Source organism: Aotus nancymaae, unplaced genomic scaffold, assembly GCF_030222135.1.
Source record: "Aotus nancymaae isolate 86718 unplaced genomic scaffold, 86718_ANA_hifiasm-v0.15.2.pri h1tg000092l, whole genome shotgun sequence".
NCBI lineage: Eukaryota > Metazoa > Chordata > Mammalia > Primates > Aotidae > Aotus > Aotus nancymaae.
The window spans coordinates 12,643,397-12,715,485 of record NW_026988507.1 but is presented as its reverse complement, the minus strand read 5'-3'; positions in this window follow the sequence as shown (position 1 = coordinate 12,715,485).

Here is a 72,089-nt window from a genome sequence, read left to right as displayed (position 1 = left end):
ATTTAAAATTGAAGCTGGGCGTGGTGGCTCATGCCTGTAATCCCAGCACTTTGGGAGGCTGATGCTGGCGGATCACCAGAGATCAGGAGTTCAAAACCAGCCTGGCCAACGTGGTAAAACCCCGTCTCTATAAAAATAAAAAAATCAGCCAGGTGTGGTGGTGGGCGCCTGTAATCCCAGCTACTCAGGAGGCTGAGGCAGGACCAGGGAGGCGGAGGTTACAGTGAGCTGAGATTGCACCGCTGCACTACAGTCTGGGTGACAGAGCAAGGCTCAGTCATGAAAATAAATAAATCAACAAAATAAAATAAAATAAAATAAAATAAAATAAAATAAAATAAAATAAAATAAAATAAAATAAAATAAAATAAAATAAAATTGAAGCATCATTACCTTTAGAAAAAAATCCATGAAAAAAAATGTAACCTTATTCCCCTCGTTTTTCTTTTCCTGCGACTGACTGAGGAAGGCACCAGCTTTTCTCCTCTAAAGCAGGAGCCGAGCTACAGTAGCGACACCAAGTGGTTGTTTTGGGGCATCTTCCTTTTCATTTGGGGCGTTCTGATTTTTAAAAGACTTAAAAAAGTCTTTTTAAATAAAGAGCACGTATCCTTCAGTTCTTGCATACCTCACTCACCAGAAATGCTAAAAGAATGCAAAAAACAGCACACGGGATTTGAGGCTGACATTCGATCTTTTGAGTGCTTCCAATCTAAACACCTTTGTTTAGCAGTTTCTAGGATCACGTGGTTTCAGTGAATTGAAAGAAAGCCCAGACTAAACTCTACATGCTAAAACTATGATGATGACGAGACTGTCACTGCATTTAAAATGATATGACTCACAAAAAGAGGCCACTGTGAACTTAAAAGTAAGAATGCTGCAGACTGATGCCAAGAAAACTCAGTGAGTCTGTGAAGGTCAAGACTCCCTTCATAACTATCTGCGGTGAGCTAAAACTTAGGTCTCCAAAGAACAGTGCTTAAAATTTCTTGATTAAATACTTGAAAAAAAAAGTAAAAGTGGATTTGGAAAGTTCGTGTCTTAGTTTGGGCTGCTGTAACAAATTACTGTAGACTGGCTGGCTTATAAAGAAAAGCAATTTATTTCTCGCAGTTCTGGAGCTGAGAAGTCCAAATTCAAAGGACTGGTGTTTGGTGAGGGCCTGCTTCCTCACATACAGGGCAGACAGGGCCGTGAGTTATCTGTGATCTCTTTTTTGTTAATTATAATGTTTTGGTTTTAAATTACTTTTGAAAAAATAGAAATGGGGGTCTCACTATGTTGGCCAAGTTGGTCTTGAACTTCTGATCTCAAGCAGTCCTCCTGCCTCAGCCTCCCAAAGTGCTAGGATTACAGGTGTGAGCTGCTGTGCCTGGCCTGGAGTCTCTTTTATGAGGGCACTAATCTCATTCAGGAAGGCTCTTCTCTCATGACTTAATCACTTCCCGAGGGCCCTGCCTCCTAATTCCATTACCTTAGGGATTAGGATTTCAACAAATAAATTTTGTTTTCTTGAAACAAGGTCTTGCTCTGTCACCAAGGCTGGAGTGCAGTGGCATGATCACGGCTCACTGTTGCCTCTCTCTCCCAGGCTCAAGCAATCCTCCTGTCTCAGCCTCCTGAGTAACTGGGACTATAGGTAGGCACCACTGAGCTCAGCTAATTTTTAATAATTTTTTCTAGAGATGGAGTTTTCCTATGTTGCCCAGGCTGGTCTTGGACTCTGGGGCTCAGAGGATCCTTCCTCCTTAGCCTCCCAAAGGGCTGGGATTACAGGCATGAGCCACTGTGCCTGGCCAACACATGCATTTTTGTGGGATATAAACATTCAGTTCATTGGAGCTTGTTTACTCCAAAGACCAAAAAATGCTTATAGATACATCCCGCCTTATGTAACCCAGTAAGTAGAAATCAGATTTTATAGGAGAGAAATTAAGCATTTACTTTCAGGGTTTTTTTTTTTTTTGAGATGGAGTTTTGCTCTTGTCACTCAGGCTGGAGTGAAATGGTGCAATCTCGGCTCACTGTAACCTCTGCCTCCTAGGTTCAAATGATTCTCCTGTCTCAACCTCCTGAGTAGCTGGGATTACACGTGCCCGCCACCACGCCTAGCTAATTTTTGTATTCTTAGTAGAGACGGGGTTCACCATGTTGACCAGGTTTGTCTTGAACTCCTGAATTCAGGCGATCCACCTGCTTCGGCCTCCCAAAGTGCTGGGATTACAGGCATGAACCACTGCGCCCGGCCTACCCTCAGGATTTTTACCTTATAACAGCATTCACCAAAAAATTTCTTTAAGTGGCGATTTCACCAGTACATTATGACTAAGTTTATAAATATTTGATATACAAACTTTTAAGAAATACTTTTGCTAAGTAATGTCAGACACACCCAAATTACAAACAAAAGAAGGAAGAGGAAGGTAGGCCATTAACTGACATGCAGACAGGAGAAGTATGCGCAGTTACTCCGGACTGTGGCCGAGGAAGGACAGTCAATTATAAAGAAAAGCACGCAGAGGAAATGGGATTACTGCTGGTTCCAGGGACGGTCATTGTGTGGGTGGAACCAGCAGATTTGCTTAAGGACAGTCTGCTAAAGACAGTGCAGCTGGATTAGCCACTAATCCCAGGTTAGTGTGGGAACTGCAGGACACATCCCTTAATGCCCAAGAAATGCGGGTTGCTTTTCCTCCTCCTGTTTCTCAAATGTCATTTTACTTATCTTTTATTCATTGTGTCTGTCCTACGCTTCTAAAATCTTAACATAAAATGAAATGTTTCGTTTTATTTGTCTTTTTTTTTTTTTGAGACGGAGTTTTGTTTTTGTCACCCAGGCTGGAGTGCAGTGGTGCGATCTCGGCTCACTGCAACCTCTGCCTCCTGGGTTCAAGTGACTCTCCTGCCTCAGCCTCCCAAGTAGCTGGGATTACAAGCACGCACCACCACACCTGACTGGTTTTTTTTGTATTTTTAGTAAAGATAGAGTTTCACCATGTTGGCCAGGCTGGTCTTGAATTCCTGACTTGAGATGATCCACCTGCCTCGGCCTCCGAAAGTGCTGGGATTACAGGCGTGGCCACCGTGCCTGGCCCTTCATTTTAAATTGTAGCTTTTGCCACCTTCTGTGTGGGGGAAAGAACTAGTTCTCAGCTGATGTCCTTAATGCTTACTAATTTTATGTCACCAGTGATTGGCAGATACATTTTATAAAACCATCAGGAGGCAAATTTGTATAGAAACTAAAAACAGCAGTCAGCTGATCCGGTGGGCCGTGGGCTTGCTGCTGTAGACAACTGAATGATGAGAAATAATAAACAGGGCGAGAACTTTATCTATTTTTGAGCTGAATGTTCTAACATTTATGAATGACTAAGTGATGAGGCATCAATCTAAAATGCTCTGCATTTCCCATTCGTATGTGAAAAACGCGGAGGGATTAATGAGTGTTTTTCTTTAGCTTCTGAGTAAGAAACAGTTCCAAGATGAGGAAAGAATACCTTGCTTTGCCTTAAACTGAGTGTTCCTGATCTGAAACTCTGGGAACTTTATAAATCCCTAAGACATTGTCTAAAGGCCCCAAATAAGAGGACTGAGTTTCCACTTTTATCTTACCTGATTAGATGCTAAACTAGATGGAACAAAATTACATGTTCTTGGACTATAGACTGGAGCATAAAAATTGATATCATAGCCAGTAATGACTGTCCTTTTGCCAAGCCATTCTACTGCTCTACCCCCATGACCCACGAGTGTTTCTTAGGCCCCCACTAAACGTGAGAGAAAGCAGCAAGAATAGACTGGGAGCACATCGTGGACGGCTTGCTATTTTCTTCAGCAGTCAATGGAAGCTGTGAAGAAAACAGACACAATCGGGCCTGTGCTTTGGGAAGATGTGTCTGGCAGTGGCGTGTAAGACCTACTGCTGGGGGCTGGCCACAGTGGCTCACGCCTATAATCCCAGCACTTTGGGAGGCTGAGGTGGGCAGATCACGAGGTCAGGGGTTTGAGACCGGCCTGATCAACATGGTGAAACTCTGTCTCTACTAAAAATACAAAAAAAAAAAAAAATTAGCTGGGCGTAGTGGCACATGCCTGTAATCCCAGCTACTTTGGAGGCTGAGGCAGGAGAATCACTTGAACTTGGGAGGCGGAGGTGGAAGTGAGCCAAGATCATGCCATTGCACTCCAGCCTGGGTGACAGAGCAAGACTCAAAAAAAAAAAAAATCTCGAAAAAAAAAAATGCATACTGCTGGAGAACAAGACCAAAGATAGGGGGACTGGGAAACGCCATGGCTGACAAAATGGAAAGGAGGGTAGAAAGTATGAAGGAGATTTCTGTGAACTACTGCTGTCTTTTACTGTTTTAATTTAGAAAGAATGAATGCTCAAAAAATAGTTGAGGCCGGGCGTGGTGGCTCACTATAATCCCAGCACTTTGGGAGGCCAAGACAGGCGGATCACCTGAGGTCAGGAGTTCAAGACAGCTTGGCCAACATGCTGAAACTCTGTCTCTTCTAAATATACAAAAATTAGCCAGGCGTGGTGGTGCATGTCTGTAATCCCAGCTACTTGGGAGGCTGAGACAGGAGAATCTCTTCAACCCAGGAGGTGGAGTTCTCAGTGAGCCGAGATCACACCACTGCACTCCAGCCTGGGTGACAGCGTGAAACTCTTTCTTTAAAAAAAAAAAAAGTTAAATGCATATTGATCATTTGTTGAGGGGAGAAAACAGTCAAAGATGGTGGTGAAGTTTCAAGTCTTAATAGCTGGGTGTATTAGTCAGGGTTCTCTAGAGGGATTAATAGGATATTAATAGATGTATATATGAAAGGGAGTTTGTTAAGGAGTGTTGACTCACGCAGTCACAAGGTGAAGGCCCTCAATAGGCCATCTGCAAGCTGAGAAGTGAGGGAGCCAGTCTGAGTCCCAAAAATCTTGAAAGTAGGGAAGTTGACAGTGCAGCCTTCAGTGTGTGGCTGAAGGCCCAAGAGCCCCTGGCAAACCATTGGTGTAAGTCCAAGAGTCCAGAAGCTAAAGAACTTGGAGTCTGATGTTCGAGGGCAGGAGGCATCCAGCGTCCTTCCTCTGCCTGCTTTTATCCTGGCTGCACCGGCAGCTGATTCGATGGTGTTCACCCAGACTGAGTGTGGGCGTGCCTCTACTAGTTCACTGACTCAAATGTGAATCTCCTTTGGCAACACCCTCACAGACACACCCAGGAACAACACTTCGCATCCTTCAATCCATTCAAGTTGACAGTCAGTATGAACCATCACACTGGGTTAAGCTCAAACTCATTTTGTGTCCATCAACATTTGGTCCTTCTCTTGACTTTGCTAAAATTGTCTGTGGCTCAAGCTTCCCTCAGTTTCTTAGGGAAACTCAGCTTCAAAATCTTGATGCAATGGTTTATTTTTTTCTCCCTCCCTTTCCTTCTACAACAGTTCCCAAGTTTTGTTCTCTTGACTGGGCAGGAGCAATGACTTCCTAACGGTCAGGGCCAACATGTAGTTTTATTTCACCTTTAATCTTCCTCACATACTACTGACGGTTCAATTTTAATCTTAAAATCATAACATTGAACAATATTTTGAAACTTTCATTTTAAGTTCAAGGGTACATGCGCAGATTTGTTTTATTATTTTGTCACCCAGGTGTTGAGCTTAGTACCCCTTAGTTATTCTTCCTGATTTCTCTCCCTCCTCCCACCCTCTGCCCTCTGTTATGCCCTAAAGTCTCCAATTACCATGCTGTGTTTTTATTGAAAGGTTACTGTCCACCGTATTTTATTTTTTTCAGGTGAGAAAGAAACATGAAAAGCAGTTGAGGGACCAGGAACTGGTCCTCTAGGGATGAGGAAGCATTCTGTTGGATGGTTTTCCAAAATGTTTCCTCCAGAGTCATCTGCCTCATTAACAATGGTTTTTTGACGGGGTGATGGATACAGCAAACCACCATGGCACTTGTATACTTATGTAACAAACCTGCATGTTCTGCATGTGTACCCTAAAACTTAAAGTTTAATTAAAAAAAAAAAAAAGAAAATAAAACAAAATGTTTTTTCTTCAACTTTTAAGTTCAGGAGTAAATGTGCAGGTTTGTTTCATAGGTTAATGTGTGCCATGGTGGTTTGCTGCACAGACCATCCCATCACCAAGGTATTAAGCCCAGCATCCACTAGCTATTCTTCATGATGCTGCCCTTCTTCCCATCAACAGGCCCCAGTGTGTACTGTTCCCCGCGATGTGTCCATGTATTCTCTTTGTTCAGCTCCCACTTATAAGTGAGAACATGTGGTGCTTGTTTCTGTCCTACATTAGTTTGCTGAGGATAATGGCTTCCAACTCCATTCATGTCTCTGCAAAAGACATGATCTTCCTTTTTATGGCTGTATAGTATTCCACTGTGTACAGCATTTCTTTATCCAGTCTGTCATTGATGGGAGTTTGGGTTGATTCTATGTCTTTGCTATTGGGAATAGTGCTGCAATGAATATATGCGTGCATGTATCTTTATAATAGAAAGATTTATACTCCTTTGTGTATATACCTGATAATGGGATTGCTGGGTCAAATGGTATTTCTGACTCTGGATCTCTGAGAAATCACCACACTGTTTTCCACAATGGTTGGACGAATTTACACTCCCACCAACAGTGTATAAGTGTTAGTTTTTCTCTGCGACCTCATTAGCATCTGTTATTTTTTGACTTTTATTAATAGCCATTCTGACTTGTGTGAGATGGTATCTCATTGTGGTTTTGATTTGCATTTTTCTAATGATCAGTGATGTTGAGCTTGATTTCAAATGCTTCTTGGCCACGTATATGTCTTTTGATCAGTTAATGTCCTTTGCCAACTTTTAAAAATTTTTTTTTTTTTGAGACAGAGTTTTGCTCTTGTTGCTCAGGCTGGAGTGCAGTGGCACGATCTCGGCTCACCACAACCTCTACCTCCTGGGTTCAAGCGATTCTCCTGCCTCAGCCTCCCAAGTAGCTGGGATTACAGGCATGTGCCACCATGCCTGGCTAATTTTGTATTTTTAGTAGAGATGGGGTTTCTCCACGTTGGTCAGGATTATCTGGAACTCCTGATTTCAGGTCATTTGCCTGCCTTGGCCTCCCAAGTAGCTGGGATTACAGGCGTGAGCCACCATGCCTGGCTGGGGTTGTTTGTTTTCTTCTTGTAAATTTGTTTAAGTTCCTTATAGATGCTGAATATTAGACCTTTATCAGGTGCACAGTTTGCAAATACTTCCTCTCATTGTGTAGGTTGTCTGTTTACTCTGTTGATAGTTTCCTTTTCTGTGCAGAAGCTCTTTAGTTTAATTAGATTCCATTTGTCAATTTCTGCTTGAGGTGCAATTGCTTTTGGCATCTTCATCATGAAATCTTTGCCAGTTCTGATGTCCAGAATGGTATTGCCTAAATTATCTTCCAGGGATTTTATAGTTTTGGGTTTTACATTTAAATCTTTAATCCTACTTAAGCTGATTTTTGTATATGATGTAAGGAAGGGGTATAGTTTCAACCTTTTGCATATGGCTAGCCAGTTATCCCAGTATCCTTTATTGAATAGGGAGTCTTCTCCCCATTGTTTGTTTTTGTCAGGTTTGTCGAAGGTCAGATAGTTTTAGGTGTGTGGTCCCATTTCTGGGCTTTCTCTTCTGTTCAATTGGTCTATGTGTCTGTTTTTGTACCAGTACTATGCTGTTTTGGTTACTGTAGCCTTGTAGTATAGTTTAAGTTGGGTAGTATGATGCCTCCAGCTTTTGAACCATATTTTAATAGCTCTGTTAAAATAGTTTCATTGGTTCTCCATTTGCTTAATGGATTGAATATAAACTCATTGACCTGGAGTATAAAACTTCCATAATTCCAATGTCATTTCTAATGACTCTAACTGAGGCTCTATTAAAAATAGAAAAATTAACTGGGCATGGTGGCACGTGCCTGTAGTCCCAGCTACTCGGGAAGCTGAGGCAGGAGAATTGCTTGAACTCACGAGATGGAGGTTGCAGTGAGCCAAGATCATGCCACTGCACTCCAGCCTGGTGACAGAGCAAGACTCCATCTTAAAAAAAGAAAGAAGAAGAAAAAAAGAAAGTCACACTCCATTTAAGTCAAGAGGAGGAAGAAAATGTAGTCAAAAGTACCAGATACTATAGAGGCAAAGAAGAATGAGACGAGACTGAAGGATTCTATATGCAACAATTAAAAGAGTCACTGGTGATTTTTTGAGACATTTCATAAAATTCTAAACCTTTGGGCCTGAAAGGTCCTAGAGAGATCTAGCTCTCTTTCTCCTTCTGCTCCCAAGAATCCTAGAGATTCTTGGGTGTCAGGTTTTCCACATGAAAAAATACTGTTTTCTTGAAAAAACTGAAATGTTTTCTTGAAAAAACTGAAATGTTTTCTTGAAAAAACTGACACACAAGAATTTGAGGGGTTTGCCCAGTCTCTAGGTGCATTATCTAATACTCTGTATTTCTTTCATTTCAGGCTTGTGTCTTGTATTCTTCTATTACTATTTTTTAAATAAAGAATTTCTGAGCTAATCTGCTTTCCTAAGCACACAATTTAGGCAATGCAGAAGTCTAAGAGGCAAATTTTAATAAGCAAAACTAGCACTGAGGGATGAAAGAGAAAAACATTACTCATAGCATGGTTGTGTATTTAAGAAGCTCTGTCATTTTGAAGTTCAAAATTTCTCTTAGAGTTTCCCATCATGCAGAGGAAGTTTCTTCTGTACATCTTATCACTGGAATGAGGTACCTCGTATTGAGACAGATGAACAGGGAGAGAAGAGATGGCTTGTAGAGTAGGTAACGTCCATGGATGTTTCCTTTTCTTATTTATTTATTTTTCTAGAGATGGGGTGTTGCTATGTTGCCCAGGCTGGTCTTGAACTCCCGGCCTCGAGTGATCCTCCCCGCTCAGCCTTCCAAAGTGCTGGGATTACAGGTGTGACACCATGCCCAGCATGTTTCCTTTTCTATTCTAGTAGAATGAGGAGGGTAAAAGCTAAAATGCCCAGGGTGGAGGAGGCACTAAGTGAGGAGTGAAGGAATGTGGATTGACTATTTATAAAATAAGTTTGGAAAAGAATGACGAGAGGTTTCTAGGAGTGGAAGATAATGCAATTAAGGGAATGGGAAGGGTACAAACACAACCTTACATTACACTTTTTGTTCTAGTTCAGTCCTCACTCCTGGGTCCCCTCCTAACTCATTTCCTTATTTATTGCTTCCTTTCTTCTTCAGATTCCCTTTCAAAATTTACTATCTCTACAAAGCTTTCCTAAATACATTCATCATATTATATATTACCATGTATCCTGTACATGATTTTTTTAGAATCATGAATAATTACCATATAACTTTGTATGTGTTATGTGCTTCTGTTCAGTTTTTAAAAATTTAGTCTTTCAGAGATCAGTATGACTTATGTTTACTATAACTAACCCTAACACACGCCATCCTGTACCCCACACACGGTACTGAGACATTGTTCTAATGTTTGCCGTCCTTTCAAGCCTGGTCTGTATTTCATCTTCTAAAGTTTCATCTTCTTTATATATGTCTCTCATTTCTCAACACACTTCATCTTTACCCCCTTGAACATAAGAAGCATATCGTATATACATTTCAATGTCCTTGTCTAGTAATTCCACTGCTTGTATCTTTCTGAGTCTTCCCATTGATTGATCTCCTTATGGTTGGTGGTGTTTTCCTGATGATGTTTGCTGGATACTAGACATTCTGAATTTTACCCATTGAACACTGGATATTTTGTATTGCTGTCGATATTCATGAACCACATTCTGGGATGCAATTAAGTTACATGGAAGTTTAATTATTGTGAGGCTTCATTTCAGTCTCTGTTGGGAAGTACCGGAGCAGCTCTTAGTTCAGGACTAACTTGGCCCCACCATGGAGGCCTTTTCTACTAGGAGGGAATGAATATTTCCCAGCCCGTGTGACTTCTTGCCCCTCTGCTTTTCTTTGGTTGTTTTTCCCTGACATGGAGTATTCCTCTCACACGAGTGCTGATCAGAACTCAGCTGAAGACGTGAGGTGTCCCTCTGCCGATCTCCAGAGCTCTCAGCTCTCTCCCTGGTGTTCTGCCCTATGAACTCTATCTGCCCCCCACCCCCTTACCCCCAGACTCTCAGCTCTGTCTCCTCATCTTCAAGTGATCCCCAGGCTTCTCCTGAGTTTCTTTTTCCATGTTGTGGTCGAAGGAAACCGGGGGCAATTACTAGGTTTTATTTCACTTGCTCTTCCTCTCTCAGGATTAATGTCTTTTTAAAGTCTTGTTTTATTTTTCATTTTTAGAGACAGAGACTTGCTCTGTTGCTCAGTCTGCGTGCAATGGTGCAATCATAGCTTACTGTACCCCTGAACTCTTGGGCTCGAGTGATCCTCCCACCTCAGTCTCCCAAGTAGATGGGACTACAGGTGCATGCCACCATGCCAGGTTAGTTTTTTTTGCTTTTTGTAAGGATGAGGTCTTGCTGTGTTGCCCAGGCTGGTCTTGAACTCCTGGGCTCAAATGATCCTCCTGCCTCAGCCTCCCAAAGAGCTAGATTACAGGCGTGAGCCACCATGCCTGGTCTTCAGGGTTTACTGTCTCATATTCCTTAATGTCTAATATCTGAATACTGTTTTATATATTTCATCTTGTTTTTCAGCTATTTTAGACAAGAGAGTATATCTAGTCCCTGGTCATGAGGATTCTCAAGCAGAGGTAGGGAGAGGTCCCCACGGTGAGGAGCTGAGGCCTCCTACCAACAGCCAGCATGAAATTGCCAGTTATGTAGCTGAGCCAACTCTGAATCAGACCTTCCAATATGAGTCAGGTTTCAGGTGGCTGTAGCTCCATCTGGCATCTGGACTGCTACGTCATTGGAGACTCTCAGCCAGGACCACCTAGCTAAGCCAATTCCAATTGTCCGGCCAACGGAAACTATGTGAGATAGTAAATTTTGATTGTCCTTTTAAGTTGCTAAGTTTTGGAATAATTCATTATGTGGCATTGGGTAACTGTTACAGATTAGAAGTGAAGTGCTGTCATAACAAAAATTAAAAATTAAAAATGGGAGTAGCTGTGTGCCGTGGCTCACACCTGTAATCCCAGCGCTTTGGGAGGCCAAGGCGGGTGGATCACTTGAGGCCAGGAGTTTGAGACCAGCCTGGTTAACACAGTGAAACCCCATTTCTACTAAAAACACTAAAAATTAGCCTGGTGTGGTGGTGGCAAAAAGTTAGCCTGTGAGCCCAGCTACTGCGGAGGCTGAGGACAACTGCTTAAACCCAGGAGGCGCAGGTTGCAGTGAGCTGAGATTGAGCCACTGACTCCAGCCTGGGCAACAGAGCGAGACTCCGTCTCAAAAAAAAAAAAAAAAAAAAAAAAAAAATTGGGAGTGGTCTTGGGAATTGGTAGTGGGCAGAAGCTGGAAGGATTTTGAGAAGAGTGTAAGTAAAAGCCTGAGGTGTCCTGAAGAGACGCTTAGTAGAAGCTGGAAGACCTTTCAGAAGACTGCCAGTGAGGGCTTCCTGGAATGTGGAAAGTGTTTCTGGAGACTGGAGAAATGGGGGTCCTTATTGTGCAGTGCAAAAAGTATAACAACACTGTCACGTGAGGTAAGACAGAGAGTAGAAAACACACGTCATGAACTGGGTGATCTAGTTAGGGAGATTTCCAAACAGAGTGTTGAAGGTGCTTCTTTATAGTAAAATGGGAGGGAGTGGGAGACATGACCTGCTATGGGCCATGGATCTTGGTGGGGGTTGGGGGCTGGGCTAAAAGGCATATGCCTGACCCTCCTGCATTAGAGGGAGGAAGAAAGAAATAGGTGAACTTAACACTAAAGAGGTTCTTCTTTGTCTGTCTCGGAGTAGAAGAGTATGGTGGGACGTCTGGCATCTGTAAATAGATCCTGCAATTCAGCTCTGCCTTAGAAGTTTCAGGAATATTGAGCTGGTCATGGTTGCTCATGAGTGTAATTCCAATAGTTGAGGAGGCCAAGGCAGGAGGATCACTTGAGCCCAGGAGTTCCAGATCAGCCTGGGTAACAAAGGGTGATCTCATCTCTACAAAAAGTAAAAAAATTAGCCAGGTATGGTGGCACACATCTGTGGTCCCAGCTACTTAGGATGATTGCTTGAGCCAGGGAGATTGAGGCTGCAGTGAGCTTTGACTGTGCCACTGCACTCCACACTGGGCGACAGAGCGAGACCTTGTCTCAAAAAAAAAAAAAAAAATGTAAATATGGAGAGAAAGAGAGAGAGAGAGACAGAGAGAGAAAGAGAGAGTGTGTGTGTGGGTGTGGGTGTGTGTGTTAGATAAAGGCCATTTCTTGGTGATTAGATTAACTGAAGTTTGTGGTTTTTCAGATTTTAATGCAAGTTTCAGGACTTATTTTTTATGTGAGAAAGAGTTTCACTCTTGTTGCCTGGGCTGGAGTGCAATGACAGCATCTCGGCTCACTGCAAACTCCGTCTCCTGAGTTCAAGTGATTCTCCTGCCTCAGCCTCCCAAGTAGCTGGGATTACAGGCGTGCATCAACACGCCCAGCTAATTTTTGTTTTTTTACTAGAGATGGGGTTTCACCATGTTATTCAGGCTGGTCAGGTGATCCACCCACCTCGGCCCAGAGTGCTGGGATTACAGGCATGAGCCACCGTACCTGGTGCTTATGTAATTTTAAAAAGAGAAACATGAATCTATTCCTTCCATCCACATTCACAAAATGGATTTTCCTGGATGTAGAAGTGCTTTGCTTATAAATCAATTAATTATTGATATATTTATGATATGACGTTCCATGTGTACCTTGTGTTTGGAAAATATCTACAGCTGCAGAGTGGGATGTGTCCTGGAGAACTGTTCATATGGACTGATGATCAGTCTTTAGCTCAAACATATTACTTTTTGGTTATTTATGATGAATGGAGGACATTCGAAATAGTCTCTTTTCCACCTGCTAAGATATCTGAGGTGCTGAAGTCACCTGTGACAGTTTATAATAGTCTCTCCATGTTAACCGGGGCTCTGGTTTAATGTGATCTTGGGACTGCTGATTATCACAGGAGATGTTAGACGACCAAATACCAATATGAGCATCTTAGTCTCTTTCTCTGTGCAGCCCATTGCATATGATAATGAAAATAAATATTTTCAGGACCTTTCTCACAATATATCCATATTCTAAGCTGAAGTTATATTTATCACACATGCCGGAAATTAAAAAACAACAGCAATGATACACTGGATTGTTTTATCTCCCTTGTCAAACGAATGTTCTTTATTTCTGAGCCAGAATAAGTAAAATACTTCCTCAGGATGCTTCTTCCTTTTGCTCACATATAAGGCTGAAACAAGCTGACCCCGTTGTGACAGTAAGTTAGTGAAGTTCCTGCCAGCTCAAATCTGCCTCTGTGCTCTGTCCCCATAATTACCTTTTGCAGGTTAGATGTTTGAAATTGTTCACTCCAAGGTTAATACTAATAGATGAAAATAATACCTGAGTTAAAGAATTCAGGTGGGTCGGAGATTAATCTGTGCCTTGATTGTTATTCAGGCAGTTGGAAATCAATGCGGAAATTATGCAAAGAGAAATTACTCCGCAGTAGGTACTTTGTGAGAAGGTTGTGCTCTATCAAACGGCACAGGTAATAGATACTGCATGAATTTCAGATGCAATCGAGGCTTGAGTCTCACTGGGAGATGGAAATGGCCGGGTGACAGAATGATAAGTGGCTGCATGAAGCATTTCAAATACTTCGTTTTTACCAAGTGCAGGAAGCTGAATGATTATGTCTCCTCAACAGCGACTGGCTTCCGTTGATGTCATTATTTTCTGACAATGATTTAACATGAAAGATAAGTATGTTTTCCAGTAAGCATCCACTCCGATAAACAGAATCATAAACGAGCAGTAAATCCGAAGGGAAAAACGTAAACAAATTAAGTAGCAAAACCATCTCGATGCCTGCCTGTAACTGGAATAACTGGAATCCCTGGTTGACGTTGTAGCTCTCTAACATGTAGGTCTTGATTCAGAATTTCGGTAAACTACAGTAACCTCATAGTTCCTCTTGGTAAAATTAATATTTGAATGTGTATGTTATAGAAACATGACTGTACTCTTTTTTGTTTTGTTTTTGAGACGGAGTCTCGCTCTGTCGCCCCGGCTGGAGTGCAGTGGCACGATCTCGGTTCACTGCAACCTCTGCCTCCCGGGTTCATATGATTGTCCTGCCTCAGCCTCCTGAGTAGCTCACTACAGGTGTGCACCACCATGCTCAGCTATCTTTTTTGTATTTTTAGTAGAGACGGGGTTTCACCATATTGTCCAGGATGGTCTCGATCTCCTGACCTCATGATCCACCCGCCTCGGCCTCCCAAAGTGCTGGGATTACAGAGGTGAGCCACTGCACCCAGCTGAATGTACTCTTAAATAGAGGTCTGTTATAGGCTGAATGGTATCCCCCCACAAATTCACATATTTAAGTCATAAACCCTATTACCTCAGAATGTGACTACGTTTGGAGACAGAATCTTTAAAGATGTAAAATGAGGTCATTAGGCTGGACCCTAATCCAACAAGACTGGTGCCCCCATAGGAAGAACAGATTAGAACACAGATATGCACAGAGGGGGAGATGGTGTGACATCATAGGGAAAAGGTGGTTATCTGCAAGGCAATGAGAGAGGCCTCGGAAGAAATAACCTTGTTGACACTCTGCTCTTGGACTTCTGACATCCACAACTGTGTGAAAATAAATTTTTGTTGTTCAGCTGCCCAGTCTCTGCACTCGTTATGAGAGCCCTTGCAAACTAATATAAGGTTTCAAATGAGAAGGAATATGAAAGTCTAGGGAAATTGATATCTCTGGAGAAGCATACTTTTTCATTTCTTGGGGGAGGTAGGAAATGAGGGATAGGGTAGTTGAGAGTGAAGTTCTCAGTTTCAGTCAACAGTGCCATGATGTGGCTATGATCCATCATTCTCCTTCATCAGGAGATGCTTGGGCGTCAAAAGTTAAAAAAGATCCATATTTTGAAACCAAAATGTGTTCAATAATACAACTCATTTTAAACACAAACTAAAAATCACAGAGCAATAGTATAGGATGACTCCATTTGAATGTAAATCTAGCTTCCTGTTAGGGCCTGTGTTAGACACTGCAACAGTATTCCCAGTTAAGCATGGAGGGGTGGCAAAGGTCTTCACTTAGCAAAGTAAGAAAATCTGAATCTTGTGATAGAGTCAAACATGTATGATACAATTTGGATATTTGTCTGTGCCCAAATCTCATGTTGAATCGTAATGTCGTGTTGGGGGTGGGGACTGGTGGGAAGGAGTGTTTGGGTCATGGGCGTGGACCCCTCATGGCTTGGTGTTGTCTTGGCGATAGAGAGAGGGAGTTATCTGGAGACCCGGTTGTTGTGAAGTGTGGCACCTCCCCCCATTCTCTCTCCGTCCTGCGCCTTCTGGCACGATCATAACCTCTCTGTAGCCTCCCTAGAAGCTGAGCAGATGCCAGCACCATGCGTCCTGTAAAGCCTGCAGAACCATGAGCCAGTGAAACCTCTTTTTAAGGTAAGTTACCCAGTCTCAGGTATTTCTTTCTTTTATTTTCTTTTTTTGAGACATAGTTTGGCTCTGTCACCCAGGCTGGAGTGCAGTGGCATGACCTTAGCTCACTGCAACCTCTGTCTCCTGGGCTCAAAGTTTATAAAAGCTTATTTAACACCTTACCGCTGGCTCATAGTGTTGTTATTTTAAATTTGAGACACGGTCTTGCTTTGTTGCCCAGGCCGGTCTTGAACTCCTGGGATCAAGTGATCTTTCCTTCTTAGCTGGGATTACAGGCATGCACCACTGTGTCCAACTTGACATAATTCTTTTAAATATGTGTTTTGCTGGGTGTGGTGGCTCACGCCTGTAATCCTAGCACTTTTGGAGGCTGAGGCAGGAAGATCGTGAGAGTCCAGTTCGAGACCAGCCTGGGCAATATGGTGAAACCCCATCTCTACTGAAAATACAAAAATTAGCCAGGCATGATGGTGCCTGCCTGTGGCCTCAGCTGCTCAGGAGGCTGAGGTGGGAGGATTACCTGCACCCAGGAGGCTGAGGCTGTAGTGGGCCGTGATTGTGCTACTGCATGCCAGCCTGGGCAATGGAGTGAGACCCTGCCTCAAATTAGTAAATAAATAAAATTAAAAATAAATGAATGAATGAATAAATAAATAAATACATGTTTCAGCACTGGAAAAAAATCTGGTGGTAAACTAAGCGTACATTGATGACTGCAACTGAGTTCTTATGGGTTAGGCAACATTATAGGCATGATAACATGTGGAGAATAAGACAGACAAGGTCTCTAACTTACAGTCTGTATTCTAGTGGTGGTATTGGTGATGAGTATATAATAATCAGTGACTATATAGTGTAAGCTGTTTTGATATCATCCTCAGAATCCCTGTCTAGGAATCGCTGAAAGGAATTGCATTTCTAGACACGGGCACCGGCAGAATGCCGGACTTACAGTAGTTTCTCATGTGATAATAGGCAAGTTGCTTTCTCTCGATCTCAAAATCTCTTTTGGAGAATAATCTATTTTCCATTCATCAAAATCTTAAAATGGGCTATCATTAGGGCCTTTAGTTTTTTAATTTGTATCCTGACAGTGGAGACTGGTTAGGACCTATATTAAATGATAGTCTACAGACCACAGGACACTTATTTATCAATTGTTAGATTTTATTTTACCTTTAATTGTCACCATCAGGAGGTTTCATTTTTTTTTTTTTTTAATTTGAGATGAAGTTTCGCTCTTGTTACCCAGGCTGGAGTGCAATGGCACAATCTTGGCTCACTGCAAACTCCGCCTCCCGGGTTCAGGCTACTTTCCTGCCTCAGCCTCCTGAGTAGCTGGAATTACAGGTATGCGTCACCACGCCAGGCTAACTATTGTATTTTTAGTAGTGATAGGGTTTCACTATGTTGGCCAGGCTGGTCTTGAATTCCTGACCTCAGGTGATCCACCTACCTCGGCCTCCCAAAGTGCTGGGATTACAGGCATGAGCCACTGCACCTGGCCAGGAAGTTTTCTTTTTAAAAAACATTTTAAAAGGCTACAGGTACGTGCCACCATGCTTGGCTAATTTAAAAACATATATTTTGTAGAGATGGAGTCTGCTATGTTGCCCAGCCTGGTCTTGAACTCCTGGGCTCATGTGACCCTCCTGCCTCAGCCTTCCAAAGTGTTGGGATTACAGTCATGAACCACTGTGCCTGGCCAGGAGATTTTCTTAAAAGACTATCCATGTCCAGTGGCAAGTGATAGGCAGCTAAGTCTTGAATAGTTGAAGTCATGGTGTGCATATATTTTTGATAAAAAAGGTTATAGAATCACTTCTCATCTCATTACACTGAAATGAGGTACACATTCATAAGTGCCCCATAAAAGAAAACCCGTAACGACAAAAGATGAAATGTATTGAGTAATTCTCCACGCTCCAGGTTTCGTGCTCCATGCTTCTGCCTGTCAGTCTGTTGAATCTTCACAACCACTGTAGGATGTAGGGACTATTATCAGTCCTGTTTTTCAGGTGAAGAAAGTGAGGCCCAGAAAAGGGTTAAGTAACTTTCTCGAATAAAACATTTACTCAGGCCGGGCACTGTGGATCAAGCCTGTAATCCCCGCACTTTGGGAGGCCTAGGCGGGTGGATCACGAGGTCAGAAGTTCAAGACCATCCTGGCCAACATGGTAAAATCCTGTCTCTACTAAAAACACAAAAATTAGCCAGGCATGGTGCCGTGTGCCTGTAATCCCAGCTACTTGGGAGGCTGAGGCAGGAGAATCGCTTGAATCCAGGAGGCAGAGGCTGCAGTGAGCCAAGATCACACCACTGCACTCCAGCCTGGGCAACAGAGCAAGACTCTGTCTCAAAAACAAAAAAAAATCGGTCACACACATTGGTTCTCTCCTGTAATGACAGCACTTCAGGAGACTGAGGCAGGAGAATCGCTTGAGCCCAGGAGCTTGATACCAGCCTGGGCAACAACAGAATTAGCTGGGCATGGTGGCATGTGCCTGGAGTTTCAGCTACTCAGGAGGCTCAGGCCGGAGGACGGCTCGTGCCCAGGGGCGGTGAGGCTGCCAGTGAGCCATCATCACACCACTGTACTCCTGCCTGGGCAACAAAGCGAGACTCTGTCTCCAAATTTTTTTTTTTTTTTTGTGAGATGGAGTCTCTCTGTTGTCGGCCCGGGCTGGAGTGCAATGGTGTGATCTTGGCTCACTGCAACCTCTGCCTCCCAGGTTCCAGCAATTCTCCTGTCTCAGCCTCCCAAGTAGCTGGGATTACAGGCACCTGCCACCATGCCTGGCTAATTTTTGTATTTTTAGTAGAGAGGGGGTTTCACCATGTTGGCCAGGCTGGTCTCGAATTCCTGACCTCAGGTGATCTGCCTGCCTTGGCCTGCCAGAGTGCTGGGATTACAGGTGTGAGCCACTGTGTCCAGCTGAAACATTTTTAATGATGTTTCTCTTGTTAGGTCCTCAAGCTGGCTTGTGGATTTATTTTAGGTGACTAGCTATCCTGGTTTGCCCAGGATTGTTCTGGTTTTAGTACGGAGTGCCCCATGTCCCAGGAAAACCCTCAGTTCTGGTAAACCAAGATGGGTGGTAACAGATATTTCCTTTAATTATTTAAATCCTGTGTTGATTAGACTGCTGTTGCAGGAGGGTGCTTCACTAAAGTCATCCTCACAAATGGCTGCTCATTATTCTTCAGGGATGGCAGCCCCACTGGTTCCCTAATCCGAAGCCTACCTGCCGACCCCCCAGAAGATATCCTCTCGAAGGACTCTTATTGTCTTTGTTCTCATAGTTATTTCACTGCTATGTCAAACCTCACTCATTTTTATTTTATTTACGGTGGCTCTTTGTTTACAGCACACGTTAACTTTGGCATAAAATGTTTAAGTAGGAACATCCTGAAGACCCTACCCCGGGGCCTGGGAGTGTGGAGAGCAGCCAGACAAGGTGAGTCAGTGCTGAATGTTGTAACACAAGAAATGTCCCCAAGGGCCAGAGTAGACAGTGAAGCCGTCACGTACATATCATTGTTATTCTCGTTGAAGTCTGCTGATGATCAGGTATTCATTCCTGCTGCCTGAAGTCAACCTGACTAGTAACGTTTTGAGATTCTCAATGGGGAGTAACTCTAGATAGAGTCTCAAACATGTGGGACTGTATTGAAACTGTAAGTTTAAACTTCCAATGTGGAATACACTAAGATTATTAGACAACATATCAGTAATGGAGTGTTAGTTTCAGTGCTAAGTAGGACACTGAAGCAGACCTGTTTGTCGTTGACTGCTGTTATCTCATTTACCCAATAATTACGTGTTGAGTAATTTCTGTAGACAAGAAACGATGTTGGTGCTAAAAGGAATATAAAATGGAATGAGATTCTGTCCCTTCCCTCAAGTTAGCTTAGGTCCTAATAAGGAAGATGATGCATTCTCCTAAATGACTAAGGAAGCTCTGAGATTATGACAATTAAATTATTGGGCATATTGTGGAGAGACTGAAGTCCAGACTAAGGATTTAAACTTTAATAGGTGGTGGGAAACTATAGGGTTTTAAACAGGATTAAGAGGATCGAAGTAGACTTGGATGACACTTAGTCGCTCTTCATCTCACCCTGACATGCAAATTCATTTGTTGTTATCCATCTTTCCTCCCTAAAATGTAAATTCCATTACAGTCAAGACTTTGTTTTGTTTTATTGCTGCTATTGCCAGCACCCAGAACGACACCTGGGATCTGGTAAATTCTTAAATATTTGTCATTTTTGGATGGATTATTCCAGAGGCTCTCAAACTTTCTTCCATCCTGGTGTTCTTTGTGCCTTAGAGACTTTTTATGGCATCTTTTTATGGCAAAACAAAAACAAAACAAAACCAACACAAAGTTTACTATTCTACTGATTTCCAAACAGTCCTGTATTTGCTTTTTAAAGAAATCACGGTAACCATAGAAGCTCAGCTCCACAAAGATTTGACATCAATGAAAGGAATGCAGTGCTATCTAATGGTGAAACTGATTTACTGTAGGCTAGGAGTTCAGGCAGGGCCTGACAGATGTCAAGATATGCTTTGCTTGAAAATTTAAAATAGCCTGTAGTAGCCCAGCAAGTTTCCTGCTGTGCCGTCCGGCAACTCGGTGCACAATTTGAAATAAAAATATTATTTTGAGTCCCTATCTCCACTCTTCTTCTACAGGACATATTTCTATGGTCCTACAAAATTTAGTATTTTTAGCAAGATTTTGCTTTTTCCAGTTGCTGTAGTTGCTGGGCATAAGCCATTGAATAGATCACAAAGATGAAACTGATTTGTGTGTTAAGGGTTCCAAAATAAGTGCATGAGATGGATTGATTAATTTATCCCGATGCCCTCTCTCACCAGTCCTATTCAACATAGTATTGGAAGTTCTGGCCAGGGCAATCAGGCAAGAGAAAGAAAGAAAGGATATTTAAATAGATAAAGAGGAAGTCAAATTGTCTATTTGCAGATGACATGATTATATATTTAGAAGACCCCATCATCTCAGCCCAAAATCTCCTTAAAGCTGATAAGCAATTTCAGCAAAGTCTTGGGATACAAAATCAATGTGCAAAAATCACAAGCATTCCTATACACCAATAACAGACAAACAGAGAGCCAAATCATGAGTGAACTCCCATTCACAATCACCACAAAGATAATTAAATACCTAGGAATAAAACTTACAAGGGATATGAAGGACCTCTTCAAGGAGAACTACAAACCACTACTCAAGGAAATAAGAGAGGATACAAACAAATGGAAAAACATTCCAAGTTCATGGTTAGGAAGAATCAATATTGTGAAAATGGCCATACTGCCCAAAGTAATCTATAGATTCAGTGCTATCCCCATCAAGCACAATTGACTTTCTTCACAGAATTGGAAAAAACCACCTTAAATTTCATATGGAACCAAAAAAGACCCTGCATAGATAAGACAATTCTAAGCAAACAAACAAAAAACAAATAAAGCTGGAGGCATCATGCTACCTGACTTCAAACTATACTACAAGGCTACAGTAACCAAAACAGCATGGTACTGTTACCAATACAGAGACATAGACCAATGGAACAGAACAGAGGCCTCAGAAATAATGCCACACACCTACAACCATCTGATCTTTGACAAACCTGACAAAAGCAGGCAATGAGGAAAGGATTCCCTATTTAATAAATGGTTTTGGGAAAACTAGCTAGCCATACGCAGAAAGCTGAAACTGCATCCCTTCCTTACACCTTGTACAAAAATTAACTCAAGATAGATTAAAGATTTAAACATTAAGACCTAAAACTATAAAAACCCTAGAAGAAGGTCGGGCACCATGGATCACGCCTGTAATTCCAGTACTTTGGGAGGCCGAAGTGGGTAGCTCATCTGAGGTCGGGAGTTCGAGACTAGCCTGACCAACATAGAGAAACCCCATCTCTACCAAAAATACAAAATTAGCTGGGTGTGGTAGCGCATGCCTGTAATCCCAGCTACTTGGAAGGTTGAGGCAGGAGAATCTCTTGAACCCAGGAGACAGAAGTTGCGTGAGCTGAGATTGAGCCATTGCACTCCAGCCTGGGCAACAAGAGCGAAACTCTGTCTCAAAAAGAAAATAAAAACAAAAACAAAAAGAAAACCAAAAAATCCTAGAAGAAAACCTAGGCAATACCGTCTAGGACATAGGCATGGGCAAAGACTTCATGATTAAAACACCAAAAGCAATGGCAACAAAAGCCAAAATAGACAAATGGGATCTAATTAAACTAAGGAGCTTCTACATAGCAAAAGAAACTAACATCAGAGTGAACAGGCAACCTACATAATGGAAGAAGATGTTTGCGGTCTACCTATCTGACAAAGGGCTAATATACAGAATCTGCAAAGAACTTAAACAAATTTACAGGAAAAAGAAAACCCACCAAAAAGTGGGTGAAGAAGATGGACAGACACTTCGCAAAAGAAGACATTTATGCAGCCAACAAACATAGGAAAAAAAGCTCATCATCACTGGTCATTAGAGAAATGCAAATTAAAATCACCTTGAGATACCATCTCATGCCAGTTAGAATGGTGATCATTAAAAAGTCAGGAGACAACAGATGCTGGAGAGGACGTGGAGAAATAGGAACACTTTTACACTGTTGGTGGGAGTGTAAATTAGTTCAACCATTGTGGAAGATAGTGTGGCAATTCCTCAAGGATCTAGAAATAGAAATACCATTTGACCCAGCAATCCCATTACTGGGCATATACCCAAAGAATTAGAAATCATTCTGTTATAAAGACACATGCACATGTATGTTTACTGCAGCACTGTTCACAATAGCAAAGACTTGGAACCAACCCAAATGCCCATCAATGATAGACTGGATAAAGAAAATGTGACACATATACACCACGGAATACTATGCAGCCATAAAAAAGGATGAGTTCATGTCCTTTGCAGGGACATGGATGAAGCTGGAAGCCATAATTCTCAGCAAACTAATGCAAGAACAGAAAACCAAACACTGCATGTTCTCACTCATAAGTGGGAGTTGAACAATGAGATCATATGGGCACATGGAGGGTAACATCACACACTGGGGACTGTCAGAGGGTGGGGAGCTAGGGGAGGGATAGCATTAGGAGAAATACCTAATGTAGATGACAGGGTGATGGATGCAGCCAACCACCATGGCACGTGTATACCTATGTAACAAACCTGCAAGATCTGCACATGTACCCCAGAACTTAAAGTGCACTAATAATAATGTTAATGATAATAAAAGAAAAATCCTTTGAGAAGCCCTACATTAAAAAAAAGGCTTATATTTGTTTTCCTTTGGGTTACCCAAAGTTACTCGACCACAATGCCTTTTTCATATATCACCTACTTATATATTACGACTCCAGTGACCATACTGTCAGAGACGTTGAACCCAGAGTAACTCCATATTGAATAAGGGCTAGGTAAAATGAGGCTGAGACCTACTGGGCTGCATTCCCAGGAGATTAAGCCATTCTTAGTCACAGGATGAGACACAAGATACAGGTCAGAAAGACCTTGTTGATAAAACAGTTTGCGGTAAAGAAGCTGGCTAAAACCCACCAAAACCAAGATGGCGATGACTGTGACCTCTGGTTGTCCTCACTGCTACACTTTCACCAGCATTACGACAGTTTGCTAGTGCCATGGCAATGTCAGGAAGTTACTCTATATGGTCTAAAAGGGGAGGAGCCCTCAGTTCCGGGAAATGCCCACCCCTTTCCTGGAAAACTCATGAATAATCCACCCCTTGTTTAGCATATAATCAAGAAATAACTATAAAAATGGGCAACCAGCAGCCTTTGGGGCTGCTCTGCCTGTGGAGTAGCCATTCTTCATTCCTTTACTTTCTTAGTACATTTGCTTTCACTCTATGGACTTGCCTCAAATTCTTTCTTGTGTGAGACCCAAGAACCCTCTCTTGGGTCTGGATTGGGACCCCTTTCCAGTAACAATACTACAAGAGATGCTAGCTTGACACGCAGTAGTTTAAAAATGTATCCACACCATTTGATTCAAAGGTGTTCAAAAGAATGTTTTTAGGAACAATGAATTTTTTTCAGATCAGATTTCCCACTAGATGGTAGTGTTACAACATTGAAATCCTTCACAGTAATGGCCTAGCAGCTCTAATTCAATCTCGTAGGCATTTACTGAGTGCCTGCTGTTTGTAAGATACTGTCTACTTCTATGTAGGCTAATGACTGCTGAAACGAGGATCCAGCCCTTTTCATTCCCACGCAATGCTGTTTCCCTTATACTCTGCATATGCACTTAAGAAAACAAGTCCCCAGCGTCCTTAGCTAAGAGTCTTTGCAAAGCTATAGACTTACAACTTGCAAAAGAAAATTTTCTAAGGAGTTTATATGAGAAGGCACATCTCTTTATGAGAATGCCAAAGTAGGTGCACAAAAGATCCACAAAACCTTATGAAAATGTTTCACGAGTCCTACATCCCAGGAAGGTGAGGGAGATAGTCTACTCTATTTCTTTATCTTCCCTTCCTTCCTTCCTTTTTCTCTTTCTCTTTCTTTCTCTCTCTTCCTTCCTTCCTTCCTTTCCTTCCTTCCTTCCCTTCCTCCCTCCCTCCCTCCCTCCCTCCTTCCTTCCTTCCTTCCCTTCCTTCCTTCCCTCCCTCCCTCCCTCCCTCCCTCCCTCCCTCCCTTCTTTCTTTCTTTCTTTCTTTCTTTCTTTCTTTCTTTCTTTCTTTCTTTCTTTCTTTCTTTCTTCTTTCTTTCTTTCTTTCTTTCTTTTTCTTCTCTTCTTTCTTCTTCTTCTTTCAAGGCGGGGTTTCACCATCTTGGTCAGGCTGGTCTCGAGCTCCTGACATTGTGATCCACCCACCTCAGCCTCCCAAAGTACTGGGATTATAGGCATGAGCCACTGTGCCTGACCAGTCTATTCTAGAAACAGTTCAGCTCCAGGAAAAACAGAGCAGGCCTAAAGCAGTTATAACATATATGATTAATACATATACTCTAGGTTACAGTATGATGTATGACCTGGACACTTGTCTTACAATTTTGAAGCTCCTCGCTAGGCTGGTGTGTAATGTTGCAACAAGAAGCGACTTTAAAGGCTAGCTAGAGACCACTATTTTGTAAATTAAATAGCAGAGGTTAAGAAAAACGTAATTTGTCAGGATCACAGAATGATCTGTAGAACACACAATAATGGGGTAAAATCTAAGCAGATATGTCTTTAGATCTTTATTCTGGCTGTCATGATTTCAGGAACCTCTAATTTATATATTTTTCCCTGAAGTAAAACACAATTTCAGGGCTGGTACATTGTGATTCTTGCTGCCTGTCCACAACTTGTTTTCTTCATGATCCTTGTATTATGAGCAGAAATCTATTTGATTCACAGAACTCTACGTTTTTCCATTGTGGAATGAAATCATGTCTGCATCCCCGGAGTCTGGCCTGGTGCCTAGCACCTGCTCAGGAATCTCATAGGGATGGATGCACCCATTTTAACCTGTCTCCTCATCACCATATAAACTACAGACAGACAGTTATGCTGATGTACCGGGGGTGAGGTGATTAGTTTGATAAAAGCTTCAGAGCCCTCCTTCATTTTTAGTAATTTTTTTTTGACACAAGATCTTGGTCTGTCACCTAGGCTGGAGTGCAGCGGTGTGAACATAGCTCACTGCAGCCTCACCCTTTTGAGTTCAAGTGATCCTTCCACCTCAGCCTCCCCAGTAGCTGGGATCACAAAATTTTTTTTATAGAGACAAGGTCTTGCCATGTTGCCGAGACTCATCAGGAACTCATGGGCCCAGGCAATCCTCCTGCCTTGGTCTTCCAAAGTGATGGATTATAGGTATGAGCTGCTGCATCCAGGTTTGGAAACAGCTGTTTTTAAGAATACATTTTTGGAAACAGCATTGCTACTCCTCTGCCGCCCCTCCATCATCCCATATGGCTTCTGCATTATGGTTTTGTATCTATTTTATTTTATCTTTTTTGAGATGGAGTCTTGGTCTTGCTCTGTCACCCAGGCTGGAGTGCAGTGGTGCGATCTTGGCTTTCTGCAACCTCAGCCTCTTGGGTTCAACTGATTCTCCTGCCTCAGCCTCCTGAGTAGCTAGGATTACAGGAGCATGCCACCATGCCCAGTTAATTTTTTTGTATTTTTAGTAGAGATAGGGTTTCACCATGTTGGCCAGGCTGGTTTCGAACTCCTGACCTCATGATCAGTTGCCTTGGTCTCCCAAAATGCTGGGATTACAAGCGTGAGCCACTGCACCCAGCCCACGATTTTATATTTATAAACTCCTTCTTCATTATGCTATTTACAAATGTATTTCTGGTTTCACCTAGTATTTTTTTTTTCATATTGACATTTGAATCTTTAGTCATTCTAGATTTTATTTTCAAGTAGTTTTCTTACACCATTTATTCACTTTATCCTTTCCTCACTGTTTTGAAATGTTATATTTGTTATGATTTTTAAAAATGTATAACTGGATCTGTTTCTAAAATTTTAATATATTTTACAAAATTATATTTTTATTGCTCTGATATTTTCTTATGGAGAGAATGGTATGCATGAATTATTTTCTTTGGAACAAATGGATAAACACATTTAATAAATATTGTTACTATTTAATATGGAGATGGTTAGCTAAGTGAACAGTATACTCAATCTTAATATTATATAAATTGACAAACTCATGAAGAACTAGTTTTTATTGCTAGGAAAGCTTGAGATTGTGGGAGATGACCAGGGACTGTGTGGTCACCTGAGCTGAAGAAGTTTGCGTATTTTTCACATATCCACTCTCATAGATACCTCAGGTAGCTCTTGCCTATGTTTGGGAAGCATATGTGGTAATCGAGAATCAGTCTAGAAAACATGTTATTTCCTTTTCTGGAGACATAATCATTACATATTTAAAGACTGTTGAAGGCATTGAGGTAGGAGGTGAAATTTGACTCCAGAGGCAGAGTTTGGACACTGGACCAGATTGAGGACTAGCTAAAAATGGCTGGGTCAGAGGCAGTTTTCAATCAGACAGGCCCCCCCAGTGTGCCATGTCGATTTATCATTGCCATGGTAACATCCGGGTGTTACTGCCCCTTTCTATGGCAAATGGCCCAGTGATCCAAAAGTTACTACTCCTTCTCTAGAAATTTAATTTCTGCATAATCCACCCCTAAATCTGTATACAACTGAAAGTGCTTGTCAATATGACTGCGAAACTGCCCTGAGCTGCAGCTTTCTGCCTAGGGGTGGCCTCAGTCTGCAGGAGCAGCCACTGGGCTGTAACACCACCGAAGCTGTGACACCAATGAAGCTGTGACACCACCGAAGCTGTGACACCACCAAAGCTGTGACACCACCAAAGCTGTGACACCACCGAAGCTGTGACACCACCAAAGCTGTGACACCACCAAAGCTGTGACACCACCGAAGCTGTGACACCACCGAAGCTGTGACACCACCGAAGTTGTGACACCACCGAAGCTGTAACAACACCGAAGCTGTGATGCCACCTAAGCTGTAACACCACTGAAGCTGTGATACCACCTGTTCAATAAAGCTGTTTTCTTCTACCTCTGGCTTGCCCTTGAATACTTTCCTGGGGAAAGCTAAGTACCCTCATGGGCTAAGCTCCACTTTTGGGCTCTCTTGCCCTGCATCAGCAGGACCAGAATAATCCTCAAGAGCAAGATCAAAATGACATTTTCAAGTTTCTGAACTAGAACAAGAAAAAAAAAACATAGATAATAGATTGTGTGAGTTCGTTATGAGGATTGAATGAAATATTAAAAAGTTATCCATCCCCGATTAGATGACTAACGATATTTTCCCTTCTCCCTTCCCTTCTCCCTCCCCTCCCCTCCCCTCCCCGCTTTCCTTTCCTTTCATTTCCTTTCCCCTTCCCCGCTCCCCCCCTTCCCTTCCTTCCCTTCTGAGACAGAGTCTTGCTCCGTCATCCAAGTTGAGGTTGGAGTACAGTCGTGACATCTCGCCTCACTGCAACCTCCGCCTCCCAGTTTCAAGCAATTTTCCTACCTCAGCCTCCTGAGTAGCTGGGACTACAGGGGCCCACCACCATGCCCAGCTAAGTTTTGGTACTTTTAGTAGAAACAGGCTTTCACTGTGTTAGCCAGGATGGTCTGGATCTCCTGACCTCGTGTGATCTGCCTGCCTCGGCCTTCCAAAATGCTGGGATTACAGGCGTGAGCCACCGCCTGATATCTTTTCTAAAAGAAGTTCTATGTTATCCTTGTAGGCAACAGAGACTTTAGTAGGAATACAGAAAAGAAGAAATTCCTCAAAATTTGGAGCTGATCAGTCTTCTTTCAATTTGATAACAACTGCATAGGTCAAAATAAGCACTAGATTTAAAGTTTGTGAAATGTGGAATGCTTTCCTTTCTCTGTCACTCTTAACATGGAATATGCATCTAACACTACACACTTCACATGAAAGTTTGTTGCTTTGTCTGTATGGGTACAGTAACTTTTTTGTTTGTTTTTTGAGGAGGGAGGGTCATATATACCTTTGTTAATAGTTCCATAGGTTAGGTCAAATGCACAGGTCTTTAATTTGGAATATACCGTAGAGCTCTAGCAGACATCTTGTTAATGGGAAAATGAAGAGTTGGTTAAGCTAGGATACATTGATCTTTGTTCTTGAGGAGGAACTGTCAAAGGTGCTATCACTGTAGGTCTGATGCCCCAAGGTTGGAAACCATTGTACTGAGTTCAACGGTTTTTGTATCAAGTCAAGAGTTTTGCCTATCTTTTGTTTTGCAATTCAAAACCCACACCTTAGCCAGCCAGCTCAGAGGTCCAGCTTGAGGAGCTGTTTGTCCAAATACATAAGGAGGAACTGAGGTGAAATTACAAACCTAGACCAGGCTTGAGACCACCTGCCATAGATTGCTTTATCAGAACAGAACACTCGGGTAGCAAGAAGTTAAAAACCTTGTGTGGTAGACTGATTGCCCAAATGCTCACAATCTCTACCCCTCCCCGTCTGTGCCCTTTGCCAGGTAACTTGTGGGCCCTTCCACTCTGATTTCGAGCTCAGGCAGTTGACTTGCTGTGTCCAGTGAGATGTCATAGGGTGACCAGCTGCTCTGGTTTGCTTGGAGTTCAGGGTGTTTCCTGGATGTGGGATAGACTAGGAAAATCAGAATGAGTTGGTTATCCTAAGAAAGTGGCAAAGCAGAGGCTGAAAGCGCTCTTTCACTGATGGCTCTTGTCCTTATCCTGAAGACTCCAGGTTAGCCTGCTGGATGAGGAGCAACACACGGAATAGAGCTGGATTCTTCCAGTTCTTCCGGCCAATGAGTTTTAGATCAGCTGATACTTAGTGGACTGCAACGGCATTCATGAGCTCAGCCAGATCAGTGGAAATCCACAGACTCCTGAGCTGGATAAATCTCTGTTGTTGCATGCCAATGAGGTATTATGGTTGTTTTATATGCAGCTTTATTGTGTAATAGATAAATGACATACCAAGTTACATTTATTTAACATATAGAGGCATTATTTTGATTTATTGATGAATTAGAAAATAAAGAGTGGAAAGGTCCTTAATCTGTAAAATCTGACCATTCTAAGTCACTGTGTTTGAAATTATTTTATTATTTCATTCATTTATTTATTTTTGAGATGGTGTCTCCCTCTGTCACCCAGGCTGGAGTCTAGCGGCATAATCCTGGCTCACTGCAACCTCTGCTTCCTTGGTTTAAGCGATTCTCCTGCTCAGCCTCCTGAGTAGCTGGGACTACAGGTGTGCACCACCACACCCAGCTAATTTTTGTATTTTTAGTAGAGATGGGGTTTCGCCATGTTGACCAGGCTGGTCTTAAACTCCTGACCTCGTGACTTTGTAATCCCAAAGTGTTGGGATTACAGGAGTGAGCCACCATGCCAGGCCTGAAATTATTTTATAATTTAGATATCATTATCTTCATATTACCAGATGATCGAATTGACCATGATTTTTCAGGATATAGCTGAAAAGTCAGAGACGTAGTTTAGTAGAACTCCATGCACAGAGATTTGGGAATCATTTCCCAATAAAGTCTGTGTCTTGTGGCTTCATGGCTGTTGGTGGTTCTATGTGAATTGCTCTATGTTTCAGATGAGGTAGCCTGATCCATTTCTCTTTCTTCTCAGCTTCTTCTCTTTGTTATTTGAAGTCATGTTTCACCTTTCTGGAAATTAGTGTGCTTCACTTTTTACTAGAACACCTGTTTGAATAGTCCGTTACCATTTATTTTCTGCTCACGAAAAACAGAATTTTGCATAAGTAATCATCCTCTCAGTTTTCTGATAAGGAAACTGAGATTTGCAAAAGTTATATCATTTTGCCCCCAGAACAGTCAGCAAGTTAATTGGGGAAGTAGGATTGGAACTCGAGACCATCGACTGCTGGTGTAAATGTGCTTCAGTCACCTCAGGGGCGTTTCCTCAGGGGCAGAGAAACATCCCCGTCCTCGCCCCTCCTCGCGGACTTCTCACTACGGCGGACTCTGGCCTGGCCTCCCCTTCCCTCAGCAGAAAGGTTCGGTTGCCAATCTCAGTAAGGTTAAATTGAAACCAATTTGCTTTTATAAAGGTAAATACAAAATGAGAAAGAAAAACACAATTTCCTTTGTGTAAAAGGGAAAGACACTCCATCCTTTTCCTCAGAGCGTTTTCTTTAGAAAACGTGGGATTGTAAATTCTTCCTCTGTCTTTTAAAGATGTATATAAACTTTTTTTCTTCTTCTTTTTCCTTTCCTTTCCTTTTTTTTTTTTTTTTCTGAGGCAGAGTCTTATTCTGTCGCCCAGTCTGGAGTGCAGTGGCGCAATCTCAACTCACTGCAACTCTGCCTCCCAGGTTCAAGCTATTCTCCTGCCTCAGCCTCCTTAGTAGCTGGGATTACAGGCACCCGCCACCACGCTCAGCTAATTTTTTGTATTTTTAATAGAGACGGGGTTTTGCCATGTTGTCCAGGATGGTCTGGGACTCCTGACCTCAGGTAATCCACCCTCCTCGGCCTCCTGAAGTGCTGGGATTGCGGGGGTGAGTCACCAGGCTCAGCCAAGATATATATAAACCTTTTAAAACCTAAATAAGCCTCCTGCCTGCTTTATAACCCAGGAATTAGGAACTGGGCGCCATTTAAAAATGCAATCACAAGGAATATAGTGTCCCTATCTCTCGGTTTCTGGGACATAGCAGGAGCTTAGTTTCGTGGATGCCTCACTCCTAAATTACCTCCAGTTATAAAGACATGAGAAATTTATCTTTCTTTTGGATAAAGCCAGATTGCAAACACAAATGGCCACTGCTATTACCAGGTGAAACTGCGATGTATGTGACGAATAGTTCTGTCAAGGCCTCTTCCTTGGGGACTAATTATTGTTTATCTTGAGAACATGTATGTAACGGGATGTGTCTGCTTAGCTATATAAAAGGGTGAGCGTCTCTATCTTTGCAATCTTAGTGGGATGCCTGTGATACGGGTCATACCTGGTTTAACGCTTACTTGATAATACAACTGTGTCCTTTCTCCTCCAACACATGATAAAAGGTAGTGAGACAGAGGGAGAGACAGGAACGAAAGTTGCCTAGACTAGAAGAGGAATTTTTAGGTGGAGTCACTTCAAGTCAGAACGTGGGTGGGAGAGGAAAAAGAGGGTTTCCAACAAGTGTTATGAGGCACGGTTAGATCTTCTTTCCTTCACAGCATTGAAGAAATAGAAGGAAAGAACTTGGATTAAAAATTGAAATTATTTTTTGCTAACACGGATCATAATTATTGATGATATTGGGTAAAAAACTGAAATTGCTTGGGTTGTATTATTTTGTTCTGGCTTTTGTTTGTTTGTTTGTTTATAGCAATACAAGTAAAATCAAGATTTATGTTCTGAAATCTTCCTTCAGTTGCATTCAGATAGCACACAGGCCTCAAAATAGTTAGCATCCCCTAACTGTGTTTATTTTCCAAAAACACTTGAACGAACATATCAATAGAGAGATGAGCAAAGAATACAAACAGGCAATTAAAAATTCATACCATGAGTACATGTATAAAAATGATTGAAATGCACTAGCAAGTAAGGAAATGCAATTACTCGGCAAAGATAAAATGATAATTTCCGCTGGGCATGGTGGCTCACACCTGTAATCCCAGCACTTTGGGAGGCCAGGGCAGATGGATCACCTGAGGTCAGGAGTTCAAGAGCAGCATGACCAACACTGTGAAACCCCCATCACTAGTAAAAATACAAATTAACTGGGCATGGTGGTGCGTGCCTGTAATTCCAGCTACTTGGGAGGCTGAGACAGTAGAATCGCTTGAACCTGGGAGGCAGAGGTTGCTGTGAGCCAGGATCATGCCATTGCACGCCAGCCTGGGCAACAAAAGCAAAACTCCATCTCGAAAAAAAAAAGGTAACTTCCAATTTAGACAAAGCTATATGAATATGTGAATTTTCAGAATTTAAATTAATGTAACTTTTTCTATAACTTGTACATTAAAATGTGTATTTCATCCACAATTTTTCTTTTAGACTTATGTCCAATAAAAAAATCTGACAATATTCTTACATTATGGCTTTTAACATAAAAAATTTGAAAATGCTATAGTTGTCCAGCAATAGATTTGATAAATTACAGTATATTCATATAAATATTATGTAACCATTAATATGATTTTTAATGTTCATTGACTTGGAAAAATAGTCTCAATACGTCAAACCAGAAAAGCAGATTTCATAATAGTATGCATAGCGTGATCTATTTTCTTTAAAAACATTTTGAAGAACATATACCAAAATGTTACATAAGGCCATGCACAGTGGTTCACACCTATAATACCAGCACTTTAGGAAGTTTAGGTGGGTGGATTGCTTGAGGCCAGGAGTTCAAGACCAACCTGGGCAACATAGTGAGACCCTGTTTCCACAAAAAATAAAAAAAAAAAAAAAAAAGAAATTAGTTGGGCATAGTGGCAGGCACCTGTAGTCCAAGCTATTCAGGAGGCTGGGGCAGGAGGATTGCTTGAGGCTTAAGGCCAGGAGTTTGAGTTTATAGTGAACTTTGATTGCACCACTGTACTCCAGCCTGGGTGACAGAGCAAGACTTTGTCTCTGTCTTTTAAAAAAAAACATTATTTCTAAATCGATGTTTTTTTGTGTTAATTTGCTTTTTTGGTAAGAGCTCTATTGGGCTCAGCAAACTAACACAGTGACAGAAAACCAAATACCACATGTTCTCACTCATAAGTGGGAGTGGAACAATGAGAACACATGGACACAGGGAGGACATCGTACACTCAGGCCTATAAGGGATTGTGGGGTGAGGTTTTACACAGGGCTTAAAACCTAGATGGTGGGTTGATGGGTGCAGCAAACCGCCATGGCACATGTATACCTGTGTCACAAACCTGCACATTCTGCACATGTCTCCCACAATTAAGGTAAAATAAAAAAGAGTTGCCAAGTTACAAATGTCACAATTTATGAATAAATATTTGTTCAGAACCTCTTGCTGTTGCCTTGCCAGAAGCTAAAGATACTACAATATCTTCAGGTCACATACAATATCTTTAGCTCACATACAGTATCTTTAGCTCACATACAATAAAATTGCATATATTTTTTTAAAAGGAGCTTTATCGGGACATAATTCATATATACCTGTGTGACTTTTACATTTGTTAGGTTTCATCAGAGGTTTTATAAAGCTATGGCTTTATCATTTACTATCATGAATATCTTTTTAAAAGTTATATTTTCCTTCCTTCCTTCCTTCCTTCCCTCCCTCCCTACCTTCCTTCTTCTCTCTTTCTCTCTTTCCCAGGCTGAAGCGCAGTGGTGCAATCATAGCTCATTACCACCTGTAACTCTTGGGCTCAAGCAATCCTCCCATCTCAGCCTCCTGCATAACTGGGACTACAGCCAACACACGTGGCTACTTTAACATTTTTTTGTAGAGACGAGATCTTGCTATTTGCCCAGGTTGGTCTGGAACCCCTGCCCTCAAGCAATCTTCCTGCCTCAGCTTCCCAAAGTGCTAGGTTTATAGTCATGAGCCATCATGCCTGGCCAAAATTGCATTTTCTAAATCTAACATAGGATATGCTTTTGAAGTACATTTAGAATAAAAAACTACTTCCAGTCAAAACATTTTAAAGAATTTATTACATGAAAAAAAAGACCTCTAAACAATTGCTTTTCAATACTTTCACCAATTTTTAGCACAGTACGGGAACATAAAAAGAAACAAATCACTAAACAAATGTAATAAATAAAAATAAATGAATTAAGTTATGTGACGCCTCTGCTCAAAAGCCTCTGGTACCTCCCCATACCTTTGGGACATCAGCTTTCAAACCTATCCACAATCTGATTCTAATTCTAACACTTCAATTTATTGATTGGTTATTTGGCTGATTCTTTTCACAAACCCAATAGTTGCCAGATACCTCCCCATTTTCTCTTGTACTTGGGCCTTCTGTAACTTTTGCTGTGATTTAAACATGCTGTATACATTGCTGCCTCCCTGCCCATAGGGATTCTCATAAATCAAAGTTCATTTATTTAACATCTCCTATCCATTATGGTACTCAAGAACCAATTATTTTTCAAATATTCGAATTCATTTTTCTTCCATTTGAAATAGCTCAGTTTTCTACTATTCAGTCTAAATAGATCGTGAACTGTGAGATCAAGTTAGAAGCTTTGGGGTTAAGGTTGACGGAGGAGGTCTGATGATGACAGCTGTACCTTACTGAGGATGGAGTTATTCATCTGAGCTTGCCGCCTCGATGGTAACACCTTTCTATCTTGTTGGCCTAGACATGTGCTTAACTTGGGAAAATTTACAATTGAATTTCACATGTAACGGAGTGGTTAATTCCAATCCTAAGGTAAAACATTCACGGCCCTGCAGGATGTAAATTCTGATGGCAGTATTTTCAAATCTTTTTATAATCATCCTAAGTGCATTTCTCAATGTGTTCTAGATCTAATTGGGATATATACTTTACCGCTATATTTTAGAATTAGTTCCACAGGAAAAAGCTCATAAAAGACCATCCATGACCCACTTATTTCCTTTTCCATTCTTTTCTATTGGGATCCTCTGTTATAGCAGCACCCATTTTCTTTCTTGCTTTTTTTTAGACAGGGTCTCGCTCTGTTGCCCAGGCTGGAGTGCAATGGTGAGATGTTGGCTCACTGCAGCCTCTGTCTCCCAGCTTCAAGCGATTCTCCTGCCTCAGCCTCCCAAGTACCTGGGATTACAGGCATGTGCCAAGACACCCAGGTAATTTTCATATTTTTAGTAGAGACGGGGTTTCATCATGTTTGTCGGGCTGGTCTAGAACTCCTGACTTCTAGTAATTCAACTGCCTTGGCCTCCCACAGTGCTGGGATTATAGGCATGAGCCACTGGGCTTGGCCTGTACCTGTCTTCCAAGTTTCCTTCCTGTCTCTGCTTGTGCAGTGTCTTCAGCCTCTATTGGGTTCCCTGTTGCTTTAATTCATTAAAACTCCACTAAATCTTATAGATTTGGCTGAAGACACATTTATGTCATTATTGCTAATTAAATTGGGTCTAAATTTTTTTTTTTTTTTGAGATGGAGTCTTGCTTTGTTGCCCAGGCTGGAGTGCAGTGGTGTGGTCTCTGCTCACTGCAACCTCTGCCTTCTGGGTTCAAAATATTCTCCTGCCTCAGTCTCCCAAGTAGCTGGGATTACAGGCGTGTGCCACCACACCCAGCTAATTTTTGTATTTTTTGTAGAGGTGGTGTTTCACCATGTTGGCTGGTCTGGTTTTGAACTCCAGTCTGGAGTTCTTAATCAGCTAGGAAAGGCTAGATTATACTATGGCAACAAACAGTCCAATCTCAGTCACTTAACACAAATTTTATATCTTTGTTGGATTTCGTGTTCAACATGGGTTGGTAGTGAGGATCGCTCAATGAAGTGACTTGAGGACTCAGGATGAAGGAGACTATTTTGACATGTGCTTCCATGATCACAGAAGCAGTGGGGAGGGACAATGCCACACTGACACTTAAACCTTCTGCTTGGAGGCCGGGGGCAGTGGCTCATGCCTGTAATCCCAGCACTTCGGGAGGCTGACGTGGGTGGATTTTGAGGTCAGGAATTTGAGACCAGCCTGACCAACATGGTGAAACCCTATCTCTACTAAAAATACAAAAAATTATCTGGGCATGGTGGCACGTGCCTGTAATCCCAGCTACTCAGGAGGCTGAGGCAGGAGAATTGCTTAAACCTGGGAGGCGGAGGTTGCAGTGAGCCGAGATCACGCCACTGCACTCCAGCCTGGGCAACAGAGCAAGACTCCGTCTCAAAACAAACAAACAAAACCTTCTGTTTGGAAGTAATCTACTTTCTTTGTACTCATATGAGTACATATTCCATATTCCAAAACTAGTCATGTGTCCACACTTAACTTCAAAGAGGGACACCATGTACCCTGAATACAGGGAGCCAGAAAGATTTAGTGAATGAATATTAATGAGATATATCTTTCACAGCACTTACAGCACTACGCATAAAACAAATTCCCAACGAATAGGTGCTTGTTGAATGAATATTCGTATGCCTAGGAATGGAATTAGCGCCCACAGTTAGCTATGCAAATAGCTTCTCTATTTGAGTAAGTTTACAATACCATAAAGGGTTTCGTTTGGATTGGTATTGCCTTTAATTCATAGGTTGTTCAGAGCTGATGTGAAACACTGTGACCGTGTCACAGAAGCCTTGCATTTTAATGCGGGGAGGAGGGTGCTAACAGGTCATCACGTTCTGGTCTTATCCATCCCTCATCCGTGTTTTCCTGAAGTGGTTATTCAGCCTCTGCTCTAGTATCTCTATTACTAAATAGACTAAAAGTTCTGCAAGAATTTCTCACTGAAATAATTACATTTCAGTAGAGTCTTTTATGTAGGTCTGTGATTTACAAATTTATAGTTCTCTGTTTTAGTTTTAGAGTGCTTTCAATTTATGAAACACCTGGTAGCATGAAGAACATTATTAGGAAAATAAAAAGCAATTGATGTGTCCTACTCCAGCCTGTGGGTAAACTGCTGCTGTAATGTGGTCATTCTGTTTTATGCCTTGGCTCTGTCCTACCTTGGTGAATACTGAGGCGTAATGCAGCAATTTAGTCAGGAGAGCACCAGGTGGCACATAATGTCATCACTGAAGATGCCGTTACTATGGCATCCAGAACCCTATTCCAGCTCTATGCTTTCACCATCTTTCTCTGTTTTCACAGAGGGACAGAAGCTGCTGCAAGCCAGATTTTAATATTTTAAGTGCAGCTAGAAGATTTTGTTCTTTGTCAAGACAGGTGTTCTTTGCCATCATTCTTTTTTGTCAAGGAGTCTCATCGGGCGTAATCCTCAGCTTCCTTTGGTGATGATAGAATCTTTTAAAGTATTACCATTGTAATCTGACAGTCGAACTAAGGGAAAGAGAATGAACCTCTGGGAAACATACTAGTGAATAGGAAGTTGACAGATTTCTGTGCACTGTGGAGTCTCGCTGGTAAATTAAATGATCGTCCTTGTTTATAACAACCTTAAAATATATAGATTGTTTATTTGGTTCTCCAGACACTGAAGGATAATCTTCCACATGGACGATCTTTAAGGAGACCCTGAATACAACAAAGGCTTACGATGTTAATGTTCCTCTTTATTAATCCTAACAAACTTTATGGCGATAACTCAATGATAAAGTGGGATATTTTGATATGACCTTTAAGAAAGAGAAAATGGAAATCTGAATCTCACAATCAGCATTTCCCAAAGTCTGCTCTGCAGGATGTTATTGAATGCTATTCAACAAATGATTTCACTGAAAAATGCTGAGTTAAAGTAAATTAAGCAGATTTACTCACCGCAGAAACTCACGGGAATATATTAAGGCACAGTGTGAATTTCCGAGTTGGCTAACAGATGTAGCATTTTTCATTCTTTTTCTTTCTTTCTTTTTTTTTGAGACAGGATCTGACTGGAGTGCAGTGGCACTATCATGGCTCACTGCAGCCTTGATCTCCTGGGCCCAAGTGATCCTTCTGCCTCAGCCTCCCAAGTAGCTGGGACTACAGGTGCCTGCCACCATCAGCTAATTTTTGTGTTTTTTGTAAAGATGAGGTTTTGCCGTGTTGCCCAGGCTGGTCTCAAACTCTTGAGCTCGGGCGATTTACCCAGGTCAGCCTACCAAAATGCTGAGATTACAGGTGGGAGCCACTGTGCCTGGCCTCATTTTTCATTCCTGTCTCACCATGAAAAACTTTTCTTTTTTTTTAAAGAGTAATTTAGGGCCGGGCGTGGTGGCTCACGCCTGTAATCCCAGCACTTTGGGAGGCCGGGGCAGGTGGATCACGAGGTCAAGAGATCGAGGCCATCCTGGTCAACATGGTGAAACCCCGTCTCTACTAAAAATACAAAAAATTATCTGGGCATGGTGGCATGTGCCTGTAATCCCAGCTACTCAGGAGGCTGAGGCAGGAGAATTGCCTGAACCCAGGAGGCGGAGGTTGTGGTGAGTCGAGATCGCACCATTGCACTCCAGCCTGGGTATCAAGAGCGAAACTCCGTCTCAAAAAAAAAAAAAAAAAAAAGTAATTTAACGATTTTATATTCCCTCAAATTTTAGGAAGACCTGCCCTAAATTCATCTGTCATAGGTACTACATAAATAAACCATTTCTCACTTCATTAAGCAATATGTGTACAAGCAGATGAAGGCATAATTATTGTAGATAACAAGGAATTAACATGCTATGGCATATTCTTCTGTGACAGATTATTGAACAGACTCACTGATTTAGCTGCATGTGCCCGGAGATTATCAGAAACTTGAACCTCTTGTGATTTGAGGGCAACTGAGCAAGCTCCATTGTGAAGACAGTATCCCTTCATGAATATGAAATACAGACACTGACCAGTCGTGTGAATAACATGCTGGGACACAGTCATGTCCTTAGTATCCCCTCATGAATATGAAATGTAGACACTGACCAGTCGTGTGAATAACATGCTGGGACACAGTCATGTCCTTAGTATCCCCTCATGAATATGAAATCTAGACACTGACCAGTCGTGTGAATAACATGCTGGGACACAGTCATGTCCTTAGTATCCCCTCATGAATATGAAATACAGATACTGACCAGTCGTGTGAATAACATGCTGGGACACAGTCATGTCCTTAGTATCCCCTCATGAATATGAAATCTAGACACTGACCAGTCGTGTGAATAACATGCTGGGACACAGTCATGTCCTTAGTATCCCCTCATGAATATGAAATGTAGATACTGACCAGTCGTGTGAATAACATGATGGGACACAGTCATGTCCTTAGTTTGCTCGTATTCTCATTGGAAAGGGCAGTTTTATACATATGAAAAGTGAAATATCAACATAATTAAAGATTGAATTGAATCCTAAATGTGTTCTGCAGGCAAAAGTCTGTCAGACTTTAGAAAAGGGAGAGATTAGTGGATTGGCTAGAAGGCTTCAGTAGCAGGTGAAATTTGGATTAACTTTGAAGAGTTGCCTAAGATTTCCAGAGGTTGAATTGGACAATAAACTCAGTAGTTCTCTCTCTGCCCCCAAATCCCCTCTCTCTGATTATCTTAGTGGTGACTTGAGACATGGTACATTGAGTGATAGAGTATGACACTGGGTAATCCAGACATGTCCGCACTGTGCCACTCGTCTCTTGTAAACTAACAAAATATTTGTTCCATCTAAAAATGGCATACACACTAGTTCCTGAAAAGAATGAGGAAAAAGGCAGAAAAACAGCGTAGGGATAAAAATTTAAAGCAGCTTTGCTGTTTCTTTGAAGGTAATCCTTTGTAGGTTTCTGTATTTTAACTACAGCATAAGAAAAATTGGTAATATTTCAAGCCATATAGATTTATAAAATCTTTTGCTACTTCTTTATTACACAATTAATCCATTGTTCATTATACAAAAATGGAAAATGCAAATAAAAGAATTAAAAAATGAAACAAAAATGTAAAAATTTTAAGGCCAGGCATGGTGGCTCATGTCTGTAATCCCAACATGTTGGGAGGCTGAGGTGGGAGGATTGCTTGAGGCCAGGAGTTCAAGACCAGCCTGGACAACACAGTGAGACCTGTCTCTATTATATTTAAAAAAGTAAAAGTTATAAGCGCTGAGATAAACAGCAAACACATAGAAAATTATACATATAATTAGAAATCATTCCATGTATGTATTCATAACGTTGTATATATCCATATCTACCTATATATGAAAAGCTATATAATATATATGAAATATATATATATCTATATTTGATCTGTATTTTAAAAAATGGGATTATTATATTCATGCTGTACTGAAACCTGATTTTTTTTTGTATAACAGTTAATATGTATCTATTTTTTATCCATGATCTGTTGAGCCCATCCCCTATTGTTAGATTTTTATTATTTTATTGTATTTTATTTTTTTGAGATGGAGTCTCACTCTTTTGCCCAGGCTGGAGTACAATGGTGCAATCTCGGCTCACTGCAACCTCCTCCCCCTGGGTTCAAGAGATTCTGCTGCCTCAGCCTCCTGAGTAGCTGGGATTACAGGCATCTGCCACCATACCCAGCTAATTTTTGTATTTTTAGTAGAGACATGGTTTCGCCACATTGGCCAGGCTGGTCTCGAACTCCTGACCTTATGTGATCCACATGCCTTGGCCTCCTGAAGTGCTAGGATTACAGACGTGAGTCACCGTGCCTGGTCTATTGTTAGATTCTTAGATTGTTTATTTTATAGATTTGACAAATGCGTATTTTTGAAAAAGTAATTCAAATGATTGAATTATAACTGAGTTCTTAAAATGAAAATCATCCAATATATAAAAAACATTATTGTTATTTTTGTTGCTAACCAGTCTTGGTGCTATGATATGACACACCAGCAGTCAAGGCACTGTGACACATGAAGAGTTTCCCAAACTTAGGTCTACTCATTTCTCAACTGTGTTTTATAGTGAAAACAAACAATACCCAAACTGTGAATTAGGATATTTTCAGTCTAGTTTAGAAAAAGCAGTATTTCTTGATCTTTCATTTCCTTACGTGGAGGGAGAAAAGCTCCTTTCGGAAACCGACGATTGTCACTTTATCCTCTTAGGGACTTAAAATCTTCTGATTGCACCTGTGTCTCAGTTCCTGGCATGGAATCAGTCACATGCAGGCAACCTCTGACTGCTTCTGTTACTGTTTTTAAGCTACCCTTGTGTAAGACAGAGAGTGAGAGAGACAGGAAGAGAGTACAGCACACCGATATAACAGCGGTTCTCGACTCTCGGTGCACATTAAAAACATCTGGAAACCTTAACAGATACTCTTACCCAGGATCCTTAGGAAAGGCTGATTTAATCGGTCAGAGGTGGATTCTAGGGATCACCATTTAAAAGACTTTCCAGGTTTCCAGGTAACAGTTTGAGGACCACTAATGTAGAGAAACCAATTATATATAGAGTGACACTAGAAATGACTTTTAAATTTCCCTCAGTTGTCAAAAAGAAGCAGTTTCAGAACAAATAGAATAACATAATGTTTTACTTTACAATCTAGGGAGTAAATTCATAGAATGCACCATTCAGAAAGGTGAGGCAGGCAGAAAACAGAATAGGTTCCATGGGGTACAGACAAAATGACGGTTAGAGATTGTTTGGAAGGAAATTGGGGTCATTTAGAAGGCATGTTTAGTCTTTGGGTTTGAAATCATGAAAACGATTACCTTTTTCTCTTCCAAATGTCTTTCTGATTCAGTTATATGCAATATCGAGCGGAGAGGACCGCTGATTTTACTTATATGGAAACATAATACTGTATATCCTATGCGGTCTTACTGGAGGGTTCTTGAGTTGGAAAGAGCCTCTGGAGTAATGAAATTCAAGCTCCTCTTACACCTTCCCCCCCTACTTAAAAATTGTGGTAAAATTTACATAATGTAAAATGTATCGTCTTAACCATTTAAAACTCTGTTTATGCTTTTGAATCCCGGCTATGACATCCACAGTAAATAGTGTACATCTTTTGTGTAAACACTTCTAGTGACAGGGAAATCACTACCTCACATTTAAGGAACATCTCTAGTTGTTAGAAAATTCTTTCTCTACTCATAAAAATGTGATGTCTTATAATGTCCACCCCTTCTTTCTCTGTAGCTATTGAAGAAAAAAATATATGTAGAGGTAATTGCTCCAAGTAAATCAAATAAAGGAATTAGCAATTCTTTTCTGTGTAGATGAAAAGTATAAACACAGTAAAATTACAAAACACTATAAACTTTCTGATATTTGGCCTGCATGTGAAGTAAGATACTCTAATTAATCACATTTTGAGTTAATCAGAGTATACAGTTGTCCTTTGGTATCTGAAAGGGATAGATTTCAGAACCTCCCATGGATACCAAAATCCATGGATGCTCAAGGCCCTGATGTAAAATAGGCCTTGTATATTTGCATAAACCTCCACACATTCTCCTGTATACTTTAAGTCATCTCTAGATTACTTATAATATATAATCCGATATAAATGCTTTGTAAATACTTGTTATATTGTATCATTTAGGGAATAAAGACAAAGAAGAAAAGCCTGTCCATGTTACAGTACAGACACAACCATCCTTTTTTTTTTTTTCAAAGTATTTTCCACCCTAGCTTGGTTGAATCATGGATGTAGAACCCACGGATATGGAAGGCTGACTATAATTCAATTTAGTAAATCATGAGTGCCTCTGAGTTACTGAAATATAAAGATAAAGAAATGGGAAACAAATAACCACAAATAAGTAAATTTTTAGTTGTTTGAACTATTTTCTTTCTTTTCTTTTTTTTTGATACAGAATCTTGCTCTGTCACCCAGGCTGGAGTGCAGTGGTGCAATCTTGGCTCATTGCAACCTCTACCTCCTGGGTTCAAATGATTCTCTTGCCTCAGCCTCATGAGAAGCTGGGATAGACAGGTGCACACCACCACGTCTGGCTAATTTTTGTATTTTTAGTAGAGACAGGGTTTCACCATGTTGGTCAGGCTGGTCTCGAACTCCTGATCTCATGATCCATCTGCCTTGGCTTCCCAAAGTGCTGGGATTACAGGCATGAGCCACCGTGCCTGGCCTGAACTATTTTCAAACTAGAGCAAGCTCTCTCAATCAGAGAACTAGGGCTTATATTTGAATTTCTCAGATCAATATATTTATCAGTGCCTCAGACAAAAATACAAAAAGCACATTTATCAAAGGTACAGATAACAGAAATCTGGGAATAGGTTGGGAATGTGTGCATACTGTAATGTGCCTAAATGGAGCCTAAGATGAAAGGAGAAATGTGCTCCTCTATATTTACCAAAATATCTTCCCATATTATAAATCAAATGGAAAAGGAAATAAAATCTTGACAATGAACGGCATGACTACATACAAAACTTCGCTTTGTCCAGTATGTTTGCACGTCATTGCAAGCCCTCATAAACACGCCGGGACAGGGCAGGGAGCCTTGATGGCCCATGGGAACTGCAGGTGGCTTGGAAACTATTCCCACTTCGCAGCAGTGCTGGCTCATAAAGCAAACAAATGAACAAGAAGAGTTTACTTTCGCTTACAGTTTTGATGTTTTATTTAACATAGAATTTTGGCATTGATTTTGAGCTTATAAAAATTGCCTTCAAATATTAGTTGTCTTGATTCCTGAGAGCTTCCGTTTTGTGCTTGAGGTAAGCGGCTTACGTGCCTCACCCTAACCCTAGCCCTGGGGTATTACACTGAATAATGATTCATTTAAATATCAGTCAGCTAGAATGAATGGAAGTAGACTAACAAGATGAAATTTATATGGGATACAAGTAAATGTAAACATTTAGAAAATTTGGGAATTTATGGTTTAGCATCTGTTTACGTGAAAAGGAATTAGGAGCTTCAGTTGACTGTAGGCACGCTATGGGCTACCAGTGTCACACAGTTATTTAAACACTAATGAAATTTAATTGCAAGGCAACTTTATTTTTCACTGATCAGGCCATTGGAGAACTTGTAGGTTTTGCATTTAAAGATAGACTTTGACTAAGTAAAGCATATTCCAGGGACTAAGATGAGGGAATCTAAGTAAAGCATATTCCAGGGACTAAGAGGAGGGAATCTGGAAATTATGTCATATAAGGAATGGAAGGAAAGGGAAACAATTCTGGGAAGAGAAGCTTAAAAGAGGAGAAGAGGAGATAGATGTGCAACCTCCATCACAGTTAAAGTTCAAATAGAGGTTGAGTTATGTGGAGGAAAGTCGTGCTCTGGCTGAGAGGGTAAATTAGGTAATTTCTAATACATTTTTCCATTTTAATGATTCTGTTACTCTGTGCCAAAAAATTATTTTGCAATCCACTTTGAAATGAACATCCTTTTATCTGCTTTGATCTTAGAGGTTCATTTACTGACCCATCTACCCATTCCTGCTCTCTTACTCAATTAAGATGAATTAAAATGAGAATAATTACATTTGCAAGGAGAGCTATTAGTCTGGACAGATTATCTCCATGATAATCTAATTGCATAGGTGCAAATCACTTTGCATAAATGAGCGTCTGACAGACCATTTCTTCTCTTTTTTTCTTTGAGAAAAGTCTTGCCCTGTTGCCCAGGCTGAAGTGCAGCAGCACGTCTTGGCTCACTGCAAACTCTGCCTCCCGGGTTCAAATGATTCTTGTGCCTCAGCCTCCTGAGTAGCTGGGATTACAGGCCACCACACCCAGCTAATATTTTTATTTTTAGTAAAGATGGGGTTTTGCCATGTTGCACAGGCTGGTCTCCAACTCCTGGCCTTGAGTGACTGCTGCCTTGGCCTCTCAAAGTGTTGAAATTAGAGGCATGAGCCACTGTGCCCAGCCTGACAGACCATTTCTAATCATTTTAGATGAAGCTTCAGTATTAGGTTTTAACTTTGATTTTATTCTTCTTAGCAAGGAAGGAGCAAGTTGTAATTTTACCTCCTAGAGAAGTGCAAGTAAGAAAGCAGGGTCAATAAAGTATCATTTGTTATTTAAAATAAGCATACTTCTTTCTCTAATTCAGTGACAAAATGATAGATGATATATATGTACATCAGGTACTGAGACAATAAAAAGCTCCAAGAAGCAGAAGTATTACATACTTAAGTAATGGTATTTAATGGGATTAAGCCCTTTCCAAAATTAATATGTTTATTTTCCAAGCTATCTCCTCTGATAGCTTACTGTATTTTTTTTTTTTTTGAGACAAGGGCTTACTCTGTTGTCCAGGCTGGAATGCAGTAGTGCAAATGACCGCTGTCTGTATTCTAGAGCTCCTAGGCTCAAGTCGTCCTCCCACTTCAGCCTCTGGAGTAGCTAGGCTCTCTTTAAGTCTGTTATTGGTGTATAGGAATGCTTGTGATTTCTGCACATTGATTTTGTATTCTGAGACTTTGTGAAGTTGCTTATCAGTTTCAGGAGATTTTAGGCTGAGACAATGGGGTCTTCTAAATATACAATCATGTCATCTGCAAATAGAGACAATTTGACTTCCTCTTTTCCCAATTGAATACCCTTTATTTCTTTTTCTTGCCTGATTGCTCTGGTTAGAACTTCCAATGCTATATTGAATAGGAGTGGTGAGAGAGGGCATCCTTGTCTACTGCCAGATTTCAAAGGGAATGCTTCCAGTTTTTGCCCATTCAGTATGATATTGGCTGTGGGTTTGTCATAAATAGCTTTTATTATTTTGAGATACGTTCTGTCAATACCTAGTTTATTGAGAGTTTTTAACATGAAGGCTGTTGAATTTTGTCATAGGCCTTCTCTGCATATATTGAGATAATCATGTGGTTTTTGTCTTTGGTTCTGTTTATGTAGTAAATTATGTTTATAGACTTGCGTATGTTGAACCAGCCTTCCATCCCCAGGATGAAGCCTACTTGATTGTGATGGATAAGCTTTTTGATGTGCTGTTGCAATCAGTTTGCCAGTATCTTATTAAAGATTTTTGCATCAATGTTCATCATGGACATCGGCCTGAAGTTTTCTTTTCTTGTTGATTCTCTGCCAGGTTTTGGTATCAGGATGATGTTGGTCTCATAAAATGATTTGGGAAAGATTCACTCTTTTTGGATTATTTGGAATAGTTTCAGACAGAGTGGTACTAGCTCCTCTTTGTATGTCTGGTAGAATTTGGCTGTGAACCCATCTGGACCTAGGCTTTTTTTGGTTGGTAGGCTATTAATCGCTGCCTCAACTTCAGCCCTTTTTGTTGGTCTATTCAGGGTTTCAACTTCTTCCTGGTTTAGGCTTGGGAGGAGGCAACTGTCCAGGAATTTATCCATTTCTTCCAGGTTTACTGGTTTATGTGCATAGAGTTGTTTGTAGTAATCTCTGATGGTAGTTTGTATTTCTGTGGCATCTGTGGTGATATCCCCTTTATCGTTTTTTACTGCATCTATTTGATTCTTCTCTCTTTTTTATTAATCTGGCTAGTGGTCTGTCTATTTTGTTGATCTTTTCAAAAAAACCAGCTCCTGGAATTACTGATTTTTTGAAGGGTTTTTTGTGTCTCTATCTCCTTCAGTTCTGCTCTGACCTTAGTTATTTTTTGTCTTCTGCTACCTTTTGAATTTTTTTGATCTTGCTCCTTGAGCTCTTTCAATATTGATGATAGAGTGTTGATTTCAGATCTTTCCTTGCTTCTCATGTGGGCATTTATTGCTATAAATTTCCCTCTAGACACTGCTTTAAATGTGTCCCAGAGATTCTGGTACGTTATGTCTTCGTTCTCGTTGGTTTTGAAGAACATCTTTATTTTTACCTTCATTTCGTTGTTTATCCAGTCAACTTTCAAGAGCCAGTTGTTCAGTTTCCATGAAGTTGTGTGGTTCTGAGTTAGTTTCTTAATCCTGAGTTCTAATTTGATTGTGCTATGGTCTGAGAGACTGTTTGTTATGATTTCCATTCTTCTGCATTTGCAGAGGAGTGATTTACTTCCAATTATGTGGTCAATTTTAGAGTAGGTCTGATGTGGTGCTGAGAAGAATGTATATTCTGTAGATTTGGGGTGGAGAGTTCTGTAAATGTCTATTAGGTTTGCTTGGTCCAGATCTGAGTTCAAGTCCTGGATATCCTTGTTAATTTTCTGTCTCATTGATCTGTCTAATATTGACAGCAGAGTGTTAATGTCTCCCACTATTATTGTGTGGGAGTCTTAGTCTCTTTGTAGGTCATTAAGAGCTTGCTTTATGTATCTGGGTGCTCCTGTATTGGGTGTGTATATATTTAGGATGGTTAGCTCTTCTTGTTGCATTGATCCTTTTACCATTATGTAATGCCCTTCTTTGTCTCTTTTGATCTTTGTTGGTTTAAAATCTATTTCATCAGAGACTAGGATTGCAACTCCTGCTTTTTTTTGCTCTCCATTTGCTTGGTAAATCTTCCTCCATCCCTTTATTTTTAGCCTATGTGTGTCCTTGCATGTGAGATGGATTTCCTGGATATAGCACACTGATGGGTGCAAGGGGCTGTAGATGTTAGGGCCTTTACCTTCATATGGAGAGGAAGAGTTATCTCCCTAATGTTTGTATTTCAGAGCGATAGCTCCCAGGTCCTTGAGGAGACAGTTTTGTGTGGTAGAAGATTTATATCTCAAGGCCAGAGAAAGGATTTATAATTGCAAGCTTTCTCAGGCAGGCATTTTAAGAGGGAGCTGAGGTCATCCTAGGCACAAAATCTTAATCTGCTAGAAGTCATACTGGAGTTTGGTCAAGAACAGAGTCTTTGTCACGAATGTACCTGAGATAATGGGATTTTGCTTAAATTACTTTGGGAAAATACCATATCTCACAAGGCATGTATATAGAGCTTGATTTCAGCAGTCATCTTTTTTGAAAATGATTACCAGAGGATCAGTCTGACCCAGTTTCCAAGACAAACAGGCACCTGGAGTGAGAAGCTTTGGTGTACATCGTTACAAATATAAAACAGTCTTTCTTTTTGTATTGCTAGGAATAGTCTTTTCTATTAATAATAAAAACAGCTGTTCTTTTTCTATTGGATTTTAAAAATATATTTACTTCAATCTTTTTTTTTTTTTTTTTTTTTTAAGACAGAGTCTCGCTCTGTCATCCAGGCTGGAGTGGATTGGTACAATCTCCACTCACAGCAGCTTCTGCCTCCCTGGTTCAAGCAATTCTCTTACTTCAGCCACCCAAGTAGCTAAGATTACAGGCATGTGTCACCATGCCTGGCTAATTTTTGTATTTTTAGTAAAGATGAGGTTTCACCATGTTGGCCAGATTGGTGTTAAACTCCTGGTCTCAAGTGACCCACCCGCCTCAGCTTCCCAGAGTGTTGGGATTATAGGCATGAGCCACTGCGCCAGCCTACTTTAATCTGTATCACTTCAACTTCTACTCATACACATCCATTCCAACCAAGTAGAGAAGCAACAAAGAATGATTAAAATATTATAGCTTGTGAATATAATGCAGACAGTGTAGGATCTCATTTGTGACCTGAATGTTGAAAAGTAACCTGTAAGGCCGGTTGCCTCTCTGGGAGCACGGACGCACACCCCGCCCCCTTTTTTTGAAAGATCAGACATGTCCTCCCCTCGCACAGCCAACTTTCCCTTAAAATCCCCGTCAAACGAGGTCTTGTAACTCTAGCCATTAGCAGTCGAGTCTTGTATACAAACGAGGTCTTGTAACTTTAACCAATAGCCGTCAAGTCTTGTATGCAAACAAAGGCTTGTAACCCTACCCAATGGCAGTCCTGCTTTGCCCACACCCTGCTCTCCCATAACCAATCGAACACCTCCACTCCCCATAAAAACCCACATCTGAGAGGAGTCCATGTGACTTCTCCAGCCCCTCCTGTCGGACCACAGAACCTCGCCTGGGAGACAAATAAACCCTTCACATTGGATCTTCTTGTGCTGGCCTCAGTTTCTTCCTTTTAAACTCGGCGAGAACTTAATAAACCTTACATGACCTAAGACACTGCTGTCCCTGTGTCACATTAAGCTTCCTGGCTTTGTTTCTGAGTCTGGCCTGCTAGGGATCACTGATCCTGTGTGCATTTCTGATCAATCATCAATATTTCACGGCCAAGAACTTTGGGACAGAGGTGACATTTATTCCAAATCTCTAAAATCATTTCCACTCAATACTCATTACTGTAGAGGGAAAAATTTATTTGTTCTCTGAAAGAGGAACAAAGCACGTTTGATTATACCACTTTGTCTGACACTTGATTTATTTTACCAGTAGATCTGTTTTTAAAAATAGAAAGCAAATTATTATGCCTGAGTGACTTCAAAACTTTCCCATCATTCCAATTTGCGACCACGTTGCTCCCATGGAGGAGAGAGAGAGGCTGAGGGTACGTGGGAGTGGAAAGGAGACAGGGAGGAGGGCAGAAAGATCCAAATAAATGACAAGGAAGGGCAAGTTGCCAGGAGCTCAATGGTCTGAAATTCTAGCCTGGATGCATTCCTTGTCGTAGTTCCTCAACTAAATGAAAGCTTGCTTGTCTTGGAAAGAAAATCAAGAAGATTACATTCTTGAGGTAGGAAGTAAAAGGTCAGACACATTCCAAGGTAATTGGACTGGAATCTACAGAAAATATTTTCATAAAACGTTTTCCACAATCAGTCTTTTTGTAAAAACATGATTTGGAGAGAGTGGTATAAACAAATAAAACCCACAAACATTTCCATATTGATTATTTTCCTCTTTATTGTGATTTTATTTTGAGGAGGCTGCAGAATGAAATAACTTCTTAAGAAACATCTTAAGTCAGTTCAAGACAATCTGGTGAGAGCTGAATTATTCACTACTTTAATTTTCATGAGCTCTCTCACCATTAGGTTCATCTTCCTATATTATGTTTCTGTTGGACCAAAAAGTTCAATACTTTGTTTTTCTTTATACACATTTGATTTCTGAATTCTTCGTTTCTCTATGTAACAGAGTAAAATAATCTCTGAACTAAGCCATTCTGCTAAGAACTTAGAATGCCTTGTTTTGACTTCCTGTACTGAACTCTGTTTTAGTGTTCGGACTTTAATTTCCTTTGAAGAATGCTCCTCAGGCCCCAGTGCTTTATCTGAGTTTCTGATATGTCAAACTTATTTTCTCACTTGACCTCAAGGAATATCTAGGCTTTTTGTTAAGAATTACAGATAACCCAGGAATTTGCAAATACTATAACTCACATATACAGAATGAATCATACTTACTCTTTAGAACTGCATGGCTTATCACCCAATGTATTTTATTTTATTTTTTAAATTATACTTTAAGTTCTGGGGTACATGTGCAGATCATGCGGGTTTGTTACATAGGTACACACGTGCCATGATGGTGGTTTGCTGCATTCATCGCCCCGTCATCGACATTAGGTATTTCTCCTAATGCTATCCCTCCCCAATCCCCCGACCCCCTGCTATTCCTCCCCAGCCCCCACCTCCCAGGCTCCCGTGTGTGATGTTCCCCTCCCTGTGTCCGTGTGTTCTCATTGTTCAACACCCACTTATGAGTAAGAACTTGCAGTGTTTGGTTTTCTGTTCTTGTGTCAGGTTGCTGAGAATGATGGTTTCCAGTTTCATCCATGAACTGCTGTATTTTCTTCTTTTCTTTCTTTCTCTCTCTGCTTTCCCCCTTTCACTCATATAGGTAACAGTTACTATTAGCCATACTGATAGTAGCTGGAGACAGCAAAAGGCAAAGCAGTATGAAACTATCACTATAAATCTGTAAGCTTTACTGGAAAAAACAAAGAGTGGAGTCCATAGACACACCCAGTTACTGAAAACCGAGTATCATAGGAAGATGTCAGTGGAGATACAGCCCTAGAAACAGCGCGAAAACAGCCATTATTTGCAAATGGAGAATATGTCTCTTATAATGCCTTTTCAGCGTAATGGTACATTTGTGAATATCATGACTGGAACACATTTTCAGCTAAGTAAAAGGTAACACTTCTTTCTTCTTCCCCTTCTCCCTCAACTAACCCCACTAACTTAGTAGTTAACCCCATTAACTTCCTTAAATTTGCCCATTCCCGCTGACTTAGAAGGAAGGTTTTGTCTTAGTTCTGATCCCTCAAAAGCAGAACCTGAAAGCAGGACTTGGAGGTGGGTCGTTTATCTGGGGGCTTCCAGGATGACAAAGGAAGGAGCTGAGAAAGTGAGTGAAGACAGGGAGCGTGGACCTAGAGCAAGCAAAAAGGTCGAAATCTAGTTTCAAGAGAGTGCATGCAAGCCCGAAGTTTGAGAAGGGCCACCCAGAAGCATAGATTCAAGTTGCCCAGGATACACATTTTGGTTAGCAGATTTACCAGCGAGTTTTTATGGAAAAACAAGAGGCAGTTCCTAAGTTGTTTACCAAGATTTACATTAAGATTGCTAAAGCTATTGATTGGCTAGGCATTATTCTTTGTATCACATATTCCAGGAATTTGAAGATTATGAGTGAGAAAGTCATGAACAAAATGCCTTTAAACAATTGCCTACAGGCATGGGTGCAGGCGCTGGACTGAACCATGTTTCTTAGGACCTGTACATTTTGTATACCTCACATAGCTCAGACAGCTCTAAGCTGTTTTTCTTTTTCCAGAGAGAAGCCACTTGAGGGTGCATTCATAGCTTACGTGTGTAGGCAATGGGGTTCTGTCCAGCTGGGGACACACCCAGAAACTTAGTTGTCCTGCTGGGGAACAAGGAAGTTGTGGCATTTATCCACCTACTTCCTCCCCTCATTGGTTGAGAGTTGCTCTTTGTGTGGAATTCCTAGCGCTTCCAGACTGCCCACAAGTATGGATTGAAAGAGCCTTGCTTATAGTAGCTTTGCACCATGTTAGCAAGAATAGGAGCTGCAAGACACATCCAAAGTGGAGTAAAGTTGAGAGTTTTACACTGCCAGCTATGCATGCAAGCAGCCTAACCCATCTCTCATAGCAGAGAGAGAGCCCACAGTTGAGAGACAGACAGGGAAGGTATTTGAGGTGGGAAGTTATCAACTTGCCCAGAAATTGTCCATGACAGCTATAGGAACTCAGAGTTGAGGCTGCAGGATATGGGAGGGAGCGTGGCAACAGCATCTGCTGTGGTCTTTAAAATCTTTAGATTTTTCACTTGGTGGAACTTGAGCTATATTAAGATTGATGCTTCAAAGACCCTTTAGTGGTTACTTGTAGAGTCAAGCCCTACAGGGTGACGGGGTATCCCCTATCGCTGTGCTGAGGTGCAGGATATGAGAAATAGAGACAGGACTCAGAAGGACAAAGACAGCGCAGCTGGCCTTGGGGGCCACGCCACATGCAGGCAGAGACAGGCGAGGCCCTAACATCCAGACACCTCTGAATTTATTGGGTATAGGTCAGGGGAAGGGCAGTGACTGAGGTCATCTTTAAGGACAGTGCTAGGGTCAAGACACTCACATGAGTGATAAGCAAGGGATCCAGCCCATTAGGTCGCCTAGGCTAGCAGGTGGGTCCTGCGCAGTGAAGAGGGTGCAGTGTACAATATCTCTTAGATATGGGCAGGCTACTTCTAAGAATATCTATAGGAGGATGCTTTGAGTCACACAGCAGCGACAGAGCTGACAGGGTCTACTGCCACCTGCTGGCAGCTTCCAGTGATTTCTATAGGAGGATGCTTTGAGCCAGCACAGTAACAACAGAGCTGATAAAGTTCACAGCCACCGAGGTGGGATTATATGGGAGGGGTTTTAAGCCTCGGACAGGACACTCATGGGCTTGCTGACCTGAGGCCAGCTTTCCGCAAGAACTGGATGCAAGGTACTGCAACTCCTTTTCAGGAGGAGTGACTCTTGCTCCAAGCCTGCCATACAGCGGGTATCTTTACGATACTGAATGCTCCCACCTGGGCCAGCCTGGCATGTAGAGTATGCCCTTTCAGGCAGGGGCACTACTGCCTGGGCCATAGATTCTTGTCCTGGTATAAGTGTTTTTCCCTTAAATCATGCTTTGCACCGTGTCTGCTCTATACATTCCTCCGACTATAAGCAAGATATGCTTATATATGTATAGCTGTTTATCCCTTAATTCATGCTCTGTACTGTGTCTGCTCTAGGCACTCCTCCGACTATGAACTAAGATAGAATTATATACATATATATATATATAATGAAAATGAGTTGTAAGATATTCTTCAGGCATTAATTGTTCTGACTATAAACTAATACATGATTATATATAAAGGATTATATAAAGGAAATAACTGAGTAGTAACACTATAAACTAAGATATTCTTCAGGCACTGATTGTGCTGGGGATCTGCTTAGCTCTCCTTCCTCAGCGCCCAGATGCGGGGTTTCCCACAGTTACTCTTGCAGGTACTAGGTCTGCAAACACTAGGCGAAGCGTGCATTCATATATTGTAGCAGTTGTAGAGACAGCTATGAAAGCTTCCCAGTGTGAGCAGTATGGGGAGGGTCAAGTCTTTATCTCCGAGAGCTCATCACCACCCTCAGTGCAGTCTGTCAGCATCTTACTCCTTTAAGAGTTTCCCTTTCAGAGAAGGATACTACAATGGTTAGTGAAATTATTCTCTGTAAAACTGCTTAGAGATTCTTACAGGAATGATTCACCCCATTAAAAACTTTTTTTTTTTTTTGAGACAGAGTCTCACTTTGTCACTCAGGTTGGAGTGCAGTGGTGTGATCTTGGCTGACTGCAACCTCCGCCTCCCAGGTTCAAGCAATGCTCCTGCCTCAGCCTCCCGAGTAACTGAGGTTACCGGCTTGTGCCACCACAACTGGCTAATTTTTGTATTTTTAGTAGAGAGAGGGCTTTACCATGTTGGCCAGGCTGGTCTTGAACTTCTGAGCTCAGGTGATCCACCTGCCTCGGCCTCCCAAAGTGCTGGGATTACAGGTGTGAGCCACTGCACCCAGCCAAAAAACCTTAAAAATAACATTTCCTTGGTAGTTTCAGAAAACAGTTGTAAACTACTTATTGACATAAGCATATTAACTTCTACATAATCCTATATTATATATAGTAAATACATATAAAATCAGTTAAGTAGCTTTAGCATAAAAATGCATTTCAGGGTGGGTAAAATAGGGTGGTCAAAGCTATCGTTTGTGTCTGAATGGCAATAAGATATTAGTAGTTCACCCAACAAACCAATGATAGCAAGATAAGATGTAATCCATAGGCAAAAAATATGCTTTACTATATTTAGTGCACAAGAACTGAGATAACAATTTTACTATTCTGAGGGACAAGATAAACCCAACCAAATTCTAAGATCTTTATGCATTTAGAGAATATTCTTTTTAAAGAGAATATTTTATGTACAGCACCCACAGTTGGGCACTTACAAGCAAATAATTATTTTTCAACTCTGTGCTGTCTTCTGTATATTCTCTTTATGCACAGGCAGAAATTAATTCAGCAGCTAGTCAAGACCATCAACTAAGTGCAGTGGTCTGTGCTACTAAAAATAGTTCTACAGTATTTAATTTACATGTAATATTTGGTATCTGCTGCTGATACGATCCATAACTGGGGAGAATTTTGTGGAAGATCTGATAAATTTTTCTTGAAATAGGGTGAGCAGAAGGAATATTTGGTGTATCTCCCACGTGGGAAGGTTTATTTTTTCATGCTTATTTAATGCCCATTATGTGCATCATTAAAGACGTAAAGATAATCAACATGGTACTTTTGTTTGAAGAATTCAGTCCCTTGGGGGAGTCAAACATGCAGTCTTTTTGCATCATATTTCCTGTTGCTTGGTGACAAAAATGCATTCTCTTACAGGCCTCTGAGGTTAGACCTAACTGACTAATGCCTTTCTAAACATTTTCTTGGGTTAGGATTTTTAAACTACATTTTCAGAAAGATTTAACCCAACAAGACTACTTTACTGGGTTTTGTTTATTTCTCACCTTTGAAATGAGCAATTGGACTTGCTACTATTTAAGTTCTCATATAGCTACAAAGAATTCTATATTGCAACCTAAATGGGTTAGGGGACAGTGGGAAAGTCTCACAAGAAAAAGAAAATGAAGCTCCCAACCTGAATTTCTTTTATGATCACATACATAATACTATGTATATTAGAGCACTTTTACTCAGGCCTAATGAGAATTTTCTAGGAGTACACAGCTATGAAGTGTCACATTTGAATTATTCACCCGAATGAACCAACCTGAATTTTTAATATTTTAATTTACACCCATTTTACACATTTATGTTACTTAGAAAGTCTACACGATTGCATATTGAAACCCGGTGAAAACAAAGGCAGTCGATTTCACTTTATTCTGTCAGATGAGGTGCATTCCTGGCATGCATATGATTAAATAATTTGGGGCAATTTGGCTTTGGATGTAATCAAGACAACATAAAACTCGTCAGCAGTAGTTGAGCTGTAAGAACTGGCTATGGCAGACCTCTGGGAGAGATAAATGTTTTATTTTGTCGTGTTTGGTATGCAGCCTCATTTTGATTTTTATTAGATTAGGCTTTTCTTTTGACTTCTTTTCTTGCAGTCTCTTTCTGAGGGCAACATTATAAGGCTTCAAAAATAGCACAGTGAGCTAAGAGCAACTGCGAGACACTGTGGTGGATGGTGATTTGGATATAAAATCTTCCGAGTTAGGTGACGTGTTTATGACCAACTCACTTCAGACTTAGTCATTTAGTACTGGCACCATTTCAAGTAAAACAGTTCCCTTTTTCTCATCTTTCAGAGGATATTGTTAATTTAAAAGACAGTTAAAAGATGCCATGAGGTTCAGGACAAAAGCAGATGGCATAATCCAGTGTGTGTTTCTGTCCCCTGACATGGAATGGCCAGTGGAAGTCCTGTGATGATTTTTTGCAGGATATGACAAGCTGTTGGACCATCGTGGACACCATCTAGACTCTGGGCCATTGCGGTTTGTACAAGGATGCTTAAGTAAGGGGTTGGGGACAGAGAAGAATGTTTTGGGGAGGGGTATCGACATTCTTTCTACACTTTTGCACCCAATTACCCGGGAACTCTTCTAAGATTATGTTTATGCAGTACCTTCTATGTCAGACCACTGTGCCATGGACCTTCTTATGTTCTATTTAATCCTTTCAGTGGGGCTTTGAGCTAACTCCTCTCCCTGCAACCAGAATTTCCTGAAGTTTTGTCTGTCTGAGGGCAGAGAGGAAGTCCTGTTAACACTAACACCCAAATTGCAATGACCCTTTTCCCCTCTCTGTGAAAACAACCCTTCTAGTCCTCCTCCATGTAGGAGAGTCAGAAGCAAATCTGCTTCCTTTCTTCCATGCTGACTCCTGCCTTGCTGTGGTCAGCACTCCTCCTGCTGGAAAGGTTTTCTCTGAGCTTTACTGCCAATTAGATCTTCACTGTGCTAGAAGCGGCCCTTGAACCCCTTAGCGCCAGATCGGAATTGAGGGCAGTGGCAGCATGGGGTGTTGTAAGGGGCAAGAGGGATTCAGGTTAAAGGATGACTGCATCCCATCTCTGTGCAGCCCTTGAGGGACACGGCTGCCTCCCTCTACCCCACCAATTATTCCATGTCCAGCTTCTGTTCCTAACTCCTCTTTTCACAGGGACTCAGGTCATGGGAGGAAAGAGATGCCATGCCTGTTTAGTCTCCTCCTCCTCCCTATCCCTTCTTTCGGGCATCCTAGCACTGTCCTTTCTCCTCTACTTAGCCCTCTTTCTTTACATCAAAGATCAAAAACTCTCAAGCATTTCAATGCATGCAGTGAACATATATGAAGGGATCAGGGATCCACCAGTTCCACAGATGACCAGATTCACTCCACAGACGACCCACTTGGGAATCAGCTGGGGAAACCGGTTGAAACAGTTCCTGAGCCATGATGGAAACACAGAGCAGTGACTCCAGAGGGCACCCCGCTTTCCAATGCACCGGGTTAGACATTTCCTTGTTCCTGACTCAGCTCACTTTAGAAGACTGTCATCAAAAACCATTCGCTATAGCTAATATTTAATGATTCTAGGAAACTATTCTGAATTTTAATGCTCAAAAACTTCACGTTATTTGAAAATTCATCACATGCAGGGGTACTGAAAGGCATCATACCAAGAAAACAGTACCTACAGAACAATGGCATCTGTCAGGAGAAACTTCCCATTTTCGTGACATTTTCAAGGAAGCAGTGATTTTATTATTTCCAGATATATGATTAATTTTAACGTTTTTAATTATATGTTTTATGCTTTGTTGAACAACGCACTTTAATCTACACACTTCAATTTGCTGGAACATCTGAGTTTGCTTCAAAACTCAACTCTTTCAAGTTTCATGAAGGACACTGTGGTGCCTGATCTCCGGCCAAGGCTCTGTGGCCTGTGCTCTACTCTGCAGCCTATGACGGGTTACAACCGCATTTCTAGTAGAGAGGCCAAGATCAGCTGCAGCTCCCTTCTCTTCACTCCTTTGAAAGTGTTTGCATTGCAACTGCCACTCTTACTCCTACTGTGTCTAATGTCCCTGACAAAATATTAAGGCACCAGAATTAAGACAAAATATTAAGGCACTGTCTAATAATAGTACAGACTGTAATACCTTACCGATGCTTTTAAATTTTAAAGCATTTTGCTCATACGATCGTATTTTATGCCGGTAACAATTCTATAGCTTGTAGCTGTGACGGATGTGGATTTGTTGTGAGTCATGCCTAAGATCCTCTGCTTTGTCGGCATCCTGACTCACAATCCTGAGCTCTTTCATTGGACTCTGATGACTTTAACAGATCTGGTCAGAGGCCTTGATAGAATGACTTAGTTAATATTTCTATCATTTTGAAAAGCCACTTAGAAAAAACTGACAGCAAATCATTCATTTTTGCAATTATTAATTTAAAAATATATTAAAACATGTATTATTTAGGTCTGTGGATATATCTAGGAAAAAACAGTCAAAAAATCCCATTCTTTTTTTTTTTTTTTGAGACTGAGTCTTGCTCTGTCACCAGGCTGGAGTGCAATGGTGTAATCTCGGTTCACTGCAACCTCCATCTCCTGGGTTCAAGGAATTCTCTTGCTTCAGCCTCCTGAGTAGCTGGAATTACAGGCGCCCACCACCACACCTGGCTAATTTTTGTATTTTTAATAGAGACAGGGTTTCACCATGTTGATCAGGTTGGTCTGGAACTCCTGACCTCGTGATCCACCCGCCTCAGCCTCCCAAAGTGCTGGGATCACAGGGATGAGCCACTGCGCCAGGCCCTAAAAAACTCCATTCTTAAGGAGTTTATATTCTAGCAAGCAGTGAGTCCATCCACAAGCCAAATAAGTGGACGGACTTATTTGGTGCAATATGGTGATGGTACTAAGGAGAAAAAGCAAGCAGGGATGGGCTTGGCAGTAGGCTGCGATTTTAGAGAAGGTGCCCGATGATGGCCTTACTGAGAAGATGGCATTTGTGTAACGATTCAAAGGAGAAAGGCACAAAGGAGGTTAGGTTATATAGTTCATTTAATAGCGTACAATTTTTGAATTACCTTCATATTTATAATGTTATTTGGACTTCACCAGGGAGAATATTTACAGATGAGAAAAATAAGTGTCAAGAATTTCTAAAGTTCATGTAGCCAATTAGGGTCCAAGCTGGACACAGAATTTAAAAAACCCAACTCTGGTCCCTGTGGTTTCTATTGTTCAAACTCTGCCTCTGTAAAACAAGACTGAACATCTTTTAGTGGTTCATAGAAAAATGGGTTTGATATTCCCATCATATAATTAAAAACCCCAGTATTTCAATTAAGAATACAGAAATTAAAAGTCTTTTAAGAAATTTTACCACAGTTGAGTCATATTCCATTACTCAAATTTAGTACAATTAATTGTTTTAACAACTTTTCATTTTGTCTACTTAAATTCAATTACATAAATTTTATTAAGTACCAGCTACATGTGCCAGAAAAAGAAGGCTAAGAAAAGCCTGCAGAGTCAAAAGAACTCTCAAGGAATTCATTCGAGTACTTTTTGTGATTGTGACAAATTAAACCCTTGAGGTCCTCATTCCTGGGGTCTTGGTTCTAGTGATGGCCTATGGGGCATGAATGAGCTTTATTCCATATCCTCTTCCTAGGTATAAATCTTCAGGAGGTGAGTCCTCTGTTCTAACTTGTAAAATCCCAGAAGTATGGGTGTGGCTAATTGTTCCTGTTGACATTTTTCTTAAGATCACTGGGAAACGAAATGCATAAAGATGTTCCCCAATCCATTTGATGCACAGGACAAGTAACGCTGCTTTTGGTAAATGAAAAGATTTCTTAATTGATCACATTTTGAAGAAGGAGAAGAATGAGGAACATAGCTGCAGTTTTCTTTCCATAGTACTCAGCACTTTATGCAGTTTTTTTTAAAGTGAAGTAAATGGGCAAGTTTTACTGGATTTGCACATTGCTCAGAATTTCGTGGTACCTAATAGGCAGCAAGTAGGTAATGGCTTTCTAAGTTGCAGGATGGCTCTATATTCACCCTGGCCTCATCACGCTGCGGGGGAACTACCAGGAAACACAGGAGGTATTGTTAGTCTACCTCCTCGGTGTCAACGTAGCCGGAAATTGCCTTTGTATCGAGCCGCTTTGAAAAACAACCACTTCATTAGGCAACGGGCAGGGTCATCAACATCAGCTGTACATCCTGCAGCGTTCTCGACGCCTCCTGGCTCGCCTCTCTTTCTCCCAATAAAATAAGCAATTTTCTCTAACTATGCCCACTGTTGTCCCTGTGTACTGAGTCAGAATTTCCAGGTGTGGTAAGTGAGCTCCTGCAAACGTTGCAGCCACAAGTGGCTCCTGTCGCTCAGCTGCGGCTCCCATGGCAACAGATGTGTTTGCATTCACAACATTATTCACCTTTTTTTTTTTCATCTTTGCAATTCAGGAAGAAGAAAAATTGACATGTGAAAAGGGAAGATAGTGCCTTTAAAAGGGACAGGAAAGGGAAAGGAATTTTGATTGTAAGAATTCATAAAATATTCAATACAGTGAAGCATGTTTGCTTTTAGAGGACAGTAGTGAAGGCAGGGGCTGGTGGCTTTGTGAGAAGGGCTAAGGTATTTTAAAGTCAGGAATAAACAGATTTAATTACAGGCTTGAATATAGATAAAATAGTCTATATTAAGAAGGTAAGAAGTGCCCTGAATTCAACTCCAGGAAAAGATTATATGGGAAGACAGTGGTTTTCACATCCTCCAATAAAGCTTTTCCTCCCTGATGTTAAGATCTTTGGACTCTATCATTGAGCTGGTGGAAATGAATTGTTCAGTACTGATGGGTTTCAAACATTGAAGATCAGGATGAATGTAGCTTCTCTGTGAAACCCCGGGGTCTCTGGCTATGCTCTTCCTGTGTGTTCCCGTAACTTACACTTAGGGTGAGATAATTTGTGGTTTGAGGAAAGTGCCAGTTATGCCTTGGGTCTGAAGTGTTTCTACTCATTTATACCTGGAAATGGAGGCTGAGACCCATTTTTATCTCTGTATATTTTCTGTAGTTGATGAGTAGGCCAGTTGCAGGCAACAAAGTGACATAAAATCATTTTTCTTCATGCAGTTGAACAGGAGCTAAAAAATTTAAAGTATGAGTAAACTATTAACCTCCACTTAATTCACTCTTTAAGGAGGTGGGTAGTGGGGAGCATTCTTTGACTTTCTCTAGTTGGGTGGTGAGAGGAAAAAGCAGAGATAAAGGGTAGATTGCTGGGATATAAACTTACCAATAAAAAAATACATCCAACAAAGAACTAATATCCAGAATCTACAAGGAACTCAAACAAATAGCAAGAAAAAATCCAAACAATCCTATCAAAAAGTGGATTAAAGACATGAATAGAGAATTCTCAAAAGAAGATATACAAATGGCCAACAAACATATGAATAAATGCTCAACATCACTAATGATCAGGGAAATGCAAATGACAACCACAACATGATACCACCTTACTCCTACAAGAAGGCCATAATAAAAAAATTTAAGTAAATAGATGTTGGCATGAATGTGGTGATAAGGGAACCCTTCTACGCTGATGGTGGGAATGTAGACTAATACGCAACCACTGTGGAAAACAGTGTGGAGATTCCTTAAAGAACTAATAGTAGAACTACATTTGATCTAGCAATCCCACTACCAGGTATATACCCAGAAGGAAAGAAGTCACTCTATGAAAAAGATACTTGCGCATGCATGTTTATGGCAGCACAATTTGCAATTGCAAAAATATGCTCATAGATCAATGAGTGGATAAAGAAATTGTGGAATATATATACACACAATGGAATACTAGTCCGCCATAAATAAGAATGAATTACTGGCATTTGCAGCAGCCTGGATGGAATTGGAGACAATTATTCTAAATGAAGTAACTCTGGAATGGAAAACAAAACATTGTATGTTCCCACTTGTAAGTGGGAGCTAAGATGAAAATGCAAAGGCATAGGAATAATACAATGGACTTTGGGGACTCAGGGGAAAGAGTGGCAGGAAGGTAAGGGATAAAAGACTACAGATTGGGTGCAGTGTATACTGCTTGGGTGATGGGTGCACCAAAATCTCACAAATAACCACTAAAGAACTTACTCATGTAACCAAATACCACTGTTTCCCGAAAACCTACGGATATAAACAATTTTTAAAAAGTTAGTAATAAAACTGGAAAAAAAGAATACTTGTAATTGCTGTGTGATGAATTCCCCTTTTGCTGACTTGCCAAGCAAACTTAGTGAAGACCTAGATATTTTTCAGTGTTTATTTTTCTTTTTTTTCAGTTATGACATTGTTGTGATATTGGCAATAAGATAAACTTTGAGTTTTTCTTATCCATATTAACTGTCAAAACAAATTTCTTGGCATCCCACATTCATAGAACTTAACTCAATTGACACCATTCTTCTAGATGTGTGAGTATCTCAAAATCAATCTGTCACGCTTGAATTTTACACAGTATTATGTCTTCTTATTTTAGTTTACTGCCTCTCTGTCTCCTTAGAAATGTTTCCATTTCTGAAATCTCAGAGCCATTCCTGAATCCTTCTAGGTAATCTCAACTATTTCTGTATCAATCTTCTCCCCTTCCTCAAAAGGGATCAACATCCACCTGGTGATTCAACTCTTCCCAAAGCATCAGCTTTTGTGGTAGCTTACAAGTGTCTATAAATTCTTTGTAGCTCCTCTCATCAAAAGGTGCAATCTATTTCTCAGCTCCTTAAATCTGGACTAGCTTTGTGATCCTTTGTTTAGTAAAATGAAGTGAAAATGATATTGTATGAATTTAAACCTAGACTTTAGAGATTTTGCAGCTTCCGTTTTCCCAATTGCAGTGTTTCTCAGCCTTGGTACTATTGCCATTCTAGGCCAGATAATTCTTTGTGTTTGGGGTCTCCTTTGCGTATTATAGAATGTTTATCAGCATCCCTGGCCTCTACCACTAGGTGCAAGTAGCAAGTACTGCCCTTCTCTCCCCTAAATTATGACAACCAATATATCTGTAGACATGGCCAAATATCTCTGGGGAATCGGGGCAAAACTGCCCCAGTTAAGAACCACTGCTGTATTGGAATGCTGCTGCCGTGTGCACAAGGCTGGGCTTGGTTACTGGAAAACAAGAGCCGAGATGAGCAGTCCCGGGGGGCCCTTCCAGGCCTGCCGTCACACCAGCAGGCCGCTCAAAGCAGCTGGGCCAACTGTGCATAGCCTGAGATTGAATTCAAGTTTCATTTGTTCCAAACGGTTAACCAAACATTTCTGCACAACTTATTTACTTTTTCCTAGGTAGAGTATACATATGGATGTGTGTGGTTTTTTTTGGGGGGGGGCTGTCTATATTATATTATTATTCCATATTATTCCATTGGTTCACTTGTCTATCTTTGTATGTTTATTGTAAAACTTAATATATGATAGTTTGCATTCTCTTACTAACATTACCACATTCACCACCTCTCCTTTTTCTCCTTTAATAACGTATGTGCTATTTTTGGTTCTTTGCATATCCCATACATTTTAGAATCAGCTTGTTATAGTCTCCCAAAAATTTGTTGTGGTTTTGGTTGGTAATGCATGGAAACTATAAATCGATCTAGACAGACTGATACCTTTACACTGTGAATGATTTCAATCTATGAACAAGATATTTCTCCTAATTTTTCTGGTCATCTTTAATTTCTCTCCATAAAATGTTATAATATTTTGTATAGCACTCTTCTTGTATCTGTTAGATTTATTCTTAGAGAGATGATATTTTGATGCTATTTTAAATGGCATTATTAAAAAATTATATTCTCAGCAATTTGCAGCTGGTATATGTGAAGGCAATTGATTTTGGTATTAACCTGTATTCAGAAATGTAGCTAAATTCAGTTATTTAAGATTTTAATTTTAGATTCTTTTCGGATTGTTTTACATATAGAGTCATAACATACGCAAATATCTTTGTAACATATTTCTCTTCATTACCTTACTTCACTGACTGGGAGCTTGGCATAATTTTATAGTGGTGAGTGGGCTAGTTTTAATAGCTTGATATGAATAACCAGTAGGCTGAAATATTTTATACACACATTCTTTTATATTCATGTATCAGGCAAAATAACAATTCCCAACTTTGGAACATCTGTGAAGTTTTCTGTAAAGTTCCAGATGATGACACTAGTAAAGCTCATATATCTCGTTACTACTTGGGAAAGACATTTGTTATTAGGTGAACTTCCTTTGGCACTGAGTTAATCATTTGAATCACATTCAATTTATTGAAATTTATGTTAGGTGCCAGATATTAATTGCTCAGTTTTTGCTTTTATTATTAATTGACACACAGTAATTGTGCACATTTACAAGATACAGTCATATTTTGATACATGCATGTGATGTGTAATGATCAACTCAGCAAAATTAGCATATCCATCACCTCAAATATTTATAATTTCTTTGTGTTGGGAACACTCAAAATCTACTCTTCTAGCTATGTGAAAATATAAATTGTTGTTAATTATAGTCATTCTACAGTGCTACAGAATACAAGAACATGTTCTTTCTATCTAGCTATAATTTTGTATCTCTTAACCAAACTCTATTTCCTCTTCCCCTTCCCAATCTTTAGTAGCTATATACCACTTTCTAGTTCTATGAGATCAACTTTTTTAGCTTCCACATATGGGAGAGAACATTCAGAGTTTATCTTTCTGTGCCTGGCTTATTTGGCTTGCTTCATATAATATCCTCTAAGCTCATCTATGTTGCTGCTAATGAAAGGATCTCATTATTTTTTATGGCTGAGTAGTATTCCATTGTGTATACGTACCACATTTTCTTTATATATTCATCTGCTATGGACACTTAGGTTGATTCTGTATCTTGGCAAATGTGAATAATGCTGCAATAAACATGGGAGTGCAGCTATCTCTTTGACACAATGATTTCCTTTCTTTGAGTATGTAACCAGTAGCAGAATAGCTGGATTATATGGTAGTTCTATTTTTATTTTTTTTGAGACAGAGTCTTGCTTTGTCACCCAAGCTGCAGTGCAGTGGAGTGATCTCGGCTCACTGAAAACCTCTGCCTCCTGGGTTCAAGAGAGTCTCCTGCCTCAGCCTCCTGAGTAGCTAGGATTATAGGCACAGGTGTGTGTCACCACGCCTGGCTAATTTTTGTATTTTTAGTAGAGATGGGGTTTTGCCATGTTGATCAGTCTGGTCTTGAACTCCTGACCTCAGGTAATTCACCCACCTGAACCTCCCAAAGTGCTAAGATTATAGGCATGAGCCACTGTGCCTGGCCTTATTTTTAGTTTTTTTGAGGAACCTCCATACTGTTTCCATAATGGCTGTACTAATTTACATTCCCACCAACAGTGGGAGGTAAAGTTGGAGTTCCCCACTTTTCACATCCTCACCAGCATTTGTTATTTTTTGTCTTTCTGATAATAGCATTCCAACTGGGATCAGGTAATATCTCATTGTGTGTGTGTGTGTGTTTCTTTTCTTTCCTTTCTTTCTTTCTTTTTTTTTTTTAACAGTGTCTTGCACTGTCGCCCAGGCTGGAGTGCAGTGGCACAGTCTTGGCTCACTGGAGCCTTTGCCTCCCAGGTTCAAGCGATTCTTCTGTCTCAGCCTTCCGAGTAGCTGGGACTACAGGCACCCACCACCACACCTGGCTAATTTTTATATTTTTAGTAGAGATGGGGTTTTGCCATGTTGGCCGGGCTAGTCTTGAACTCCTGACTTCAGGTGATCCGCACGCCTTGGCCTCCCAAAGTACTGGGATTACAGGCATGAGCCACTGTGCCTGGTCTCATTGTGGTTTTTATTTGCATTTCTGTCATAATTAGTGATGTTCAGCATTTTTTTCTATACTTGTTGGCTATTTGTATGGCTTCTTTTGAGATATGTTTATTCAGCTCATTTGCTCACTTTACAGTAAGATTATTATTTTTGCTGTTGTTTGAGTGCCTTGTATATTCTGGATATTAATCCCTTGTTGAATAAACAGTTTGGAAATATTTTCTATTATTTTGCAGGTTTTCTGTTACTCTGCTGATTGTTTTCTTTGCTATGCAGAATCTTTTCAGTTTAATATTATCCCATTTTTCTATTGTGGCTTTTGTTACCTGTGTGTTTGAGGTTGTAGCCATAAAATCTTTGCTCAGTCCAATGTCTTGAAGTATTTTCCCTGTTTTCTTCTAGTAGTTTCATAGTTTTGAGTCTTACATTTAAGTCTTTAAACCATTTTATTTTGATTTTTGTATATGATGAGAGGGAGAGTCTAGCTTTATTCTTCTGTATATGGATTACCACTTTTCCCAGTATCATTCTTTCTTGACTATTCTTTTCCCCAGTGAATATTCTTGGCATCTTTTTCAGAAATCAGTTGAGTATAAATATGTGGATTTATTTTTTGGTTCTTTATTCTGTTGCATTGGTCTATGTGCCTGTTTTTGTGTGGTACCATGCTGTTTTGGTTACGATAGCTTTGTAGAATATTTTGAAGTCAGGTAGTGTGATGCCTACAGTTTTGTTCTTTTTGCTCAATGTTGCTTTATCTACTTGGGGTCTTTTGTTATTCTACATGAATTTTAGGATTGTTTTTAGTATATCTGTGAAGAATTTCATTGGTATTTTGATAGAGATTGCATTGAATCTATAGATTGCTTTTAGTAGTATTGTCATTTTCACAATATTAATTATTTCAGTTCATGAACATGGAATGTTTTTCCATGTTTGGTCTTTTTCAATTTCTTTCATCGGTCTTTTATAGTTTTTCTTGTGCAGATATTTTATCCTTGGTTAAATTTATTCCTAGGTATTTTATTTTTTGTAGCTATTGTAAATGGCATTGCTTTCTTGATTTTTCAACTAGTTTGTTGTTGGTGTATAGAAATGCTACTGATTTTTGTATGTTGATTTTGTATCCTGCAACTTTGCTGTATTTGTTTATCAGGTCTATTTCTTTTTTTTTTTTTTGGTAGAGCTTTTAGGGTTTTCTGTGTATAAAATCATGTCATCTGTACACAGGGACAATTTGACTTCTTTCTTTCCAATTGGGATGACCTTATTTCTTTGTCTTGCCTAATTGCTCTGGCTAGAACTGCCAGTACCATGTTGAATAAAAGTGGTGAGAACAGACACACTCGTCTTGTTCCACTTCTTAGCTCTGATTCATTGGCTTTCAAAATAATTATACAGAATTTCTTGATTGAGGGGTTTCCAAATCTGGCTGCACATCAAAATCACTCAGGGAGCTTATATAAAAGAACAACACTAAGCCCCTTCCCAGACCACATCAATCAGGATCTCAAAAGATAGGGCCTATGCATTGGTATTTTTTGTTTTAAGGCACTTCAACTGATTGTAATATGCAGCCAGGATTGTATGCTGTTCTAATTTTTGAACTATTTTTCTGGTAGCATCTTAGGCCTTTGAGGAGCTGTATTAACCCTTTCAAACCTTCATGATTGTAATATGTCAAAGCAAGATTAATAACTAATAAATCAGATCTTAAAAACAAAGAAATAAATCTCTCTGTAAACAAGGCAACTAGAAAGGGCAGTGTGTTTGAGAAGAATACAATAATCATGTTGGATGGTGAAACTACTCTAACAATAAAAATTATTATGAAATATTTTTTCAAAAGTAATTTTCTTTCTAAAACATCACTCATCATTTTTGTTCCCTTGATAATTGACTATAATTAGATCAAAGGGCTCAGTCTCTTTCCCTAAGTAACAGTAATAATCTACATATTATTTTCACTTAATAATAGGAAAAGAGGACAATATGTGTTGAAATTAACACTCTCTGTATCAAGCTCTCCCAGTTGGCACATGGGTTGAAGTATTAAAGCCTTCATAAGCTTGGATAGCCTCTGTCTGTAGTTACTTCTGCTTCAGGGAGATTTTATGGAACGTAATTAAGCCAAAACTGTCAGAAGCGCCTCACAAGGATTGTTTTCAGCAGGGACTTTTGGTATAACAACAGTCTGAAAATTAGACTGACTTTAATCAGGATAATCTAAAATCAATTATACCCAACAGCATCGAACAAACATGTCAAATTTTGTTGGCTTGTCAACTGAGAATTCTCACAAAGTAGATGCCTCTCTAAAGTGGGACTTTGAGTAGACAGCAAAGGCCCTTCTTGCTAAGGATTCCCAGTCCTTGTGGGCAACGGTACCCCGGGCAGATAGCCATAATAATGCACCCTTGAATGCCTAGTTTGGCCTGGGAGGAAAACTCTCCAAGCCTTCAGAGATTCTGATTTTCTTCAGTATAAGCTTTCTAAAATATGTCTTCATTTCAGTACTTCCATAGTTGAGTCAAAAGTTTCATCTTGAGGTCTGCTATTTAAATCAGTTTTAATGTTGATCCTGGATGGGCTCGCTGAATATTCCCCAACGGTAGGTGGGCTGCTTGGCCTGCCTATCTGCTTATAGATCTCTCACTCCATCTGCCTCCCTCCCAACCTCCCCATTATGAATTTTACTTGGACATTAATGGATGATCTGTTTCAGGTAACAAGATAGGAATTTTATATAGCTTATCACTTAAAACTTTTCCTAAAAACATCTTCATATATTGTTTACTCTGTCCAAAGTTTTTTGATTAGTGCAACTGCTAAAATCCTCCCCCTCTGCCTCTTTTTCTGCAGCCTCCTCACCATTTTGCTGCTTTCCTGCTTCCTTTTCTTATTCTCTGCAATGCTTATTTCCCATTGTATTAGTCCATTCTCATACTACTATAAAGCACTGCTTGAGACTGGATAATTTATGAGGAAAAGAGTTTTAATTGGCTCACAGTTCACAGCCTACACAGGAAGCATGGCTGAGGAGTCCTCAGGAAACTTACAATCATGGCTGAAGGCAATGGGAAAGCAGGTGCATCCTACACGGCTGAAGCAGGAGCAAGAGAAAGCAAGAGAAGTGGGAGGTGCTACACACTTTCAAACAACCGGATCTTATGATAACTGTATCAGGAGAACATCAATGGGGAAGTCCATCTCCATGATTCAATCACCTCCCACCAGACCCCTCCTCCAACACTGGGAATTAGAATTTGACATGTGATTTGGGTGGGGACACAGAGCCAAATTATGTCGCCCATACTACTGACAATTGTTCTTTCCTCTTCCATAACAGTTCCCTGACAATCATGGTTTGTTACTTGTTTTCCTCATATAAATCAGACCCTCCAAACCCTGGAAACAAATGAAAACAAGTGACAAACCATTTTTATGAGGAAAACAAGTGACAAATCATTGTATATTATTCTCTCATATACAATTCTCTACCTCATGGCATTTTTTCCTTAGCAAACTTCACAGAGAGGAGCACAGTATATAATTTCTGCTTCCTAGGGAAGCAAAATTCCCTTCCCATTTACAGACCAATATCCCTTTCTCTTATTTTTCTTCTCTGAGGTGAATGAAAATTTTCTGTTTCATTTGAAGATGTTACCATGTTTAGTCTGGTTATGCCAATCCATTTTTTGGGGGGTTGGGGGTATATTTGGGAATGAGCATATTACGTGGAATTTAATTTTTTCCTTCCTAAGGTTTTTACTCCTATAATTAGGGTTACAATCTTCAGGATGTAGGTTGCCATTCTATGTCTTTCTGTTACAGCCAGAGCCAGTGTACAGCTATCTTTACTCCCTTCCCCACCGCTGGGAACTATCAAATGGCTGTAGGTGGATATGTGGGTACTAGAATCTTTGGACAACTTGCCATATTCAAAGCAGACCATGGAGTCTTGTTTCTAAGCTGAGCCCTATGTTGACTTGAGACAGGAAAGATGCCAATCACCTTAACTAGGATTGATGAATTGACTTGCTCCTGTCCATTGATATCTTTCCTCTCATGGGCCCAACTTCAATAGGATGAGCATACCTATGGCACTCAATCAGTACTTTAAACCCTATCACTTTATTTCTCATTAACTTAACTAACAGTGAGAATTTAGGGAGCCCTCCAAGTCTCAGTAAACATCAGTCTCTCAAATCACTCACAAAATTGGTTCAAAATTTTGGTTCAAGTGTACTCAATTTTCTAAGCTGTGCTTCACTAGTCCTGGCTCTCATTTGAACATACAGTGGAAGGAACATTTATTTCCTTCTTGCTGACTCTTGATTGTGAGCCCAAACTACAAATCCAAACTACTCTTCTCCTTATAATCTCCCCAAGGAAGTGAGATCATCCACTGCCAACATGGAGGCTCTGATGACTTTGAGTCCCTTAACAATCACTATCACAAGACCTTATAACGAGAAAGCTCCACAGTGCAAAGTGTGTGAACTACACATTGTTTTAAATATAGAGAAGCTTTACATACATTTTGCTCAGATTTTAGCTTCTCTATAGAACGTAGCAATACCTGGCACTATTGGACTTGTCTTCCCATTGAACAGAAGTTGGCCAATGCAGAGTAGCAGTTGCTTCCTTAGATGGGACATCTGCTTTCCAGGTAGCAAAAGTCCTCATCATACCTAACTCTTTGATATCTGGCCTGCCTCAGTTATTGATGTTACTTGATTGCCCTTGGAGGCATTTGAGTTTTCCACCTATGGTGTAGACTCTCACATAGTCTGCAGTATTTTTATCTCTTGAGGCTTCCATCCTTGTAATGTACCTTAAACACTACTCAAAGTCATCTTCTTTGACATAGAACACTTCAAGGTATTTCTGCATTTTCTTTTTCTTTTTTTTTTTACTGTATTTTAGGTTTTGGGGTACATGTGAAGAACATGCAAAATTGTTGCATAGGTACACACATGGCAGTGTGATTTGCTGCCTTCCTCCTCTTCACCTATATCTGGCATTTCTCCCCATGCTATCTCTCTCCACCTCCCCACCTCCACTGTCCCTCCCCTATTTCCCCCCAACAGACCCCAGTGTGTAGTGCTCCCCTCCCTGTGTCCATGTATTCTCACTGTTCAACACCTGCCTATGAGTGAGAACATGTGGTGTTTGATTTTCTGTTCTTGTGTCAGTTTGCTGAGAATGATGGTTTCCAGATTCATCCATGTCCCTACAAAGGACACAAACTCATTGTTTTGAAATCTGGCACTAGACAAGGATGCCTTCTCTCACCACTCCTATTCAATATAGTACTGGAAGTTCTAGCCAGAGCAATCAGGCAAGAAAAAGAAATAAAGGGTATTCAGATAGGAAAGGAGGAAGTCAAATTGTCTCTATTTGCAGATGACATGATTGTATATCTACAAGACCCCATTGTCTCAGCTCAAAATCTCCTGAAACTGATAAGCAACTTCAGCAAAGTCTCAGGATACAAAATCAATGTCCACAAATCACAAGCATTCCTATACACCAATAACAGACTTAAAGAGAGCCAAATCAAGAACAAACTGCCATTCACAATTGCTACAAAGAGAATAAAATACCTAGGAATACAACTAACAAGGAATGTAAAGGCTCTCTTCAAGGAGAACTACAAACCACTGCTCAGCAAAATAAGAGAGGACTCAAACAGATGGAGAAACATTGCATGTTCATAGTTAGGAAGAATCAATATCATGAAAATGGCCATACTGCCCAAAGTAATTTACAGATTCAACACTATCCCCATCAAACTACCAATGACTTTCTTCACCAAACTGGAAAAAACCACCTTAAACTTCATATGGAACCAAAAGAGAGCCCGCATAGCCAAGTCAATTCTAAGCAAAAAGAACAAAGTGGGAGACATCACACCACCGGACTTCAAACTATACTACAAGGCTACAGTAATCAAAACAGCATGGTACTGGTACCAAAACAGAGATATAGACCAATGGAACAGAACAGAGGCCTTGGAGGCAACACAACATATCTACAACCATCCGATCTCTGACAAACCTGAAAAAAAAAAGCAATGTGGAAAGGATTCCCTGTTTAATCAATGGTGTTGGGAAAACTGGCTAGCCATGTGCAGAAAGCAGAAACTGGACCCCTTCCTGACACCTTACACTAAAATTAACTCCAGATGGATTAAAGACTTAAACATAAGACCTAACACCATAAAAACCCTAGAAGAAAATCTAGGCAAAACCATTCAGGACATAGGCGTAGGCAAGGACTTCATGACCAAAACACCAAAAGCATGGCAACAAAAGCCAAAATAGACAAATGGGACCTGATCAAACTCCACAGTTTCTGCACGGCAAAAGAAACAGTCATTAGAGTGAATCGGCAACCAACAGAATGGGAAAAAATTTTGCAGTCTACCCATCTGACAAAGGGCTTATATCGAGAATTTACAAAGAACTAAAACAGATTTACAACAAAAAAACAAACAAGCCCATTCAAAAGTGGGCGAAGGATATTAATAGACACTACAAAAGAAGACATACACAAGGCCAACAAATGTGAAAAAATGCTCATCACTACTGGTCATTAGAGAAATGCAAATCAAAACTACCTTGAGATACCATCTCACGCCAGTTAGAATGGCGATCATTAAAAAATCTGGAGACAACAGATGCTGGAGAGGATGTGGAGAAATAGGAACACTTTTACACTGTTGGTGGAAGTGTAAATTAGTTCAACCATTGTGGAAGACAGTGTGGTGATTTCTCAAGGACCTAGAAATAGAAATTCCATTTGACCCAGCAATCCCATTACTGGGTATATACCCAAAGGATTATAAATCGTTCTACTATAAGGACACATGCACATGAATGTTCATTGCAGCACAGTTTACAATAGCAAAGACCTAGAACCAACCCAAATGCCCATTGATGATAGACTGGACAGGAAAAATGTGGCACATATACATCATGGAATATTATGCAGCCATCAAAAACGATGAGTTTCTGCATTTTCTTATAGAAAAGAGGCTACATTGGTAGGTTTGCATCTGCTTCGTTACAGATTCCACATCAGAAGCAAGTCCCCAGGACA